This window comes from Trichoplusia ni, chromosome 7 (genome assembly GCF_003590095.1).
Source record: "Trichoplusia ni isolate ovarian cell line Hi5 chromosome 7, tn1, whole genome shotgun sequence".
NCBI classification, from domain to species: domain Eukaryota; kingdom Metazoa; phylum Arthropoda; class Insecta; order Lepidoptera; family Noctuidae; genus Trichoplusia; species Trichoplusia ni.
Window position 1 is genome coordinate 1,251,159 of NC_039484.1, and position 72,089 is coordinate 1,323,247.

Here is a 72,089-nt window from a genome sequence, read left to right on the forward strand (position 1 = left end):
TCCTTACAATAGTAGAGTCATTTTTTGACAAATCGATCCTTAAACTTCTCATACTAAAATTCAAATTTGTCTGAGTTTTTCTCAATTTTGTCAGCAATTATTTTGTCAACAAAATATTCATGAATCTTATGTAAAATTTACCTACTTTTATATTGAAGCTGCATTTATTTTGACCTGTCGGCCAATTCATACAATATTATATTTATTTATTTTTAAAGGTTAAACATACCTATCTACGACTTAACTACGAGTAAAATATTGTCCAACTTCTTGTAACATAGGTCCATCATAAACAGCTGTGTGTTATTAATGATGAAGATGTGGTGTGTACCTATACCGGAAAATATTACCAAGTAGTGTGAATTACCTACTTACTCAATGCTTGTCAATTGGTCAATATTAAGCAGCCTTGTGATAGATAAATACTGTTTACATCTTACTTCTAATTACAATTTTGAAATCTACGAATCGCAAATGATTAACCGTCATGATCGATGCTCTTTTGTGCAAATTCTAATACATATTTAGGCCAATTAATGGGCTAATAGGCAATGTACTAAAATAGTCAATTTAAAACAAAAATAAACTCGTTCTAAATGAATTTTTGTATAAATTCGTCGCTAACTTATTTGTTCGCTATATGCAAATAAATCGAAAGCGCTACCGACCACAACCTACAGCACGTTCGTAACAATGAGGTGCAACGTTTGAAAATATATTGGTTTTTTTTTAAGGTTAACAAATATATTTTAGTATTTTACATTTTGTTACTATGGAAAATAATATGTCAAGTTAGGTTGGATTCTTTGTTGCGCTTTTTTTTGTTTTATCTACATAAGGCATTAAACAAACGCCTTTTTACAGAGTTTTTTAAGATATCCATCTAAGTAAAAAGCTTCTTTCGTTACTCAGTTTGTGATTACACCTGCTGCGAACCTGTTAAGTTGACAATAAGAAGCTATTGGTGTTAGCAGATAAGATTTGTAACTACTGATTGTACTCATACAACTTTAATGAAGTTTGCGGACCCTTGACCTACGGGTGTGATGAAATGCTTGGATACATCTTTCGCCACCATTTTAGATTTAGTTATCGATAAATACATTTGCAGTTTTGTTTGAAGTTACGAAGTCATTTTATTATTTTAGAAAAAATATTTTATAACAGGTTCGGTCGTTAGAGTCAATATAACCTACAATTCATTTTTCTATCGCTTACATACTCAAAGTTTAGTCTTTTCATTAAATATAGTATCAGCTAAATATACTGATGTTATTGTTGGTTAAAGTTGATATTGTTGATAAAGAGAAGTAGGTCAAATCGCTTTTTGTTTGTTTTTCAAAACGAATGCAACCAACTTATAAAATAACTTAAACTGTAAATGCAGTTGCACTGTGAAAGTGTCGCACAAAAAGTTGTCAAAGAACTTTGAGGCTGCCGGCGCCGGCGCCAGCGCAGCGCTGCGTCCGAGCGGGCCAGTGAAAGCGCGCACACGAGTTGGTCGTGTGGGCACTACCGCGGCGCTCTACCGTAGTGAACACTTTCGGTCAAGCGGAGTCTCTTGCGCATCTTGTGGGAATGTTTCCGAGGTATAAAAGAACGTAACACCGTGTCTCGCTGAACCATTGCTTTGCATGTACCCGCTAGCTCCAGATACCCACTAGATCACTCAGGTAGTGCCCGTGAATGTGATAACAATAGTGTTGTGATGTGTAGTGTTGTGATCTGATCATTCTGTTTTCTTTTGACAGAAAGTGCGGAGGCAGTGACGTCATCATGCGGTTGTTTGCGCTGGTAAATGTTGTTTTATGTTATGTAATGTAATGAGAGTATTCCGCAATTGAAGTAAAGTTCAAGTTTGTTTCTCAATTGTGCTAGTATTGATTAGTGTTTCGATTAGTATGGATACAAAGTTTATAAAGTTTCTTAATCAAAATTGGCAAATTCTAAATAGTACCATGATTCAGTTGTTCGAAACTACCCTACGTTTTGATTTGATATGAAGGCTAGGCAACTTGAAAATTAGAGAACCAAACTAAAGGTGTATTAAAGCTATTGCTGATAATTTTTATTTAGACATCATATGAGAGCTTTTTATGATAGTTCATTAGTTTTGATTAAGACTTTAGAGCTTTATTGTAATAAACCATAACACGTTACTCTTAGCATGAAATAAATGAATGTGTCAGTGACCTCCATAAGTTCATGATAAGTTTTCTGCCCCGTGGTTGTTTGTAAATAAAGCAAATATGATAATATTTTACTGTGGTTATCTGCCTCCACTGTCTTATCTTGGAAAATGGGTTTCTAAGCCGACTGATGTCAAAGTTTGAAATAAAAACAATCAGATGATAATACACAACCATTTAAGATCGTCTTTAATATTCTTTGGTTTGAGCAGTAAGCAGGTTGCATTGTTTAAAGTACTGTCTGGTGAAAAATAGACTCTTCTCTAAATTGCTATCCATCCATGATAAGAATAAGGTTTTTAATACAATTAGGTGAAATAACGTATAACATTACAAATGTTTACTTGAGGATGTGTATATTATAGTTGTAAATCATTCTGACAGGTGATCGATTTCAAATCACCGACCTGTTTTTTTTGTTCCGTATTCTAAGTGTAAAAGAAACCTATTATTGAGGCTTTTTCTATCTCTATCCATCTTTTGTTCACTAGACTGTATCTTATAAACCGTGATAACTACAGCTTAAATTTCAACAGATAGTCTTTTGCGGTTATAGCTAAAATGAATCGGCCCAGTCAAAAATTTCATTTCTATCCAATTTTTTTGGTTTTTCTTAACCTATTTGACAGAACCCTCAATTTTGTGAGTTCAACTCGCATTTGATCCGTTTTTTGTAAATTGTGTTATTCCCATATCTAAAACCATGTTAGACATGTTTGGGCAAGGTTGCTAATAACGATAACTTTCTAGTGCTTGAGATAAGTATGCAAATAAACACGGTTGTCTCTCCATTATCATACAATTTTGGATGTTTGATATTATTTACGTAATGTGACTTAATATGCTATTTAAATATACTTTCATAGAATGTGACTTTCTTTAATATGTGACAGCATAATTTTGGAATACATAATTCAGTTAAGATGAGGTTAAATATGGCTTTTGACGTAATTATATGACGCTTAACACAAAGCGGGAGAAGTCTTTTAATGATTCACCTTCCGGAAAAGGCGGTTTCTTTCCAAAATACATCTGGTCCTTTCACGGGCCAGCAGGTGATGACCGGTCCGATCTGGACCAGGCCCGTTTCGGACGGTGCGGTCGTGTTTCACGCGCGCCTTAAAGAGAAGTCAGCTCTGTAGAGCTAATTAGGGCTGATGCCTGCCGGGGCAGGGGGATTGTTTGAAAGGTGTACCGCAGCCCCGGTACACGAAGGAGAAAAGAAGGAACATGGGTGGGTTTTAGTCAGTAGATGTCTGACACACCGGAACTCAAAGTGGAAGGAGTCGTTTGATGATTTTCCACCCGAAAACATGGGGGTACCGGTAGATACTCTACGGGTGTACATAGCCGCCATAATATATGAGATACGTTTTGTTGCAGATGCTTCGTTTTTTCATATAATGTAATACTCATGCGTGTTTATCGGGATCGTTCAACTAGTTTCCGACCTAAAAAGAGTACTTAATCATTTCGCTGAAGTTTGACTTGAACTTTGCCTATAGATTTAATAGAAGAAAGCTGTCTGGTTTCAAAGCGTTCAAGTATTTTAAAATGTCAATTTCTACAGCATACGATAATGTATAAACACACAAATAAAACTCTTGACTACCACACATACACGCACACTTAACGACTTTAAACTAGTCTGTAGAATATGTCTGCTGAACACTTAAAGTTCTATAACGTCTAGCGTCATAAAAACTCTAAAATAGACATGCAATTTCCGTATCACCGCATTTCATCTCCGAGAAGAAATTTCATTTCTGATGCCGGCTTTCTATAAGGTTATGTTCCCCTCATGGCTATAATTAATATATAATATACTAGCTGTTGCTCGCGGCCTCGCCTCTTGAATTTCGGTTATAGCTGCAAAAGCCTATACATATGACAATCCGAGGTGACTCCATTTCAAAAGATCCACCCTTTTGGGCGTGAGGAGGTAACAAACATACACACACACGCATTAACAAACACACTCACATACTTTCGCACTCATAACATTAGTGTGACATTTATTCTGATACATGACCTAATAGAAGAAAGAAGGTGGGAGCCCACCTTAAAATGGAAGAAGGTGGTCTTTTGTCTATAATTATTTCGGTCTTACTAAAAAAGAGTAATTTTTTTAAGAGGCCTACAGCGGTACAAAATCTTTAGTAATAAATTTAAAAATAGTTCATTTCAATAGTTACTTTAAAAGGCTTGATTGGTCCACTTAAAACAACCGAAGGTCTTTTTTGCTTCTTCGCTAAAGCGTTCATTGGTAAAATGTGTAGCAATATACAGAAAAAATGTTGTGGCTAAAAATAATTGACTTTTGTAGCCTTGAAAATAACTATTAAATACTGCTAAATAGAATTTTAAGAATATTAACAATCGTCACTTCACACTTGCGATGAATGTCAACGTCTGTTTAAAAGCAACATTGCTAATCATTTATAAATAAACGGTGTGCTCAAGAAAGTATAACTCATATGATTCCGAGAGGCAGATTTTCAAACTATTTCTTTGCTAACACTAAAACACAATAAATACTTAAATGATATATAAGTTAAAAGATGCGTTCATTTATATATTTCTTAAACGACGTCCGCGCTTATAGTTCATACCTTGTGTCACGGCAATTTCACAGACACAGGCACAACCAGACTTAGGGCAAGCATTCTTGGAATACACAAACGTTTGTCCTACGCGGAGATCGAATACGCGCCACGTTGCCTATAGTGGGTTTTGTGTCGTGACTTGTACGACTATCCGTGCAGGCAAATACATTTCATATGATCGCTATAAATATATTAACAAGATAGCAGGTTTTACATCAAATTAACTCCTATTCATTTCAAACGGTTTCGCATAGAAATGGAGAAAATCATTTATGTATGTGACTTTGCTCTGGACGAGAACTGTATTCCTAAACTACTCAGAAATGTATAGAAATACACTTTAGATGTAATAGGGGCAAATCTATGACCGTGCAGTGGCAGTATTCTAAATAACCAGGCTATTAGGACGCCGGTAGCAACAACCTAGCTTTCTTCAGCAGTAACTTAGAATATAGGTGCACATGTAGTTTTCAAATCCGTTTCTTTCGGCTTTTTCGTAATTATCATCATCAGCGTATAATAGCACACTGGTGGACATACACCTTTTGTTTATGCCAATCTCCGCCATCATTGTTCATCATCAAGAAAATCTAAATACCAAACAAATGTTTAATAATAACCTCTCTGTCTTTTGAAAATTCTGGCCGCGTGCACAAGCACACCAGACAAGATTGTGATCACCTTCATATAATTGAATTGTTTTTATCATACTTAAAAAGCGCGAAAGTTGGATATATGGAAGTATGCATGTTTGTTTCTCTTTCACGCAAAAACCACTAAACGGATTTAGACAAAACTCATTTATTTTAATCAAATTGATCAATACCTCCTATACAGGGTGTTTACTTTAAAGTGTATTTTTTTATTAAAAATGGGTAAAACAGAAATATTAAGTTTTTTTTTAAATCTTTTATACTTATACACTTTAAAATTAAGAAAGTGGTGAAACAAGAAGAAAGAAAAAAAAAATATTTAAGAATATCCAGTGGGCCAGGGCCAAATAAATTAGGGCTGAGTAAGTAGCAGATGACCCCACCTATCCACCATTTTCGTATGTTCAACGTTCTGCCAAACACTCTGTATATAAAAACAAACCAGGCTATATCTGTAGATGGAAAGGGGTACCTTTGTCTCACTGTTCCTTTAATAAGGTTTAAGGTTATAAACTATATACAATAAACATTCCACTCCTAAACAATCAGTTATTCATTGAAGCCCTATTCTTCACAAATATGTCACCAACGACATTCTTCTGTAGTGTATAATTAAATGTTGTTTTAATTTATGTCAATTGCTTAACAGTCATTGCATAATAATGTTGATAGCGAAGGTAAACTATTATTTGCTATTAAATGTATAATTACATGTATAAATATGCTGAATGTGTAAAAGGTTGACGATTCAAATTAAGGTTAATTGTTAAAAGCTGTATCTCCTTTTAAAGCCTCTATGCACATCGTATTTTTTTGGTAGGATAAGAATCAAGACAGTTCAAAATAAAATAAAACATAGCATTAAGCATTGTAAGTTAAAGCTGGCTCAAGGAACTAAATAACACGTCAAAACTTAAATAGAACGTCGACGAATAGGACTTTGTTTAATTGGAATACTGGTCTGTCTTGTTCGTATTAATTTGACTCGCTCAATACAACTTATAGTTTTATTGAGAACTCTTTTGTTTCACAAACAAAAGCTAAACTAGTAAGGTATTTTTTCAAGCTATATACAATACGTGTATTAGAGATTATTTCATATCAGCGTAAGTTTCTAACACAGCATACAATTAATATGTACCGTAACATAGGTTTAAATCTCATATACATACTACACTTGTTACGCAAGGAAACGTATAATAACTGCTTCTTCCCACGGCGATAAAGTTCTATTTGCTAACACAGGATAAGATAATAAATAAATGTTCATCGTAAACAGTTAAATGTTTTGATTAAGTAACAAAAGCTATATGTATAAACTTTCTCGTTTTGAATGTTGGATAGAGACGTTATATATTTATGTTAGAGGTTCTCGCGGTAATCTTAGGATGTAAATACAATGCTAGATGCGTTGCTATGCGAAGATAAGGTTGGTTTTATAGAAAAGAGTACGTATCCAATAAATTACTTGTCTTTAAGAAAATGTTAAAGATAAAAATCTGCAGTTTTTTTTGGTATAAATAACGCTACAATCGACATTGACCAGCAAATTCTATATATTAGAGCGATTCAACTAGCCTTAGCTTGCTAGCTCGCTAACTAGCTTAACTACTGGCAAAGTTTTGTAGACCAGGGGATGTACCACTAACTTTTTCAAGAAATTTTCTTAAAGTTGCCACAGCATTGGAGCGCAATAACACGGCGTAGCGCGACATCTTTCTTTGACACCCGCAATAAAACGTGTAATCTATAAGAGGCAGATAATAAAAGACTGGAAGCTGACCCCAACATAGTTCGGAAAAGGCTAGGATGATGATGACGTGACAGAAGGTCTGTCACCCTGTAGGGTATCATTACTGCTGTGTATATAATAGTTGAAAACGAGCTGTAACATACAGACATACTGATACATTGCTGCTATCAATTAAGTAATCGTTCACCATCTATGCCTTAGAAAATATTTTTTCTAATCTCATAACGCATAACGTTGATTCCATAATACGCCGAAACATAACATGCGAAAGACGTAATGCTTTCCGCTTTTTGCGGAATTAGTAGAATCAGTAAAATATGCAAATATGCACATATATGCGCATTTGTGCCGTATTCAGTCGGCTTATTTGTCGGTTGTGTAATTTATAGATGATCTGTCGACAAACTTGTGTTATATAAGGTTAGAAGTATAACTTATACATATGCAATCATGCTATTTATTTATCTTTGAGTTTCATAATTTTTGTTTGTACGAGTCATTATGCATATATTACTGTCATATCGTGTCACCATGTTTGAATACTTTTTAAATCTTAAATATTGTTAAACCACATTTAACTCAGACACTATAGCCAATATTTACTAAATGATAACCATTGATAACACTAAAAAGATTCCTTTAAATAATTGACGTAAGATCGAAACTAGAATAAATACATGTAGTTGTTCTAAATAAAGGGTGGTCTTTTATCCGATAACTGTACGGTACAATAAAGTGCAGACGGCGTGCGATGCGAGCATATGCGTCGCATAGTAATATACCGGTCACTCGCACGCGCATGCAAACATGATACAATCTTGAATTATACTAACGGTTTGGACTGCAGATTTAAACGACTAAAAACTTAGTGAATTTATTTTCACCTTATTTAAGAATTGTTTATTTCAGTTTAAAATACAGGCTGGCCCAAAAATAGGCATAACTTAAAGAAGTACTTGACCAAGATGATTTTATGTTTATGATTTAATCAAAACTGACTTATCCCCATAAAAATATTAAAAAAAACATAACAACATAGTATTGTTTTGACTTAAATATATTTTTAAATATATTTCTTCTTTATTCTTATGACAAAAAAGAGTTGCGTTCACTTTTGACAGTGCGTGTAATTAAGATTTGTAGATCGTAAGCATAATTTATAAGAAGCAACTAAAAAATTTAGCTTTACATCCAACATTATTAACTACTGTTTAGGCACAAGACTTGGAGCTTCTTAAGTAAAACTCTGAATATCTTCGTATTTTGTATAATTAGGAAACTTTAACAAATTACAAGCAGCAGAGCTGTCTTAGTTGGAATCGTATATTTTTTTAGAAGAAAAAATCTACCCACACAGATAGAAACATTTATCAAAAGTAAAAAAGTAAGAGAATCAACATGTTTATAGTCGCTTTGCTAATAAAAAGTTTTAGGCGTAAACATATCCTCCCCCGTTGAAGGTCTAGGCTTCAACCTTGAAATTAGAAGATAGACAATCCGAAGTAGGCAGAGGACACAGTCGAATGAGAGAGCGTCGCAACTGGCCCCTTGAAGTGCGGACGTCTGCCACACGAGGAATGCCGTCTGGTCCAGGGAACAGTTGTACCACACGCCCGAGACGCCAGCTTAGAGGTGGCACGTTTTCTTCATGCAGAAGAACAAGATCCCCAATGTTTAGCCTTGTGGTGTTGGACTTCCATTTAGTGCGTAGTTGAAGTTCGGATATATATTCTCGCCTCCATCGGTTCCAGAAATCCCGTCTTATTTGCTCAAGGCGGGCGTAACGTTGTAGGTGGGTAGCCTTGCAGTCGTCGAGTGCTGGAGTTGGCAGAGCATTGAGTGGTCTGCCAATCAAGAAATGCCCTGGGGATAAGGAAAGGAAATCGTCAGGGGATGACGACATTGGGCACAAGGGACGGCTATTTAACACTGCCTCTACTTGTGCGAACAAAGTACAAAGTTCCTCGAATGTGAGATGAGTATTTCCCATTACTCTTTTAATATGGTATTTAGCAGCCTTGACACCAGCCTCCCAGATTCCACCAAAATGAGGACTGTAAGCTGGTATAAACGAAAACTTTATCCCTTCCCCAGTCGCGAACTCAGAGAGAGATTGAGAGTTGTTTTTTAGGAAATGACTAATTTCTTTCGCAGCGGCAACGAAATTTCGTCCATTGTCGGAACAAATCTCCGCTGGTAGACCGCGACGTGCAACAAAGCGACGGAGTGTCATTATAAAAGATTCTTTGGTCAAGTCACTGACTGGTTCTAAGTGAACGCATTTAAACCGCAAACAAATAAACAAACACAAATAACATTTTGATAATTTAGCACCACGTCCTTTTCTATTTAGGATGAAAAATGGACCGGCATAATCAACACCAACTGATTTAAATGGATAGTCAATTGAAATTCGATGAGCAGGTAAATTACCCATTTTAGGATTTAAGGTTTGACCCCGAACACGCACACAGGTAAAGCATTGATTGACAACGCGCCTAGCAAGTTTCCTGCCATTAATAGGCCAAACAGAATCTCTAACAGTTGCTAGCAGTAGCTGTGGACCAGCATGCAAATGTTTAAGATGTTCGCGTATAAAATAAAGTTTTGTCACATAGTGAGAAGAATCTAACAGTACTGGATGTTTTTTATTGAACGAATAATTAGAATTATCTAATCTCCCACCAACCCTAATCAATTGAGCAGTGGAGTCAAAAAATGGAGATAAACTTAATAATTTAGATTTTGAGGACAATATTTTATTGGCAAGCAATATTTTATATTCAGAAGAAAAAGATTGTTTTTGCACGACTCGACAAATAAAGTTAAAGGCATTATTTAATTCATTTGCTGTTAAAAATCCAGATAATTTATTGTGCTTATTTGATTGTTTGGAATTATGTAAAAATCTTAAAACATATGCAAATACTCGCTGTAACTTAGTAAAATTTGAAAAATCTTTAAAATCGAAAGAAGACTCAGGTAAATTAATATTATGAGCTTTAATTTCAAGTAAATCACTAGATTTGTTTGGGTTTAATATAGGCCATTGCGACTCATCACTATACAAATAAGATGGACCTTGCCACCACATGGTATTATCGTGGAGCTGGCAAGCATTTACACCACGTGAAATTAAATCCGCAGGATTTGCGTCAGTAGGAACATAACGCCATGACTTTCGATCAGTAAGATCTAGAATTTCAGAAGTTCTATTTGCAACAAAAGTTTTTAGTTTGCTTGGATCGTTGTTGATCCAGCAAAGAACGACATTAGAATCGCACCAATGTGTAATTTTTGAAGGAGTTAGTCTTAAGCTATCGGTAACGGATTTACATAAGTTTGCTGCCAATAACGCTGCACACAGCTCGAGGCGAGGTATTGTGGTTGGTTTCACTGGAGCCACCTTAGATTTTGAGCATAGAAGCCTTACTGTTACCTCGTCATTTTCATTCAGCGATCTCATGTAGATACCAGCCCCGTACGCGACTTGTGAAGCATCACAGAATGAGTGAAGCTCAATGAATTTTGGTGAATCACAGATAACCTTACGTGAAATATGAAGTTCTGCCAGCAAAGGTAAGTTTTTAGAAATTTCATACCAATTTTCCTTTAAATCATCAGGCACAGGCTGATCCCAGTCAATGTCCTTGCGCCACAACCTTTGTATGAGTATTTTTGCTTGAATTATGCACGGACTTATCAAGCCAAGTGGATCAAAAATTTTAAAAGATTGTGAAGTTATGAATCTCTTAGTAATTAAATCATTTGAATTTATAGAATTTATTTTTACAGGTATATGGAATGTGTCATTTTCAGGATCCCAGCCGAGGCCGAGAGTACTGGAAGACTCACTTAAGGTGAGTTTATCTTTTGTATTAATTTCGACGATATTATGAAATAATTCAGGTAAGTTAGTTTTGAATTTTCGCAATGGGAAACAAGCTGAATTTAGAGTAGTAGTTAAGGCCTTTTGAATATATTTTAGTTGACTTTCGCTATCTGAGCCGGTGATCACGTCATCGACTAGAAAGTCATTTTGAATTATTGTTTTTATTAATTCATCATCGCACTCTTCTCCCACCTGCCAAAGACATTTTGTGCTAAGGTAACTGGCACTTGCAGTACCGTAAGTAACAGTACCTAGTCTCAGAGTTTGGATAGGATGAGACTCGTCTTCTCTCCATAATATTAATTGAAGGTTACAATCCTCCTGGGCCACAGCAATTTGTCTGTACATTTTGGCTATGTCCCCAGTAAGAATGTACTTGTATTGACGCGCTCTAACCAAAATGGAAAAAAGAGAATTTTGTAAATTAGGTCCTATCATGAGAATATCATTCAGAGAGTATCCAGAGGCAGTGGGAGCGGAGCCGTCGAAGACCACTCTGATTTTAGTGGACTCACTGTCTTCCTTGAAGACAGCATGGTGACCTAGAAAATATGAAGGATTTGGAATTGAAATAGGTGATTCTGAAAGATGACCTAATTCTGAATATTCACGAATGAATTCTACGTATTGTGACTTTAATGTAGGATTTTTCCTAAATCTTTTTTCAAGATTAAGAAGACGTTTTTTTGCCTGATTGTATGAGTCACCGAGACAGTTTGGGGATTCCTTTAGTGGTAACCTGACGCAAAACCTGCCATTGCTCAAACGGAATGTGTTTTTTAGAAAATGGTTTTCACAAGCAATTTCATTGGGGCTGAGAATTCTTCTTTGGGGAAGACTCTCGATTTCCCAGAATCTAGTGAGCATATCGTGTAGCTCGTTGTTTGAAATAGTTGCATGATTGCATTGAGTATTATGTATGAATTTTTCAGAATTAATTGGACCAGCTACAATCCAGCCCAATTTTGAATTTTGTAATTTTGGATTGTTGGGACCTAGAGAGCGCTGCTCGCCAACTAAGATATCCCAGAACACATCTGCTCCGATGAGCATATCAACGGGAGCAGGTTCATTGAACTTAGGATCGGCTAATACGATACCTTTTGGAATTTTCAGGTCATGAATATCAACTGGGACCTTTGGAATGTCACCGGTGAGTTGATGAAGAATGTAGCAAGACAAATTCATTTGGTAAGTACCTTGGATTGATTTAAGGTAAGTATTACAACTTTCTATTATTTTATCACACTTATTATTACCTATTCCAATAACATTTAATGGATTTATTGTATTACATTTTAAGCCCAATTTTTGTTGCAGAGCTTTGGTGATGAAAGAAGATTGGCTGCCGCTATCCAGCAAAGCCCGGACCTTTTCTGATTTGTTATTTATTGAATTATAAACTTCTACTATTGCAGTAGATAAGAGTACATGATGATTCTTTTGTCGTGAGAACGCTGCGACAGTCTCAATGTTACTATCATCGGTGGTGCCCCTTGTACAGTGAGCAGACACACTAGGATCATGGAGAAGAGAATTATGCCTTTGGTTACATTGCCTACACGACCCCATGGAGCACTCAGAAGCAGGATGACCTTGTCGCAAACAGTTCTTGCACAATTTATATTTAGACACACATGCAATTCTTTCTGCAATAGATTTAGATTGAAAATCTGGACAATTGTAAATTCTGTGATTTCCATTGCATACGACACAAAGATAAACTTTAGAAGTATTGTTACTTGCTTGTGAAGTACTTGGAGAGGCAAATGAATTAGTATTTTGAAAACGATTTGATTTATTAATAAATTTATTGTTGGAAGTAGATGGATTTGATGATTGTGTTTGTTTAGTGCTATTATTATAATTATTTAATGATTTGTTACGGATAAGAGATTCAAGGACATTAGCTCGGTCAATAAGAAATTTTTTGAATTGGTCTAAGTTTGGTATTTTACCTAAAGTATTGCGGAATTCTTGCCACTTTTGCGTGGTACGATTATCCAATTTAGCTGATAACAGGAAAATGACCATATAATCACAGGCAGGATTGTCTGTGCTTAGGCCTAAACTATTTAAAGCTCTTAGATTTTTAGTGATATTATCTACTAAGTAACGCAGTGACTTGTCTGACTCACGCGTCAGCTGATGCACATTAAATAAGGAATCTAGATGATAATCGATAAGAATTCTTTCATTATCATATCGCTCGCAAACCAGATTCCAAGCCTCTTTATAATTAGCCGAAGAAATCTCAAGGTTACATATAATACGAGCAGCATCACCCTCTAGGTATGACACTAGGTAATGAAACTTGTGTATGTCTTGAATGCGATCATTTTTGTGAACCAGACTGACGTATGTGTCTCTAAACTCCAACCAACGGAAATAAGAACCGTCAAATTTCGAAATTTGAATTTTTGGTAAACGGAAACTAATGTTTTGATGATCAGAGTCCGCGTGGATCATGATAGATTGACGACGCTTACTATCATCATCTATTGTGTATTTTTGTAGCTCAGTCTTAGCTATAGCAATGTATTGAACAAAATCATGCTCGATGCGTTCCCTCTCATCAAGTTCTGAGTCAATACTTGAAGAATTAATAACCTCAATCTCGCTCTGTATATTGTCAAACCTTGCCGATAATCCTTGAAATTTATTTAATTTTAAATCTAATTCCGCAAGTTCTATTGTGGATATCTCTTTCAAACTACAAACTTTGTCCAAGTAATTTTTGAATTTGGTGATTTGTCCTTTGATAGAACTGCGTTTTGCAAGCAATTCTCTTAAGGATGACTTTGAAGCAGGCTTATCACTGCCTTCGCTTGCCATTTTGAACAATAAATCTGTGTATATAACTTTAAAATATGGAACACTGCAATCTTATGAAATGTTTCGGTATCGACAAAGTTCAACTAGTTAAGAAAAGGAATAAAGCTTATGTATTCTCACGTTCCTCCTCTCGGCGAAAACCACTGGGAAGCCGGTCTCGGCTGGAAACACTTCTCCCAACACACGAACTGGCAGTGATGGACTTTGGACCCCACTTGTTCTCACAGAGTGATTTCTGAAACTTTCGGCAAATCGATCTAAATATGACGGAAAAACCAATTAAATTATTGTCCACTGTTGGCTGTTAACCTATGAATACGTAGATTAGCATATAAATGCTCGAAACTTTGGGAAATAACGAAAATAAAATATATTTTTGTTGTGCACGGTATACGGTAGCACGTTTACCGAAGTTTACTTTTGCACCAAAACTTGTATAAACTAAAGAAAATAGCACAAATAGAGGTTATTCACTGGAATATAGGTAATTAAGAATGGATTTATGGGTATGGAATTTGGAAATTGTGGAATTTGGATGAAATAACGGAACAAAGGATGGCACTTAACTTGACGCTGAAGTTGAAGAATATCGGCTTTCCGGCACGATCTTTGGCTGATTCGTTGACCAGGAAGGCAAGGATAGCCTCCAACACCAAAATCTTCGATTTCTGTTGAATTTTGTATCACCGAGTATGACGACACCCGTGATGATATTTCCAACTCTGCAGATTCTTGAAATCGTCCTGTCACGGTCGCCAAAATCTTGTTTAGGCACAAGACTTGGAGCTTCTTAAGTAAAACTCTGAATATCTTCGTATTTTGTATAATTAGGAAACTTTAACAAATTACAAGCAGCAGAGCTGTCTTAGTTGGAATCGTATATTTTTTTAGAAGAAAAAATCTACCCACACAGATAGAAACATTTATCAAAAGTAAAAAAGTAAGAGAATCAACATGTTTATAGTCGCTTTGCTAATAAAAAGTTTTAGGCGTAAACAACTACTTCACCAATAAATTAATGTTTGTTAGTTTAATTATCTGCGTCGAGTTAAGTAAAAAAGATTAAAACGAAATAACAATAAATTGGAAGATTTTTTTTTAACTAGAATTAATATAATGGAAATTGTACAGGAAAAGATGTTACGAACTTAATTTTCAGCTAGAATTCAAGATTAACAAGAAAGAGAAAGATAGAGCTTCAGAAAAACTTTCTGTCTTTTACTAAACAAAGCAAAAGGGTCACGTCACGAGTTCAGAACACACTTAAATTACAGCTATCTTAAGTTGGCAGGAGTCAGTCGTAACTAGGAAACGTATTGTTACCCAACGCCGGAATCCTGAGCCAAACTTTCTCCGCCATTCGTACCAATCTTCTTCATACTTTCATCTCGCATCGAATGTATTGGCATTGCTTTAGCACTCGGGAATACCGGTAATTACATGTCGATTTACTCATTTAGTTGTGACCATCAGCAAATGATTAGCAATTTAATGTTTTTAGCGTCAGTGATTGCTTCTAAGTGATTATACTTAGAAGCAATAAGCTTGATGAAGTTTTCTGAGCTTTTGTTCCTGGTCTATAAAATATATTTCTAGTCTATTAAATTGCAATTTTCAATAAGACTCTTAAAAGCAAAATCATTTCAGTATTGTATAATCATTTTTACTGCAGTCAACTCAATAATTTAACAGCAGTCATAAAGGAAATGTTTTATATTGCATAATTTCTTAGTTACAACTTCCACATAATGTGTTGTACAGGTCGCTAATTAATTAGCGAGGTAACCATCGAGAGCTCGGGGTCGTGGAAAGTTGCAAGCGCGACAGGTCGCACCGCGAGAAAACCAATGTTACGCAATTGGCAGATTATAAGGAACGATATTCATACTTGCAGATGCTCAACAAGCTTAACGATTGCTAGTGCTTTAAATAAGCACTGACTTTTGTATAATCTCAACTTGAAATGTGCATTCACCTGAATGTCCATTCACAGACTTACAACTTTCGATTACATTTAAATTGAATGGTTATATATTTTTAACACTAATACGAAAGCGTGTTTTTTCCAAATACAGAATTATTAAATAAACTTTCCATTTTGTGGTCAGAGGTGAAATTCGATTAATATAATTCAAGACTTATTTACACATTAATTTAAATGCGGACACATATTATGATGAGTTGATCTGGCGTCATCGTATCGTAACAGTTGTAAAATTTCACAAGATCGACTCTATGTTGGAATACTAAGAAACGAAGATAATGTTATGTTACCTAATTGCACAGCTCGCTTAGAGAGTGAAGTGTGCGCGATGAGACAGGCACGCAAGCAGTTAATGGGATGTCGTACAGACGGACACTGCTCACACACTTGCTATATTGTGAATCACTTTATTGTTTTATGGCACTTACACGCTGCCTTTATTACAAAGCAGACAATACAATACAAATGTATTGTCTGCAATGATATATGTTTACGTTTGGATTACAGTAATAAAGATGAAATTAATTACTGGAATGATAAAGTTATAGTAAAATCTTTTTTTATATTACATCTTTTTATTCATGAAATGTTCATCTCAATTTCAGATGCTGTTTTGTACGGCGCTGGTCACGATATCGGCTGAACCAGACCCGAAGAAATATAAAGCAGAAATTAAAGACAAAGATAAACAATTGAACACAACTTTGACTTCAGATGAAAAGAAATTCTTAAGAGAGGTAGAAGATAAATTCGGTATTAAGAGTGATTCTCCAAAGGAAGAAAAGAAGAAAGAAAAAGAGGAGAAGCCAAAAGTACCAACAGGACGTACTCCTTTCCCAGCAGTTATTGCTATCGAGATTGTCAATGACACAGACACGAAAGGGGGAAAGGGAAAACGAACGATTGACGCCAACCTCGGCTACGGGTACCAAACCAACAATGGATACACGTACTCATATTTCGGAAAGGCCTCTCAAGAAAAAGGCAAATTCATGGTGTATCCTTACTCGCAGGAAGACATTCCCCCCGCGAACACTCACTCTTTCGAACACTACGACCATTCTGGAAAACCTCTTAAGACAAGCGTCGAAATCCAACCATCACAAGCTTTTGAGCTAGTGCCTGTAAAGGAAGAGAAGACTCCTTACCACTATAATAAACCAGCGATTGAGTTTAAGACACCCTCGCATAATTCTTACTCGTCAGCTGGTCAAAACAGCAATTCATATTCTCCACACCCGTCTACTTTGTACACGACATACAATGGTGAACAATTCTCAGGTCTAAGCGGACAGTTTCCTACAGTGATGCCTGATTATTTGGTGGATCCTTCACAGTTAATTAAAAACCCTGAATATCAGAACGTTGGACTGACTCAAGATCATTTGCGTACTCACGGTTCTCATTTAGAGCAGAAGGTCGTGCCAGTTTTGGTATTGAGAATACCAAGTTCGTCCCTCACCAATCCAACAGCTGAGTTATATGCCAATTTACCCAATAACTATCCCCTGTCAAACTCCTTGAACAACTTAAACTTACAAGAATTAGTTAATCAGTATTTCAAGAAAATGGGATACAGTTTTGCACCTCAGGTAATGACGTACCACGGGTTAGGACACCAAGCAGAGAGTCACGGTCATGGTCACGGTAACAGCCACGGTCAGAGAACTCCGTACGAACCTCAGCACTACGCGCATCCTTACGTACAACCATCATACACTCAATCTCATCACTCTGGAGTGCAGTACTCCGCTGTTCAACCTGTAATGGCTAAATACCCGTCAAGCTATGTTCGCCAACACTACAGGACAATGCCTAAAGGCTATTCTCTGTACAAACAACCGGCTTTGCCGCAGAAATATGAGTACCGATACCAATATACAAACCCACACTCAGCCATATCGTCACAGAAATTTTATATGCCATCAACTCATTATCAGCAACAAACTGAACATTTGCCATCTCTAGAAGTTCAAGACATCCAACAATCATCCCTTGAACATGGAGCGGGAAGCCACGATGATAATACACAGGTTCAATACGTAGAACAGTCACACGTTAGCGTTGGTTACGAAACTGCAGTTTCTCCTGCCGCCGAATATGGGGCTCCCCAGCAACAGTCAATTGTTGAGTATGAAACAAATTCAGTTGCTCCCGAATACGGAACACCAAAACCTCAAAGTATAGAATCGGTACAAGCTGAATACCAAACTGCGGGTACCCCTGCACCTGAGTACGGACCAGCCCAAGAAACTGCTGCATCTCCCGGTCCTCAGGAGTACTACAGTCAGAGCCATGAGCAACAAGACACCCAGTCAGGTTATCCTTCTCAATCCGCTCAGCCATATGAGTCACAGGCGGATGTAAGTGGTCAACAAAACTACGTATACCAACAGCAAGAGCAGTACTCTAATGGTCACCAGGACTCTAACGGCCACCAGGATTCGAACGGTCATCAAGACTTCGTTATCTCAGAGAACTACCCGAGCAAGGACCACACGATAGCAACAGTCTTGCCAACGCATTACAAGACAGGCAAGCAGCAAAACTCAGGAGCGATTCAGAGTGTCAGCTACGTGACTCCGACGCCATACTCTTCGAAATATCAGATGCCATACAAAGTCATGGTACCTCAGACCTATCTCCACCACGCGACAACCGAGAGGGTGGCTTACGTAAACTCACATCCTATGCCTGCGTCTTACAGCCAGCACCAAGACTTCAATCCCGAAGCTGAATACACCGTAGGATTACATTACGTGCCACCAGTAGGAAAACAAAAGCCTCCACCATACCCTAGAAACTACCACTCACACCCCAAACGCATGGCGAAACCGGAAAACAGAGAATCTAGTTCATCATCTTTCTCCAAGAACAAAAATGACAGAAACGAAAAGAAGAGATTATCATAATTACCTAAATTATAATTACTCGTACTACATATCTAATGTGATTTATTAATAAGGTAATGTAAATATAGATAGATGCCTACAAAAGTACAATAAAATCTATATCACTGAGGGCAATGATGAATTGTAAAGTGATCCAGTTGGTTGGGATTTTATAACCGTTGAAAGTATGTAATGTGAAAATATTACTCAAAAAGCTCTTCAAGTAAAACTCAACCCTGAAATTTTAAAAACAACAGTTTAAGTTAAGACTTCGTTATCCACTTTGTGTGTGAATGTACTATTGTAAAACAATGTATAATGTTTTATATAATCGAATTATTTATTACAAAAATGTTGTTTGTGTATTCTTCCTAATTTGATGTGCAATAATTTGGGATAGGTATGTTTTAGTGTAATAAATTAAATGTTTATTATTTTTTTTAGTTGTTCGTATTTTTTACACTCCTTTACGGCTTAGTTCTACAACAGCATAGTATGTTCTTTTGTAAAATAGTTTGTGAATATCAGAGAGAATATAAGATTATGGAAAATACTGGAGATCTGGAAAGACCTAAAAACTCTACGAATAACATCGTAGAGTGGGAAAGGGCTGAAGAAGACGACTCTCCTTTAAATCTAGCTCTAAAATAAAGAGCACTTTAGTAGCTGTAATTAAAAACGTAAAGTCAAACCTTGTATGTAGAGCTTAACCTTAAATCTCAATTATACTACCAGTAAACCCATGTTTAGATATGATTTATACTCACGTGAAATGTACGTCATGCCATAAAGTCCAAAAGGGCAAACACAGACATCTTTCACAACATTACGTTAACAAATTAGTTTAAAAATAAATAATATTAATAGTTTAAAAAAAACAATACGTTATTAAGACTCAACATGCGAGGAGTATTTATAACTATTCATAAATTATATTATTATTTACTATTACCTACATTTCCAATCCCATAATTGCATATTCAGTTTTATTAAAAACTGTAATTAAAAATCACGTAACTAAAGTACCAATGTTTAATGAGTGAAAAGAAAAGGTATTTACAAAATGATACTATTAAGATGATTAATTTCATATTTCACGACCTATTACTTGTCCGTGCGTGAATGTTAAATGATCTCGCCGATGCACCAAGTCATGATACAAGTATAATAATTAAATATCGCATAATAACTTCGAGATGCGATGCCGTTTTCTTTATCACGAATAGAATAGATTTTACGACCTAAAATACTTAGCATATTTGCATGAATTTCTTTTGGGAGAATAGCACATAAACAGCCTCATTGTTGTCATAAATTAAAAAGAAAAATCCTTAAATAAGAGAATTACATTAATTTTAGCGGACCTGACAGACCTTAGCCTTTGTTGCATGTTATTTTTGTGGATATATTCGAGGAGCTGTAAAAGCATACAAATAAAATCATGCAAATCGGTTGAGCAGTTCAGGAGCTCAGTGATATTCACACGTACAGTAGAATGATAAATAAACAGCGATCTGGCTGAGTGTTGCTGTTTCAATCTCTACAAGAAATAATTGGTAAAGAAATTACCAGGCTTTTCACGATTCCTTTTAAAAGTCAAGATACAATCGGCTACAGGTGATCGTCTGAAAATTAGTTGGTTATTTTTTATCGTATTTATTTCCATATTTATATTTATGAATTCTCCCATGTCAGTCACCAGTAACACTACTCGTAGCAACAAAAACGAGATCTCCACAATCCACACTTTTCCACGTAAAATAGGATATTAACCATCTACCGGATACTTTCTTGTTCTTTTAAATGGAAGTCTATAATTGGATAAAGAAGCTTAACCAGGAAAACCTACTAATTACTGGCAAGCAGGTTGCTACAAAAAGTTGTTACTTGAATAACTAGATATTCTTATCTCAGGGGTTGGGTGACTGGGTGCGCATTTCACTCTCGTTTCCCGACTGACTTCCGCGTTTTCCGGTCTCAAGTACCCGCTATGAGGAATCAGGAAGAGGCTGGCTGGCTTGAACGGTAAACTATCATTAGAATGAGTGTACACCGTCGTAAAAGTGAACGGACGGAACCTCAGAGCCGAACCTTTTATTAGCTGTACTTTATATAGCATTTATACAGCTGATAAGTGCCGATTTGTTAAGTATTAATTGTCAGGTATAGCTAGGAAACTAACAGTCATTACAATTGTCTCAGAATGTTTAATATCCTGTGGTATAATACAAGGAAATTATCGCATTTTGATCGGATCAACTTCTCGTGTTCGCTCTAATGGCGAATTAAAGTGTGACCATAATCACATGCTCCAATCATCCAAGCTAATATCAACCATAAATTGTATTGAAATAAGACATACTTTTGCATTGATCGAGATTTTACCCTGTAACAGCATTCTGCATCTCTTTTAAATTAAGCAACAATGTTATATATCACACATTTGATACGTTAAACTAAACGATTATTCATGTCAATTCTCGGAGCAAGATCATCACGAAAGACAATATATTAGCACATTTACTGTCTATCTAATCTGTACAGAGTGATTCATCATAGAAGATTCTTTACGTAATTGACGCAAAATGATCCTCCAAATACAATGGAATGAGAGCAATCAATTTATTATAACATAATTACTGCTGTTACATTGTTATTTGGCTTTTAATTCGTTTTCGATTGTTATTTGTTTTTTTTCTTGGTGAAATATCTTTTGATATGAGGCATTGGTTACACTGTCGCATGCGATCGTTGAATGAACTTGGATTTCATCAAGAATGGAATTTGTTTCTTACGTTCATTTTGAAACGTAAGCTAATATTTCAAGACTAATTACTTTAAAATATTGTTGTGAAGTTCACTCACTAATCCTTAAAACGAGAGGTTCTGATTTTTACTTTTTTAAGTGTCAATATTTAGTTTGAAATTGATAAATTAAATAACCATTTTATTGTTTTATGAAACATACAAATGCACAATAAAACTCTCTTAAAATGTCGATAAATTTTTTTTTTATCTAAGTAAGCTCGTACACCATCAAAAGTTCATCTCACTAGCTGTAAAACTCACGTTTCATAAGCTGTGCAATGTCTATTTCTGTAGGCGCTCACCGTTCGTGAAACAAGTCTTATATGCATTCACGGAAACACACTGGAATGTCCAGCCTTCAATTATATCCCGTACCATGATATAGCGTGTCTTACTCTATACTCGCTAATTGGACCTCTAGGTGATTTATGGATGTGGTCTGTGAAGCAAATAATATGCTAGTTAAAAGCTTTTGTGGCCAGCAAGCAAGCTTTTGCATAATAAAGGCATCGGTTTTGAATATTTTGTTTTCGTAGGCGTTATGTTAGATGAGTTGGTGTCCACTTGTAGTGGAGAGTAGGCAAATCTGATTATTTTTCACCTGTTACGAAATAAAGAAATGCTTTACTTAGGCTGTAATATTTTTTTAATGTCACAATCAATGAACCACAACAACAACAAATAACAATATGAGTCCCGGTCACTGCTGGATTGGCGCAACTTTTGGAGAGACATAAATGGATTGTCTGATTTTGATGCCATTTATATTTCATAGATATTCTTTTTAGCATTGTCGTAAGCTGTATTGAAATTTTCAGTAATATGCAAATAAAAAAGTTTTGATTCAATTATGGACTAAAGCGAGATAAATAAAATACTTGATATTCAATTAACATAAATGGTACCTGTCAGAATAATTGTATCGAAAGAAAGTGTAAATAATATCTAAAGGAAATGAAAACTTAGGCTTAGTCGTTAAAACTGATTGAAGCTTAGGGTCTGGACTTAAGGGCCTGTAAAGTTCACACCAGCAATCTATCATTATCTTACGAACTGTTATTTATTCTGCCAGAGGCGTACCACCACTACTCAAACTAGGCGCGGGAAAGAGATGCCGCTCTACATTCTGTAGCGCTGTCTCGCTTCCACAAAACAACAATCTTATTTAATGAAGTGTTAAATAAAGCACTTGCTGCTTGATTTCTTGTCACGTCGTTAACGAAATTGAAAATTGTCGAGCAATGTAAACAAGTTATCCTGAAAATGATAGGTAAGTTTCTGTGTAGGTATTCAAGTTGGGATGATAAAGGTTTTACAGCTAAAGTTACTTGGTTCAGAGAAAATTTGGATATAAACATTTGTGCCGTTACTCACATACAAAAGTGCACGTTTTACTGGAAATTTTTTAATACTTACTAAAACTTTAACAATACAAAAAAAAATTGTACACAACGTGTCGTGTATATCCGATCGAACTTGGTTAATTAAAAATATATTAGCAATAACTTTTCACTATCAACGCACAAAAATGTATTAGCCAAAAACGTAACAATACGGGAAATGCCGAACATAATCCTAATTTATTTCTCAAGTGTGGCACGATGAGTATTGTATCAACAAATCGAACTAATAAACAATAGTTTCCCTTTCTAGATTTGAAGATACCTTTGTTAACTTATACCTGACAAGTTATGGGCGTCGATAGGGAACTTGGCGGGTCCCTTTAGACCGCACGACTTGGGCAGTGATAGCCGTTTTGTGAAGTTATGCGATTGTTTGGGAGATCACGACTTTACAACAATTGTTGATTTGAGATCTACGATACTGGGGAGGTCGGTTTCGTTCAGGATCTTGTTAACTAAGATTCATGTACTTTTAAAGTACACAAATCAAGTAAGTGGCACTATAATGGACTCTTACTAAATAATTATTATGCACTATAAGGGAATGTTACAGTATAAATTATAAATTTAAATCTGATTGTACGCATTCAGTATTCAGTTCACATTGTTTTATATTTCTTTTACCGTATTATTATTAAAAAGTACAAATTTTCACGAAGTATCGGACCATATAAAGCATATTGCATAACGTAATATAAGTAAATGTTAAAGGTACTCTTTAATATGATTTAGCTAGCTCTAGGCGTTTAAATGTTAACGCTCTGAGAAGATACACAGTGGCACTCAAACTTTTATATACTTCTTAAATAAAATTGTCAGAGTATAAAAAAAATTGTTTATTAATCTAAAATATGCATTCTCATACCTATATGATCCCTTTTCTCTCACATCGATGCTCTCAAGCATTCGGTTTGCGTAGCTATCATCGAGTTTTTAAACTTTCAGTTTACTTACGCCGCTGTACAAATGGAAGAGAAAAGTGTTCGTTGCTATAATTTTGATGTTAATATTGCATACTCATTGTTTATGTATATAACTTAAGAGGACTAATTGGTTACTATAAAGTTTAGTAAATGCAATTGTTTAATTAATCATTCCATTCTCTAACCGTCAATCTTGCTTGTCCGCATTACTGAATATTTTGTGAATAGTACTATCGATCGGTTTCTTTCATTAATTATATGTAAGTATTATTTAATGGGAGACAGTTTTAAGTTAATGTAAACATTATGTTACTCAATTGTTTCAGTAACATTTAAACATGCTGTGTTTGTCATGCCTAGTAAGAATAGATTTTGCACCGTTTGATCAGGATAAGTTAGTTAACAGTTGTAACCTGTCTTGATTTTTCGGCTAAGCCACAAAAATAGTTGATAAAATATGACAAAAAAACCTTATAATTGTACCCGTACAGCAAGACGCCCTCTACGAAGGATAGTGCATCTCTCCTTTTCACAACTAAGAGGGCCTTTCTTTAAGACCTCTATATACAAATATCCCACATAAATAAACAACTGACACCTAAATCCGTACCTCTCTAACGAGTAAATAAGATAAACATTACCATACAATAACAACATAGATCATGCACTTTGAGCACCATCGGCAGTATCCCTGTGTGCGTGCACCTTACGCCGGCGCATGCGCCCACTGCACCGATGCAACGCACACATGCACAGCTCCACGGTCCGCTACCCCCGTATATAAACCTAGTTCTATCTAGCCTTGAACTTCACTTCAGCACGGCCGCAACCGAAACACGCCGTATTCAACCCCAGTTACAACTAGAACCAACCCTTGTTCGTAAACGTGATTGGACTACGGTGTCAGTGAACAAACTATGTGTTGATTTGAACTGTGTTGATTGGTGTCTACTGATACACGTGAAAATGATGACCTTATTGCAAACCGTAAGTATCGAAGATGCTGTCTATAATCATCGTTAAATGATTAGTTAAAATGCTGAATGACTGATATCACTGCTACGAGCAAATGATGTTTTCAGCTACCAAATTCATTCACCTACCTAAGTATTTTCAGAAATTATAATTTTCATAATGATGCAGATGTAATAATTATTATAGTTTTCGTAAAGCTGATTCATAATTAATTATTTAATAACGTTTAATTCACGTGTATTCATCGGGACCGCCTGACTAGTTTTGTCCCAACCGAAGTCATTAATTATTAGTTGACGAATATCCTACACTACATAAATAACTTAGCATAATATCAAAACTGACATCGATCAATTTTAATTAAAAAGTTACACACATAATTATGATAAACTGAGATTAAGTTATAATTTATTTAGTACTGCAGTCAATAAATCAAGCTATCCACAAGACATCCGTAACGACAAAATATTAATGTATAACATACTAAAATACGTTTATTATAATATATAATTTAATTAAAAAGTTTAATAAATGATTTAAAGAAAACAGAAAAATAAAATCCGTCTTCCATTAATTTACAGTCAAATATATTAATATAAAATGAACAATTTCTTTAGTAAGTCTATGCTCTAAACAAATTATCCTTTAAAAGAATCCCAAACATTTAGAATATAACGTATAAATAAGTTATTCAAAATTTTCAGAATGTTAAAACATTAAATTTATCTAAACAGCATAAAATTTGCTGAAAAGCATTACAATAAAACATTCAAGAATAATCCCATATTGTTTGTTAGTAAATAAACGACCATTCAAGCGATGAAAGTATGAAACTAAGATAAAGAAATTATAGTGACAGCTAAAGTCATTTATAACACACTGTTAAGGCCGCCATCTTGGTTTGCAGACTCTTAGCTTTTCTATAATCACTCTATTAGAAATTAAATTTACATACAATGGTAGCATTTTGATTAGGAATTTGTTCTGTGACATTAGTTTTTAATTGTTAAGCGTGAAGAAAAACTAATTTTACAAGGGTTTCGGTAATGAATCTTTACGCATTAAAATTGGATTAAAATCAATTATTTTTTTGTGTATGAATTCTGTGTCACTGTAAAAAAAATCTCAATTAATGACATGGTTTGAATTACCTATGTTTTCATTAGATGAGACCAAAGGTGCAATCTTTCAGATTAAATAAAAAAAAACGAAATCAATAAAATTATGAAAGCTAAACCTTGATCGTTTTAAAGGTACCTAATTCGTTATGCAATAATTTCGCAATGAAAGAAAAGATTACGAATGAAAGTTTATTGTTTATAATTTTTCGAAAACGAACAATAAAAAGTATTAATAATAAAATATCTAATGAGATAACTTGACGTTTGAATACTGTTTTACTGTGACAAAGTTGTTTATAATACACCCACGAGTTCCACTATTTAATCTCCATATTATGTAAGAACTTTAGGAAAATAACTTTTGAGACGAAATCAAGACGAATAGGCCATGACACATCAACTTTACATTTCAATTGAAATAGGACTTTAAATTCATAGCAGTAAGGTTTGATATTGCGATTTGTGTATGCTATTTTATATTTAGTAAGGTTAACGTAACGCTTTACTTCATAACTCATTGATTTCTAATGTTCGGAGGAAATTAATCTTGAATTCTGACACAATACTCGCTGGTTTTGGAAAACAGACGACATTATGTCTATGTTTACTAGTCACTCTTATTTGGTAAGTTTCCATTAATGTTTAGGATGGTATCCATATAAGAATAAAGTTATTTAGAACATTGTTACGGGAAATTATTTATTTCAAAGAATTTTAGTATAAATGCGAGGAATCTGTATAAGGCAACTTGTATTCCTATGCTTAACCCAGAGAGCCTTCTTTGTATTCTAAAATTAAAACCTTAAATAAGGACTTTTAATCGTTTAGTAATCGCTGGGGAAAACCCCCCATAAATGGCTCTAGACTGTTCTGCCTTGATCTGATTTGCACTACTGATTGCTTTAAGATGTCATTTAAAAGGATTTAACTTGTTTATCCTTAATAAAATTTATTCATTCATGGATCAACTACATAAAACAATCGTAGAATATCACAGTCTTATAAATAGAAAACTGATTATACCAAAAACACTTCTATTCATTACTATTTAGAGATATTAAAATTCGTATCTCTGCCACTTTCGCAACGGTTTGAACAAATTAAAAAAAACCAAAACACATACGCACAACTTGAGTAAAACAATGTAATCAATTATAAGATTAACGCATTCAGTCAATGTTCTCATAAAGCAAGAATTACGGGGGCGACGGCCGTATTATCATAGAATTATAGTCTGTCTACTACAAAGTGAGTATTATACCCCGATGACAGATTACATTGGTCACCGAGCCTTCGTTACGGCTACTTCACATGTTCCTATCATCACAACACAAATGATTGATGAATGATGTAAGTGAAACTCAGGATCAATGGACAATGAATATTTAGACGCGAATGTGATACGATTTGAAAGATTAATTGTGTGATTAGACTGTTAACTGGCAATCTAGAATGCTGTTTAAATATCCTACAGAAGTTAAATAAATTTATTTTCTGTTAATTATTGAATTGTATTAATATAGAGAACAGTGATAAAAAACTCTTTGCTGCTTATTAAATTGATTATTAATTAATGTTAAATTTTGTGTTTTGTAATGAAAAACCTTAAATAGTATAAAGGGTTTGATTGTGAAATGTCACGATTAAGAAAAAAACATTAATATTTATAACCAAAAAGGTTTGATGCAAGAATTAATATTAATAGAAATTAAACGTTACGTTATAGGTTTTAAGTACTTTTTAGAATATTAATTTGGAAACTTATGAGCTCATTAAAAATAAATTGAGAAACCCATACTAATGTTATAGAATATGTCAATTATGTTATGTTCTTGTCGATTTTTCTCCATCGGAATGACATTTTGAAACCGAACGCTAAAATCATTGGTTCTGTTATCTAAAAAAGCACCTGTTTTAGGAATACCAAAACTAAAAATATTTGATTTGACTGAGAATTATGTGAAAGTATGTAGGTACCTGTGTCGGAAACTTCGTTTAGAAATAATTTGAACTTTAGGAAAGGACATACGCAACGAAGAACTCATATCATATCCATTAATACGCTTATAAGTACAAAAAAAATAATAAATAAATAATGTACACAAATCTAAATTAATATTTTATCCACCTATAAAAGAAGAACCATACAGGCTTTTGTTCAAGCAAAGCCATTTATAAGCACATAACAATTACAGTCAACGCCACAATTTCGGACATCTTCGCGAAACGTAACTGCAGGCAGACACTACGTTTAACTATTATAATTTATATTCATAAACAAATAATACAAACAAAACGTCAAATAGAACAATACAACTCGTATTACATTGATTCGCCTCCGGTTGTAATTATTAAAGCGAGTTTCCATCTGTTCTACGTTTTAAACAATAAATTCTAACTTGGCATCGACTTTCTACGATATTAACAGAGTTATGTAAGCTTCGGTCCCTTTTTAAAGATGTCGTCCCTCGAGTCATAAACTTTAGAAAATGTTACGAATGTTATATGTGTTACCGTTATATAACAAAAGGGGCTATTTGTCCCTTAACCGTGTTAAGTATGCTAATGTAGGGGAAATTACGTTTTTCGTTCATTAGTTTGGTTTATCATTTTGGTGAAGAAACTATGCTTTGTTTTTTACCGTTTGGATGTTATGTCGCTAATTTAGATTATTGGTTAGTTAAGCTTAAAGTGGTATATTTTGTTGACTCTATTAAGACACAGCAAAATATACGTCAAAAAAACAAAATGCAGTTTGATTTTTTGACGTTCAATTTTAAACATTCAGTTTCCAAGTTTTGGACTTAGAATTAATAAACAAAAAAAATGACGATCTAGTCTTGATGTCATCGCAAATAGCAGGCACGAAATAAAATACAATCTAAACTGCGGATGCCAAGTATTTGAAAAACTAATACTTAAGTTTAACATTTTAATGGTTGTAACTATAAAATCACAGCGATCATAAAGGCTAAGTAATATGAGCAATAAATGACGTCTCTCAGTACAGTGTAGGAGATAAATGATGCGATATAATCGTAATACGCCTATTAAAGACGAGTTACACCCAGCGGGATCTTCTTTACGCATATTATTTATTGCTGCTATTGAATCTATCAATTAATCAACGTTATGATGCGTTTATAATTTTCATTGATTTAAGACTCTTTAGACTTGAGTAGAAGTATTTATTGAGGAATCGTTCATATCTCCACGGCAATTTCGAGGCAGCAAAATATAGTTCAGCTATGAATGCTTAAATTTATAAATATTACTTTATTTTACGACCGCATTGTGTCATTACGGCGTAAAGTCTTCCAAACCTTTTATGTGTATTTATCTATAATACGAATAACTTCAATTAATTATGAAGCATCCCATTCAAAAATCCATAAATTGAAAGAAGAAAATACATAAAGGTTTTCATTTGTCTGTATATTATATTGTAAATAAACAAGTGCCATCTACTAAATGTTTCTATAATTTAATCGTAGTGAAAGTAAGCACATGTACATTAGGTCTTACATTATTCAGGTGTGTAACCTAGCTAACCTCTCTCGATATGGTGCGTAGCAGTACGACAGGCCGTAGCACGGCGTAGCTGTCAACACGTATTTATGACCATATAACCACATATATTGTAAACACGTAGGTATGTAGCAAGTGACTCGCGAAGAAACTTTAAGCATTGCCTTAGAAGTCGTGTTATTTATTTTGTATAATGGACAGTTTAATCTGTTTTGCCACTCCAATAAATTATTTTATTTACATTCGTTACTAAAACATTTACAATCTACATATTAACACTTAAAATAAATACTAAAAAAATGATTAAAATATTGCTTAAAAAAACTTGTTGGCATCGCTGCCGGCTGGGATTGTGCCCAAAAGTATTTCATATACACAAAGCTAGGTACAATCTACTAAGTTTCCCTTATTACAAAAGTAAAACAAATAGCTCTAGTAGAATTTTTGATATTGATACTGTATATGAAATGATAATTGTAGAACGAAAAGCACTTCACAAGCAAACATCTAAAGAGCAACACAAAACAAATAAAACCTGACATTTCCAATCTAATTGGATTGGTAATGTCAGCTTTTATTTCTCGACAATCAAAAACAATGACTACAGCAAAGCCGTGACAAAATATCAGAGATCGCAACTCGCTTTCATTGCACTTATTGGCAATCAATTTCCCTGTCGTTCCCACACTACGTCAAAGACCTTAGAGCCTGTACGAACAGGTAGTTAGTGCTAAAACGACATGGTATGTTCAGAAGCGCACTTTCCCCGGCCGTGGCCACACCGGGTGAAACCGTGACCGGTAAGGCCAGAGAAACGTGAACATCCCAGTCCCGCCTTGTCTTCGCGACCTTTGACGGTACTTTATCTGCTAAAGCCCTTACTTATAGTGTTCGAGAACCAAGTTTCTCTAAAGGATTATCTTAACGAGCGGTGTTGACACGTAATTTAATAAGATTAAAAAACACTTCAAAGTTAATGGGGATAATATTAACTACTTAATTATTTTTTATGATTCAAGGAAGCTGTTTGTTGCCCTTTATCACTGCAGAAATCTTCGCTGTAGATATAAATTAAATGGAAAACATATTATTTATACTTTTTATTTTACTAATTTACCTATTCAATCTTCCAACGTGTAGAGGGCCTGTTAAGACGAGTAGGTAATAAAACGAAACTGCAACAAATAAACAAACAAATTAATTCAAGTTGAGTGCACACGATAATGCTATGGCAGATCACGATTGAGGGGCAATTGGCATCACTTATTCCTGACCCCGAGTTCAAGATATATCCCTACCTATCAATTTCATCAGGTTTAACATATGAAATTACGAGGCATTTAAACGTTTAAACCCGTTTAATTGACCGTGGACATGAGATCTAAGACGATCTGACTTGACACTCTCACACTAATTATAATAATTCATAATATGTATGATTCGTTTAGTATGCGACTTTTTTATACAGCGTGGTGTAAATTTTATAAGATTAAATTGAACAGTTTACATTACAAGTTGTTTGTTTGTTGTAGAATTAAAGTAAAATGGAAATCATCTTATAATATTTCTCGTCACATCACGTTGCCATTTGTATTTTTTTTCATGTCGGATAGACGAAATATCTGATTCTTATAAAATCTCTACATTCTTCAGCAGCGCTTATAAGATGTTGTGGCGTTGCGATAGTAAAATTAAAAAGTAAGCCCAGTTACTGCTAAACATTAATTATTATTATTATGTTTAATTTTGTTCGGTAAAATACCATACACAGAGTATGTCCTTTCAATTAATATGGTAAATTTTTCACCATCCTGTATATACGAAGATTTATGGCTCATATTAGATAACCTGTTGCACTCGGAAGCTTAGATGCTGTTACGTAACGAAGTATCCTGCTTCCGCAAGTCGTTGACTGCAGTTGGCTGTCTTGCTGTTTTCTATCTATTAGTTACATATTTTCTCGAATAAATTTTAATTGCGGAAAAAAGCTTTAAATTATTGTTTATTATTATTTTATAATTTGAATTTATTGCTATTTTTTTTTAAATAGACAAATATGTTTTAAGTACATTGACACATTTTTATTTTATATTCATTTATTTATGGAATAGAACAAAATAGAAAGCAACAGCAATTTCAGTCTCTCTACCTATTAATTTGTTTATTTGATATTAAAAAAAAATGAAATCGGCTGCAAGAATTTCAAACTACCTATAGAACATCAAACCCACTTGAACCACACCTTCCATGAGTTTATCTGCTAAAAGATTCTATTACCTTTCCGATGTTCCGATAGGCGTAGGTCGTTAAGTTATGCCTTCGCCCTTTCACCCCAACCAGTATTATCCTGTCTCGCATGCATAATGGTCACGAATTGAAAGCTTCCTAACAACTTTCTATTGTGTGAATCCGTTCACGATTCCTTTAATCGTAAATCAACATTCTAGCAATCCGGAGTTCGAGGTTTTTTGAGTATATTTGTATAGAAATTGTGTGTTATGTGACGAATGAATATAAAGTGTTAATTTACACAAATTTTTAGGTCTTTGAATTTCGCTTTTTGATTTGGTGGATAAGTTGCGTATTCATTTATCAAAAGTATAGATTGATATTTTTGCCGAAAAAAATCTTGGTGATTTTTTAATTGGAATTTTTTTTGTTTTTCGTTGCGTTGCGTTCAAGTGTTAATAAAAGAACATTGTTAATAGCAATATTCACCTACGTAACATAGTCGTAAAATTTAGATAAACTATTCACCATTATAACTTCATATCAGTACAACTTCTTCTGAGGGGCTTTTCCATTAAATGTCGGGGCCAGCTTTCGGTTTCATCAGATACAGCTAATGTTTTAGATATGCTGTGAATGTGTGGTTGCGATGCGATCTGACTTCCACATAATATTTACTAGTAGTTTAAACACCATTCGTGTAAATGTTCTCTCTGCTGTTCCCTTACTCTCATAGCCCGATAGGATGGCAATGCTACACGACCGCAGAGAGATCAGGTGCAGGACAAACATTTTCTGTAAATATTATTTCTAAACCGAAACAACATTACAAACGTGCCTTGCTTCCAAACTGTACTCCCTTGTCGGGGCAGGTGTGGTCTTACTCTAGGTAGCACAGCTTCGTTATGAATTAATTATGTAGTTTTCAGTTTAACCGTTTTTATTATTGAATACTTACATATCTAATTATAAAAACTTTGGTTGACGCGGCGTAATGCGTGCGCGCATGGGCGACGACCGCGCGGTATGCGAAGTGACAGTGAGATCAACTCCTCAGCCGTGAATCGCTTTCCTACTATATTAGATCCTAATTATATTAACACGTCTACATATTATCGTATTTCTTTGGAAATAATAAGCATGCAATGTTACGTGATATTGATCTCGTTAATGCAAATATTCGCTGAAATTTGTGAAAATGCTATCTCATTTTCACGAACACAAAATTTTATGTACAGCCCAAACCAACACTGAACTTAATTTTATAAAATCTGATAAGATGAAGCTGCAACTTTTATTAGACAATGAACACAATATTTAAAATTAGATAGTTTTCAAGCATAATGTTGCAAACAATGTATACAATAAAAAATTTAATTGAACATAATGAAAGTAAACCATTGCAGTTCAAGTGCCTTATTTCACTATAATAGTTTGATTATAATAGTAAAAAAACTCCACAATTTATTCAGCTACGAAGCAAAACACCTCTGTTAAAATATTCCGCAATTTACTCACTTTAAGACACCTCCATACACAAACAAACAATAAATAAATCAACTAACAAACCGTTAATTACGATATCCTATAATTCCTAGACAAACAAGACGCTGTCACATCTTCACGACAGATACATACGCATTCGAAAGTGAACCCAGCCAGCATGGCATGTTTAACACGATAGAGGAATGTTGCTGCATTAACAATTAAGTTTTTAACCCGAGCCATGGATTTCATTATCATACTGGATTGTGGCTTACAGTGAAGAGTTTGCAAAAACAAGTGATTATCTCTTATATCGGGGCTCCAATCCTGCTATTTACAATGACCGATGAATGAATAGAAATTGGATACTTATGACCTATTCCCCTAAACACTTTGTCGATTGGAAATTCAGGACGGAGCAGAACACTCGTCGATGTTAATGTTAATGCATTTACAATTATTGTAATTAGCGTAACCCATATTTTTAATAATTGATTTAGAGCTGTAAAATTACTCGTCATTATTTTTCTTTTTTGTGGTTTCAATATTCTACATCAGTATTTTTCTATAAACCCATGATATAATAATCAAAGTTTAATTGACACAGACTGCTTCCCACATAATTATCATTTGAGAGAGAATTGCTAACTGACACCCTATGTTGTGTTAGATTGCTAAGTTTTATTTGTTGTGGGATATTACTTCTATGCCACATTGAATCTTTACGCAATAAGGTTTTCATTATTATTGAATTTGTGAAAGAATAAGTTATCAGTTATCATCGAAGGCCATTACCAAATCTGGTATGTTTAATGATCACCACGTAATGAGAGGTAGAAAACTATTTTCATAATCCACCTTTTAAAGGAAAAATCAGAATACTGGTTATGAAAGTACAGTAATACGATTCTCAAATTAAAATCGGTTATAAATAAAGTGGGTGTCTCCAGAAATACCGTAGGCGGAGGACCTGATAAGTAGTTGAAAGGGAAAATGTTTTAGACGAGGGTAAAAATAGTAACCTGATGGACGGGTTACCGGTAGATATTGAGAGTGGATAGGTCAGACCACAAGTCAACGCGTTACTAGTCCTTTATCGAAAGTTACTGCCTTTCTAAAAATGTTGAACTATTAGTAGAAGGTTGATAGTTTTCTAAATCCACAGGTAACTCATCAACATGTTAATTTCTAAACAGGTCGCATACTTCGAAACTTGTTGTATTATTTACTTTATCCCTGACTTTTAGGTTTGTTTTGCTCTCGGTAATAAATTGATTAAGAACTCATAGGTGGAACGTAACATCTGAACTTGGACTATAGTTTATTTCAAATTAACGGCATTGGTCAAACATACATTAAAATAATCCGAAACTAGTAAATTATATTTAGTTGTTTGTATTTTATGTACTTATTTAACATTTATTTTTTCATTGCAGATACGGCTACTAGTCATAATACAAGTGATACAAACCACCCGCTGTCAAGATGGATTCGGCGAGCAGGACCTCCTCCGCTTCCAACAAATGGCCTCCAACGACGGCCAACTCGGCTCCCTCACCGGCTTCAACAGCCTTCTACAGAGAGACCCAAACACGCAGACTATGAGCTCAACAAACCTGCAATTCAATTTGAATGATGACACAAACAAGAACAACAATTACGGTCGATCATTTTACTCGAGGAGCAAAAAGGTTTACAGAATAAAGAACCCGTTCCAGCAACAAGTTGAGGAAACTGAAAAGCAACCAGAGAACACTGAATCGCAAGACAGCGGCGCCGGGGCTAGTAACCAGTATGCATCCGTGCAATACTCCCTGCCCCCAGAGGATTTTCTCCAGAAAATGAGAGCAGAGAATCAATATTATCAGCAGACCCAGATGTCTACCCCATCTCCGAATATGGGGTATACAGCAACGCCTCAGCCACAGTACCAGTACTCGACCGTGTCTCAATCTAATTATGATAATAATAACCAACAAAACAATCAGATACCTTTAGAGCCTAAAGCATCCCACGGACAAACTTACCTGTCTACTCCAAGTCCGTACCAGTTTAGTACTCCAAACAATTATTTAGATTCGGTACAAAGCACCGCATCGCCGATTCCTTCATTTTTGTCAACACCGCTGAACAATGGTCAATATACTGGGACACCGTCTAGTTCATACGTTTCCAGCGCTTCTCCAATGTACTTGTCCAGTTCTTCGAGTTTACAGTCATATGTTTCGTCTCCTCTATCGGTTATACAAACCGGTTCACCTGACTACAGCAGAGTGACAACAACAATCGGGAACAATGCTGTCAGCTACGATAACAATGACCCAAACAAAAAAATGCAGATAGATCATTATGATTACGCTGGTAACGGAGTTAGGTACCCAACAAATATTCAACAACAATATCAAAATGAGTACCAATCTACAACAACTACAACATCTTCACCTTATCTGGATCAGTTGCGCGAGTCCTGGCAAAACGCCATGAACTCCAATCTAAATGCAGCAGCCAAATCCATGCAGGACACCACATTCAATCAATATTATCCCTATCAAAACCAACAAGATAACAGATTTGAATCAAATTCTGACAATCCTAATAGTGAAACACATCGTATAGGGAGCATGGCAGCAGCCAATAACCTGTTTGTTAATTACGCACAACCTGATAACCAAATGTTAAATAATTTAAAGGTACGGACGAGGGATCTTGATCATGAAACTACTCAAGAGCATTATTCTAACGGGGACTTTGGATGGAAACTGACTGGCAAAAAGCCTTTAATTGAATATAACTCTTATCCTCCAAGATACTCTCCATTAAACACCCAATCGGAAGGCCATGCAGTAAGCCAAATGAATTTCCATATGGATACAAGTAAACCCTATAACTACGATCAAGTTTCTAAGTCAGGTACTGAGGCACTAGATGATCAAGAATTCGCCAAAGCTGCTGCCAAAGCCCACGAGAGATTGAAACAGCAGCAGCAGCAACAACAGCAACATCAACAGCAACAGCAACAACAACACCAACAACAGCAGCAACAACAACAATTCTACGCAAATAGTAACTATGGATTAAATAACGTCGGAAATTCTGATATAAACAATGGAGGTAATGGATACTACGGGAACAATGATAAACAGAAAAACAAATATGCAGACAATCCCTATTTGTATAACACACAGAATGATCTTATTACAGCATCCCCATACTTCCTATCAACTCCACGAGAAAATGTAGATAACAAACCAAAACAACCTTTTGATCACGACAAAGCATTAAAGAATATAGTTCCCATAGATATGTCAAATGTAGTGGGCTCAGAATCGCCCTTGAAAAATGGAGCGAATTTGGATAATAATGGCCGGTATACTTCAAATAATTATGGTAAAGACCAATTAGATCAAAATGTAAGACAATATTTACGCCCCGTTACCGATTCATTTTATAAAGATAAAAATGCCATCTATGGATTCAACATAAAAACAAAGTCAGATGATTACCTATCCTTAGATAACCTAAAGCAATTGGAGTCAAACATTTATGGTAAACAACAGCAAACACAAGACTCAAATTACAATCAGGGCAGTTATCCTGGATCCCAACAAGGTCTCAGTTATTTATCTCAGCAGTCAAACAACTACCAAGATAATTCTCAGTCCCAAAGTGTTCAACAGCAAGGATTTATTCGTAATCAAAATCAATTATCATCCGACATTGCAAATATCTTGAAATTTAATGACATACCATACAAATTAACGCAAAATTTAGCTAATGATGGACAAAAATTGCATAACTTCAACTATGATCAAATAGGTATTCCTACACCTCTTCCTTTGAAAATCAATCAAAATGTCGGTAGCCACCAACTCGACGTCACATCTAACTTGTTAAGTAAACTATTGTTAAATAAGCAGCCCCCTATGAACATCAATAGACCAGAAATTGATAGTCAAACTGGCAACTTGCTGTCAACAATCAATGGTTTTAAAGTCGCAAATCCCTTCAATGTGGATCTTAAACTAGTAGCAGAAATGTTGAAAGGAAAACCGACTGTCGATGATTCCCACATGCTGGCATTAAGAGACCCGTACAACCCATCTGCTCATAAATTTGACCTCTCACAATTACAGTTTCTACTAAAAAACGAAAACTCTGGTAACATCGCACCTATAAATGAAGGACTCAGTGCACTCGGTGGCAGCTCATACTTAGATCTTTATAACAACGGCAGATTTCCTTATCAAGGTGTAAAATACTCACGAAGTCAAGAGGAGGAAGAAAGCTTACCTATCGCTGATGCATCAAGTACCCACCCAATAGGAGCAGTTATAGAACAGGATGACTCAACTGGCGAAAGGGACGTCAGCGCGACTGCAGACCTCACAGGACAAGGTGACGATGTATCTTCAAACTTTGAAGAAACTAGACCGAAAAACCATTTTTTGTCAGCTTCTAGAACGATTAACGACAGACATCGGCACCCAAATCTGTTGTCATCTGGTCGTCACTCATATCAAAGGAAGTATCCTAAAGCAGATGTTGAAGAGCCTTACCCTCTTTTGAAACCTCCTCCACCTGGCAGAGGTAGTCATAATATGAAGATGGAAAAACATGGCCGCAGGCGGCGAGTAAACAAACCGAAACTCCTTCGCATCATTAAGACTGAGCCGTTATTTGAGGCCGGTGCAGAGCCCGAAAGTTTAGAAACCTCCGTACCTATACTGTTAAGACCACCGCCACCAGTTGCCGAATCAAAGTCAGACAAGGATGTTGAAGAGGCCACTACGTAGGATATAGTATTGTTAACTTAGATGTATTCTCGAACTGACGTACAATGTTCTGTATTGTATTTATAATAATTATAAGTTGTTATATTTATCTGCCAATTTTATTATAGGTTTTACTCTTTTAACTGTTTTAAATTACCTTTTCGTTTATATGGGAAAGTCGATGTAATATTAAATCTGGCATTTATTTTGTGTGTTGAAGAATTTATTAATTTTAAGTCTTATTTAAGTTTTGTACATACACATATGTACTCGTATGTCATCTAGTGTCTCTAAATGTAAACAAATGTATTGTAAATATTGTTGGTAAAATTCATTTGGTTCTAATTTTATTATTGTGATAAGATAAATTTATACCTGTTGATGTTGTTGTTAAATTTTGTAAGAATTCTCGTTATTAAACAAAAAATAAAATTGTGAAACAAAATTCGTCTTATTTCTACAAAACATCAGTGTAACTGCGAATAAAAAGTCTTTCAAGAAAAAATTACACAAATTACTTATAGCTTTCAAAGCAAAAAGCCCTCTTGAATTTCATGCATTTTAATTACGGTACGGTATATCAATCAAATTATAATTATCTGAAAAAAGTGCTTAATATATCGCAACATAAATCTGTCTCTGTATAATTTTCTGCTGATTTCTCTCAAGCAATGTTAATGATAGACATATTATGAAGACTCTTAACATAAATTACGTAATTAGCTACTATAATGAGATGAGAATCAAGAATTAAACCGATCAACTTTACACGATCGCTAGACGTAATATTTGGCTCAGCATAGGCGACAATTTATTCAGCTTTTGCTAACAGTTTTTACGCAATAACAATCATTCACAAAGAGTCTTAATAAAGACATTATCTGGAGTATTAAACAAGATGGGTAAAGATAAATTGATCGGCTATTTTTCATTGCAATTAATTTCTCTGTAACCATCTTAAAATAGTCTGGGTTTTACCATTGAATCTGATTGACGTAATATGGTTTTTAGGTGATATTTTATGAGCATTGATCACTATCTTTATGAAGTGAAGCGTCAAATTAATTTCTGGCAGGCACTTTTTAAATGCAATCTTTGGATTTGTACCTGAACAAATTATTAAATAATACCACAGCGACCTTATATATTATGAGATAATGCATGGACTTGTGGTATTCAGCCATCTGAAATGTTCGCATATTATTTATTTGTATAATTACCAATATTTCAGTGACCACGCATGCATTACTGTTATGCGTTAAATGTAATGAAATATTAACAATCTCGCGTGTGATTCGCTTTCTGATCACGGCGGCTGTCCCATGCCAGCTACCAGCGCTTCTCTCGTTCGCGATCAATTCAGTTATGAAACGCATCGGTCATTATAGTTTGCTAATCGGTTTATACATCTGTTCGTTTAGTTTGCATGTGGCATGATATTGCTACCACTTGTTCTGTATTTGATTTTATTACACAAAAAGTGTTAGGTAGAATTAAGAGAAAATTATCTGTTTAATTATAGTACGGTCTCAGCCTGTGGTTAGACTAACTGCATGGATCAGTCCGAAACAGTTAATTATCTTTTTATTTCTTTTTAGTTTATAGCTTCAAAGAGAGGAGATTTTATTGTAACTAACGCTGACATAAGGCATTAAATCACTTTTATTGATCTATGACACTTTTATTTTCACTTGATTTTTTTAGGACACATTAGCATTTTGCAATGTCATGCAATCTATATGAATATCGATTTACTACACACATACCTCCCTAAAGACTGTTTCAATGTTTGAATATATTTTATTTTTAATTTAGTATGAATAGCTCAATACTAAATAAAACACTAGGTACAAAGGAACTTAGAAAAATACAATTTTATCTGTCAAAATATGGCATAATGTCACCTTCAATTGTCATCCAAACAGCTTTCTACATGTCGCAACATTTTAATATTAACCTGTGTGACCTTTGTGACGGAAAATATAACTTTTATCTCGCTGGTCAACATTATCTTAGCCAAACTGGTTTTGTATAGGAAATGATAAATCTGGATCTCAAATGACATCTGTTGTGTGGTTTATGGTATTTTATGTAACAGTTACATTTAAAAACGCTACACAAATACTACCGAACAGGAAAAGTCTTTTTAGGCAAAAACGTTTAAGCCTTGATTGTCAATGTTTACACAATAACATTTCTTAGATCTGAGTTTGTGTCGTAGTAGAACTATGGATTTTCAACTCATATTTAATAGCTGTTGCTCGCCAAAAATGATCCCATGGGAATATAAATTTGCATAAAAACGATCCTAGACTAGATACTAGTTATAGCTATCTGCATAACAAGTTTCGACTAAATCCGTTCAGTAGTTTTTGCTTGAAAGAGGAAGAAACATAGATACATATCTACCTACTTTCGCTTTTATAATATTTGTAGGTTTTTAAGAAGCTAAGTAGGCCGGTGTCAAGGGATGTTAAAACCGGCCACCAAAAGACAATTAATTGCGTACTGATCAAAGATGCATTTGCATGTGATATGTGCATTACATCAAATCCCAGATGGCAGCCGTAGTTTCAAACATAAATGAGCTTTGTTCTTTTTTAGCCTTTTTGTATAGACCACTCAGTGTCAGAGTCTGACAAGCACTTGCCATTTTTTATTACATCGACATTGAGATCCCTGCTAAAAAGAGGTCTATGACCAAGAAAAGTTTGGGAGCCCCTGGTTTGGAGCGTTTAAATCTCTTCTGATTCAAAAATATTTTTTTCTTGCCGTTGAATATAAGACCGTAAAACCACGTAGGGCTCCACAATACCGATGACATAGTTTCCACGCATAGTTACACGGATGCAAATCGTTACGAATGTAACTAAACGAGTGAATGAATCATTGACACTACTTTGTGCGTAAAAGAAAACAACATGAAAATAAATGTAACACCTGCTATACAAACATTTGTAACTATAATGTATTATGTACGTGTATGTTTATATCCGATGAGATTTGTTCGAATGTTTTTTATTTTGTGTGTCATCTATTTTGGCTTTATCTGTTTTTATTTATTAAGTAAGTTAAATCAATAATAATAAACAGTTATGAGCTTAAGTCGAGTACTTTTTTTTTATTAATATGTATTTAATCAAATAAACTTAAAGTGACATCGTCAAACGTCAAGTTTTCTTGCGGACATACCTAGTTTCGTGTGAAATCAAATTAAATGTTAATATAATATTTCGTTACAGACCTAACCAATGTCATTCGTTAGAAATCGCTATAAACCTCATATCAGTTTAACATAGGCCGACTACGTCAGTTAAGTATGCATTGAGTAACCAACGATCATAATTAAATCAATAACATAAGCTGAATATTTCCGTTAGAAAAGGAAAGACGATCACAAACCTGTTTGTTTACTCTCGTTCTCAACGCGGTTTGACCCACACGCGACATCGATATAAATATGATGGTAGTATACGACATCAACACAAACAAGCCCCGCTTGTTACAGTAGACACAACTTCAACCGAGTGGCCAGCGGTTAGCTACTCACTATGGCTACTTTTGTAAGTATTTTAGCCCAAAAAAAAAAACAAAAACTATTTGGGATCAAGGATAACAACATACTAAATCATTTCTATCTTTACAGATGAAAGTGACATGCTTAGCCATCCTATTGAGCAGCACTCATGCCGGCTACCTCCATGGTAATAACCATGGCGCCCCAGCACCCACTTACGGTCCGCCAAGTGGATCTCACTCTCATTCATCAAGTTTCTCACCGAGCAGCTTCCCTGCTGGATCCTTACCGTCAGCTACCTTCTCTGGATCAGGAATAAGCAGCAGCTTCTCTTCAGGACATAATCAAGGAGGTGCCATCCTTGATACGTCTTTAGCATCACATGGACATGGACACGGACACGGAGGCGGACATAGCATCTCTGGTCCCATCAGTGGGGGAATCAGCGGATCATCTTCACTCGGTGGAGGAGATCTAGGAGGCTCTAGTTTCGGTGGATCTGGACTCGGAAATGCTGGACTTAGCTCAAACCTTGGTAGCTCTGGATTTGGAGGCTCTGGATTTGGCGGCTCTGGATTTGGCGGTTCTGGAATTGGCGGCTCTGGATTTGGTGGTTCTGGAATTGGCGGCTCTGGATTTGGTGGTTCCGGACTAGGTGATTCTGGACTCGGAGGTTCTGGACTTGGAGGATCAGGACTTGGAGGCGCTGGATTCAACGGCCCTGCACTTGGTGGTAATGGGATCAGTGGGTCGAACCTTGGTGGTCCTAGCTTAGCTGCCGGAGGCGATGGACTTCCCGCAGGCCCTAAAGCCCCTGTGATCACAGAAATTCACGGTCTAGCTAACAACAACGGTGCACCCACACAATACCGCATCCAAGAACAACGTTACCAAGTTCTGAAGGAAGTTACTCACAGAGTGCCCCAGCCTGTACCATACCCCGTTAAGCAAACTGTTCAAATCCCCGTACCCCAGCCTTACCCCGTACAAGTACCAGTCGTCAAAAACGTTCCAGTACCTGTTGTACAGATCCAGAAAGTCCAGGTTGATAAGCCAGTCCCATACCCTGTAGAGAAAATCGTGAAAGTTCCCGTTGAGAAAATCGTCAAAGTACATGTCGACCGCCCAGTTCCAGTTGAAAAAATCGTGAAGGTACCCGTTGTGAAATTGATCAAAGTACCTGTTCCAGTTGTGAAGAAATACGCCGTTCCAGTTTTCAAGACGGTCCACCACAAGGCGCACGAGAGCCATGGTCACGGTTCCAGCTACGGACATGGTCCCAGCTATGGACATGGCTCAAGCTACGGTCACTACGACCACGGACACGTTGACCTCGGTTCCAGCCATGGGCACTACGACCACGGACACACTGAGCACGTTGAACACATTGAATTAGACTCCAGCCATGGACACTACGATCACGGACACGTTGACCTCGGCTCCAGCCACGGGCCCATCATCAGTTCCGGCGGCCATGGTCACAGCCAGGGTTGGTCAAGCAGCTGGTAAGCCCGGGACCAAAGAAGTACATGTACATATTACCATAATCGTCACATACCTAGTCCGGTCTTTTGTAAATAAACTCGCTTCATAGCTCATCGTGAGGCTGCAATCTAGGGTGATAACTAAGTCATTAATTTAGGTGAATACATAACATGTATTCTAATAATGTTACGTTTGCTGTAAATAGTAATGTAATGCTACTTACTTTAATAAAAAAAATATCCAAAGTCAACTACTTTTTTCATTATGATTATTTATTGAAATCCTGTTAAAAGAACAATGTCCTTTCTAAAGTTCAATACATAATGTGTTACATTATGTTTACCATCTTCCTTGAACTGTTCACTTGAAATATTTACCAGATTTTAATACATATACCTAAGACTTACTTCGAATACTTCGGCATCCTAAAAGATATTAGAAGTACAATTAGCAATATTAAAAAAAATATGAACAGCTGAACAAAAGGCAAAAAGAATAAAAATCCTCTTTGTAACACAGATAGATATAACACACATGGATAATGAAATCTTTGTTTTCGCTTCGATAATTGCGGCTCCTAAATAAAATTGCAATGAAGTAGAGTATACATTAGTGTTCCACGTAAGTACATAAAGATATCTCTCTAACTAATATAATATAAGGATATCGGTTGAAGACAAACATGTACATTAGTTTGCAATTACAAAAACAAAATTATCACGAAGTTTGCAGACAATGAACATGCTGAAAACTGGAGTAAACATAAAATAAATATTTACAATTAAATGATAAATGATTTCCTTTTTATATACCACTATAGAAGACTTCCATCGATATAAAAACTTAAGGACAGAAGACACTATAGGCAATAGAAAACTATTTATAGTCAAATTAATCTAATCTAATATTTGATAAATTAAAAATTCTCGCATTTCAGTTTATCGATGAGACTGTTGGAAATTATTTAACTTATATATTCATAGCAAAAGATTTCTTGATAATGCTTAAGATGCTTAACTTTCAATAGTAAAACTAATTCAGAAAAAGCAAGTTTTCAAATACCACAACATGGACTGAAATGATTTATTGTTTTATTTAGTGTCATCGACTTTTCTTTTTATAAATAAAAAGTGGTCTTAACTGAAATACCGGAGTCATGGGTTCGATTCCCAATTATGATTCCCAACCTTTTTTATAAACTCAGTATTACACCAATAACATCTGTGTTATTTGCCCAAATAGGTTATTTTTTATTAGCAATTGAACGTAAGTATACCAACGTATTTCGAAAAAAGATGTATTTCGAAATTTTAAGACTTCATTTTGTTCCTGGAAAAAAGTACACACTACTAAAACAATAGGCCACCATACGTACCGCAAAGCGGTGTGAATAGAGTTTTAAGGGGTGAATAGAAAATAGTGTTCATTTTGGGGGTCCCATGCGATTGCTTTTATAAAAAATGTTTAAACACAATTATTTTCTGAAATTTTTTGAGAATTTATATAATTTTTATATTTAAAAAAAAAGGCCAAATCTTAATAAAAACTCTGTTTCTCTCCACCCCAAAAATATATATTCAGCCTATTTTGCCGTATGCCTAAAAAAACTACGATATTATTAATCGCAATAGATCATATAGTACCTAAAACTTAAAATATTGTAATGAGGCTTTGAATATATAATGAAGATGATCACTCAAGATCAATATGAAATCAAGTCCCAAATCTCGCATTAAGATTATGTGGGCCGACTTTTCACTTCTTGTAGGTGTGACCTGCGGAATGACAATTTGTCACTTGTTTACGTAACAATGTGAATCATTTGGACGACTTCAAACAAACAGGTATAAGGTGGCATTTTTTCTTTTCCTGCCAGATTGCCAATCAAGGTGGGACTCATAATGTGTTTAATAATTTCGCCGGATTAAATGCCGTGTAATGAGGTCGCCGGCGAGATTCCAAAAGGTTTAGTCAGCGTCGTTACGGAAGATAACTTTCAGTTTCTTTAAAAAGTTCCAAAAAGGTTTTATTTTTAGGTCTTTGATAAATTAAGTCCTTTTGAGTATTAAGCTATCACCGTGTACATGTAATACGTGTAATGGTCATTCGAAGCAGAAATCATCATGAAGTACAACTTAAAACGCCTTTAGAGTTAGACACAATATTTGAAGCAGAAATCGTCATGTTCATCAGATTAGATCATTTAGCTAAGAGGATTTTAACATTTCAATAGAGATAAGGCTCATGCATATGTGCATACATCGTGTTCATTAAAGGTAGACACAACATCTCATAAATTTCGAACTTTTCTTATTACCAAACATCTAATGTGGGCCAATGGCTTTTATCACTATTATGTAAAAGGTGACAAAGCGGAAACAGGTGATTTAAGATAGATCTTTAATAGACTAATCAACATAATCAATTCACACGAACAGGTAAATAATATATGAATTGAATGCTCTAATTAGAATCCATTTTAATTAAGTAAAAAATGCGAACTTATTAGACAAATGTTTCTTAGTCAATGCGATCACAAATGGACCCAGATATAATTTTTTCAATATTATACAACATAATAACCAAAACCAAACTGATAACCAAAATAATATGAAATAAATAATAAATAATAAGTACAACATGCATCTAATTCAATGGACTTAAAGTTATAGAAGATACAAATCAATCAAAGATTTAGAAAGTCTTGGAAACCAATTTATTCAGAGAACTCCAAGAAATCGCGGAAGGACAGAAATTTGAAACAGAACATGGGAATCGTAAATAGTAAGGATTTCATATCTAGGAGAAAAGTGGATGAAGCAACAAGCGATTCCAGGAGGAGCAATGATGGGCATGTGTTTCAGGCTAACTTATTGCCTATGCATATCAGATTTATCAGAAAATTACATATTAAAACAGTTGCTGGAATTTAGACCTGCAACTATGTGCATAATAATTCAATCTTTGAAACCCTAGTTCACATAAATACTTAGACCTTTGTTTAGTCCTAGCTACCGCATTAGGTTAAGTAACCTGTAATGGTAGATTAGTGTGATAATTAAATAAATAAATAAATAAATAAATAATTCTGGGAAGCGCGCATGTAAAGTCATGTTGGTCAACTATTCACATATGTTGGGCAATATAAGGAAGTTTTACGGCATTTTAGAACTTGGGCTGACAATGACATAGAAAACTTCATAAATCAGCCGTGCAAGGGCAGAAATGAAACGAAGATTAATTTTAAAATTATTGTGAAATAGAAACATATGCAACACGTGTTTATCATTTTTATAAACGTTAGGTTTGTCAACGTTTAAATTATGAATACCTGTTGATAATAATAATATATGTAGGTCAGTTATTGGTTGCTTATTTGTTAATTATCGAAGTGAAGTATATTATACATTGTTTTTTAATTTACTATATGAAGTAATTGCTGTTTTATGGATACGATCAACTTACAACTTACAACCCGCCTTAACTCCAGCACTAGATGACACGGGAATATGGCAAATAAATAATCGCTAAAGCACTTTACCGGTACTGTTAATATGCAAACCTTTTCCCTTGCCACCTTTATCAACATTTTATTTTCAGCAGGGCGATGACCTCTTTCGTCTTTCTATCCTCCGTCAAAAGACACAAACTCATCCAGCGCCAGAACAACAGTAATAGTATATTTCCATAATAGCTATATCAAAAAGCTGTTTTGACATTTGGACGCTATCGTCTATAGAGAGCATCAAACGTCATTGTCTTACGTAATAAAACTGGACCCACATCATAATAGTACAGGTTTCCGTCTCGTCCGTATCTTTTAGGACCATAACCTACATATTTATGATACTTACCAAACAGGTTTTAGTAAGTAATATTAGCTTTCTAGAACAAAAATGGTTCCACTGTTTCTGAGAATATTATTTCATAGGAAACTTTTTTTTAAATGAAAACATTTTCTCCAATTCATCCATTAACTGACAGGATACTTTTTATAATTATTTCTTAGCGCATTTAGTTGTTATTATTTATTTAAAGCAAAATACACTTCTTTCATATCAGGCAAATAATTTTTTTGAAACGATCGGTCATAACCGATCAAATACTATTTCGATATGTAACAATGAGGAGTACAAAATAAATACTAAGAGTAAATAATAAACATAAATTTAAAAGAAAGTAAAAAACGTAAAATAAATATTTAGTATTATACATTTGCTTCAAAGGTATTTTAAAACCACATACAAACAACACATACTTTGTGGGAAGTAAACATACCGAAAACATTTATTGCGACAAATATTGAAAAGTGTCATAACGAATACCCTTGAATAAAATTTTACATACGGCAATAAAATCAAAGATGTTTTTAGACCTTTGACTTAATTTCCCTTGCATAACCATATCATAGAAAACGTCAAGTTAATGAGATTAGTACAAAAATTAACATAATTTGGTTTTAGCATCGATGACGGTGACGTAGAGATTCCGATGTTGGTTCAAACTTGACTCTAATGTATTCAAAGGCGTTGTTGGAAAGAGCGACTTGTATAAATATGTGGAGCCGTCCGATGTCACAGCAGAAACAACCGACACTCGGAAGGGACAACAACTACCACTTTTTTTTGGCTGGCTTCAAAGCGATTAGCTAAAAGCCATGGCGTTTGTTGTAAGTTCATGATACAAAATACAGATAACATAATATAATATTTAGTCTACTTAATACTAAGCTCAACGAAACTTGTTACAGGCAAAAATTCTGTTCATCTCAGCACTAGTGTACAGTACTAATGGCGGATACCTGACTGGCCATCACCAAAGCCCGGACTCATTCCTGTCATCGGCATTGAACTCTCCGTCAGCTTCGTTTGCATCGCCATCAACGTCTTACGGACCACCGTCTCATGGAAGTTCTTCTTCATCATCGATAAACCATGACCACGGTGCAATACTTGCTGGTGCATCTCTTCCTGGAGCTGGTTCTCTTGCTCACGGTCATGGACACTACGACGGCGGGCACGGTTACGGCCTAGCTGCTTCCAGCGGACCTGGCCCCATCTCCTCTGGATCTCTGTCATCGGACCTCTCAGCTCCTGCTCCCGCTGGCAATGGATACTCCGAAGGTGGCCTTCTCCTCGATTCTACTCTCCCAGCTAACGGTGGCAACGTTCTTGGCCAAACAGCAACCATTGGAGCTCCTCGTGTCATTGGCACCACTGTTACAGTTGGCCGCCCTGATGCATCTGCTACCAGGTACGAGCTGCAATCTGTTGTGCAGAATGTTATTCGTCGCATCCCCATCGAGGTGACCAGGCACATCCAGGTCGCTGTACCGCAACCCGTACCTGTGCCGGTCCGTGAGGAAGTCAGAGTACCAGTGCCACAGCCCTACCCCGTGCAAGTCGAAGTCGTGAAGAAGGTCCCATACCCCGTATACAAGACTGAGCACGTCCATGTCGAGAGGCCCGTCCCTGTTGAGGTTGTGAAAGAGGTTCCATTCGAAGTCATCAAGGAAGTTCAGGTCCCTGTCGACAGACCATACGAAGTCATCAAGAAGGTCCATGTTCCAGTTGAGAAGCACGTCGAGGTTCCCGTTGCCGTTTGGAAGCCATACCCACTCCACATCATCAAGCACGTCACCCACTACAAAAAGAAGAGCTGCTGTTGGTAGACTCGGTGCCGAACGCTTTAACCAGCTGGTGCCGTACCAGCAACAGTCGTGATCATACCAAATAGTCAATAGAATTGTAAATACTTTGATAGTCATTAGTTTGTACATGTAAATAGATGGAACATAAAACGTATCGTTTTAAACAAAAGTCTTGTTTTTGTTATTATTGCCCTCTTTCAGAATCATTATGCATTTGTAATTCAATGAACCAGCGAGGTCTAGTACTTTGCTTTAACGAAACTGTAACAATCTATTTCCGAATGCTAGTTGTCAAAACATTCATTTTATTGATTTGGACTGAGGAAAACTTGATTGCCTGAAGTCATGTAAACAAATAATACGGCGATAATACAATGTTGTGGTTACAACACAATAGTGTCCAGACGTTTGTCACTCGGGGCCTGAAACCGGTTTCCGTCAGCTGTTTTATGTCAAATCACAGACGTCACACTGATTTAATTTAGAAGAAAGTTTTAGGAAGTTATTCTAAGGCTAATGTAAATATTACAGAATGTTTTTGGCCTTAGCTATGTTGGTATATATTTTTAACTTGGAAATCTCCATGGATTGTCCGCGACCTGGGACAGACTTCTGACTTACCGACAACTAGAATACATCTCGTATACTACTGCGAAACGTAATCTTAACCTTATAAAACGTTACAATTTAGGCTCGTCGCACGCGGGCCACCGGCCACAACTACAAACGCCGCCTCAGGCATATTTAATTTACTGTAGTTTATAGGGACTCGCCGCATAAGTTTGAAGCTAGTGGTCGCCACACATTACAAGACACTGCTCGCTCTTCTATATAAACTGCGTTAAAGTACAGGAAATATGCCAGTAGCGGCGTTTTGTGGTTGTGGCCGGTGGCCCGTGTGCGGGAGCCCTAAAACTTCCTGCAATAAAAACATTTGATTCCTGAATAAACTTTACATAACAGTAAAAATCATCGTCATTATCCTAGCCTTTTCCCAAGTATATTGGGTTTGTCTTCCAGTCTTACTGCATGCAGCTAAATACCAGTTGTTTGAGAAGGAGTGACGGCCTATCTGACCTCCACAACCCTGGACAAGTGTAGCTTAACCTGTGATGGATTGACTTGTGCGGTTGTAGTTTTTATATGGAACAATTTTTTTTATACCACAATGTTTTATTTTGGAAACACGAACTGTTCTTATACAAATTATGTATATGACATAATTATCACCAGTCAGAGTGAAATTAAATTAGTCATATGTTGTTAGACGACCTCCGTGGTCGAGTGGCGTACGCACCGGTTTCAAGGTGTCGCTAGCTCTGAGGTCCCGGGTTCGATCCCCGGTCGGGTCAATGTAAAAATTCACATTTCTACATTGCCTCGGGTCTGGGTGTTTGTGGTACCTTCGTTGTATCTGAATTCCATAACACAAGTGCTTGAGCAACTTACTTTGGGTTCAGAACAATGTATGTGATGTTGTCCGCATTTATTTATTTATATGTACAACCAACCAATTCTTATGCTAATCTATTAAATTACGTAATCGAATATACAAAATAGATAAAACAATTTGTTAAGTAGGTTCGGATGATAAAAACAATTAAAATGTAGATTATGTGAGGATTCACACACATCACACATAGATTCACACATCCAAGTGAAAATACTTATTTGGTGATTAGGTTAAACTATGTTATTAAGTATTCAGAAGTCTGATTGCACTTGAATATAGTTGTATAATTCGATTCGCCTCCACTTCGCTAGACTCGGGATTAGGAACACAGAAACGGGAATGCGTGTAGATAGCATTTTGTCGTAATTTTAGTATCAATTTCATCAATATAAACCGACTCATATGATGGACCGATGATTTAAAAAAGTCGGCTTGGACTGAATGCTTAAGGCGGACGACCAGGTGTTATGGCCTTACTTGTGTTCCAAAGCTAACATGGTTAAATAACAGCTTATTGTCTCCCGAAATATTGATCCCGAAAACAACGTGCATACTTCGAACAAGGATATTATGTTATGAATCTCACAAGTACTGTTCTCTCGCGGTGGAAGAAACTCAGGCTTGAAATAGAGTTTTTTTTGCACATGGAAGATAACCTCGACGAATATACCAGCTAGATTGTTTTAACCAGTAAATAAAAAATGTGGACAATGTGTTGATTAAATTCAAGACGAAGATTATCAATTATCTTTGTTAAATACTCAATCGAACGTATACCTACCTACTATGCGTATAGTAAGTACCTTCATGAAGCATGTTGCTTTCAAGTGAAACGCAACCATTCATTTAAGACTAGGCGCTCCATCACAAAGAAATAAACTCATGCATAGTTTATTAGGTCTCATTTTATCATAGTGATAATTTAAAGTTAAAATTTGAAATTGAAGAATGTTTTCCTTTACCTAGTTTTGATTTCCTATTTTGCGACACATTTTGACATACAAAACGCTACTTAAAAATTATGTTTTTTTTTCTTTTTTTTCCTTTACTTACCTTAACTACCTTTACCTTAACTATTTAACACGTTTACCTTAACTATTTAACACGTTTAACTTTAAAAATTAATGTTAGTGCTGTAAGTTCAATGTTTTTAACTTATCTGATGTTTACTGGAAACCTAATTCAATGGCAACACAAAAATAAACTGACTTTCTGACTCTTTGTATTAAATACTACTTCTTTCATAGAAGCCACAATTAACAGCTATTCATTCAAATTAATAATTCTAATATATTTCTGTTCTTCTGTCTTTCCGTAATTTTTTGCCACCAAACCGCTAATTTGATTTTTATGAAACTTGGTACGGAGCCAGCTTAGGTCTCGAGAGAGACACGCTAGAGTCTACTCTACATCCAAAGAAAAATGATGTTAATCAACTCATACATAGAAAATTATACATACGACATACATTCAAGCAAAACTGCCCAAAAAGTCTAGGAAATATGTATTCGTGAAACAGAAACATGCTAAAGAGTTACGAACATTTATTGTATAAACATGTTTCTGAATTCAAATGGCCTGTGTTAATGTCTTTTGAATAAAACCATCAGCTGTTTTAAAAGTCTATCAATTAGTGTAAGTTACATAGACATGGGCGGACGTAACTCGTGGGGTTGTGGCAAAGTTTATATATAAGAGAAGGAATATAAATGATAATGGTCCATTAGGTTCGGCAAGCTGCAGTTGGTTGCACCCAGAAAGACAGTTTAGTATTAAAAATTTAGTAGTTTGACACTAGCTTTGTACTGTGATAGATAGCGAAGTGTGTTTTTTTTCATTAAAAATAATTAGGATTACAATGTAGTTGTAACCTGGTTTGCAATAAGGGTAATAACTATATCTATTTGTTTTCCCATTTTTTTTTATTTGCTGATAATTTGGAAATAATTGTATGCTTATGAAGCAGTTTTTCTCTCTTGTGATCGCTGAATCACAAACTGTGCATCAATTTAGAGAAATGGAACGGTGAACTCTAAACCGGTTTCTCATACAATTTAAAGGTCAAACGAGACCAAAAGTTTCTTTAATTCTATGCAGGCACAAATTTGAACTTACCGATCATTGTGGAGTCTTTACATATTATTGTGATAATATTAGATTCATAACATAAATTTGTTTTTTTTTCTTTGATAATTATTAGAATGAGGTACCATGCACCAAATTTACCAATATAGAATTAGGCCAACAATCCAATTTAGAAATTTTTTATTCAACTTTTTTCTGATACTGTATTTAAACAAGCTTGAATAGCCATTGGCTTATTGGGTTAACAAATCTGCATAATTATATAACGGAAGTAGGAAACGTAATATCTTTTTAAAAACCAAACTTTCACTGAAATATTAATAAGATTACGACTGAGATGAATATTTGATGTAAACCGAATTACTATCGCAATCGATACGGATGTCTTCAACGAACCACACGTAGTTATTATTTAGAATATTAAAAGGTCAAGCGTAACTTATATAAATTATTGTTCGTTTTATCTTCAGAGCAATCGACAAACCGCACCATCATAAGACGCTCACCATAGATGCAGCAATGGGGACACAAGTAAGTGTTAAAATCAATAAACATTTTAAACGAGATGTCAATATTTGTTCGTCGCTAATCTTTTGTTTTTTTTTCCAGCTGTGGTGTTTTATAGCATCAATTTTCTTGGTACTGGTAGAGACTGAGCCACGTGAAGTTGTTACTGAATCATTCTATGAGAGACAGTTTTCATCTCCAGCGCCCTTACCACTACCATCTACCCCACCTGATTCGACTGGATTGAAAGAAGTTGTATTATTCCTGACTCCAGAACAAGTGCAGACACTACAAGCGGCTGGAGCCCTAGTGAGGCCATTCCCTGAGCTACTTACTGGATACCCTAAGATACAAGACCAGTCTCCGCGAAATATTAATTTGAATTTGAAAATTCAAAATGTATCCGTGGTGCCTACAGATGCTCCGACACCGAAAAAGTCTAACCCCGGGCTAGACAGCTACTACATGCTCTTCAACATACAAGAGATTAATGATGACCTTGCTCTACTCCCACAGACAGTGGAAGTAAAACCAAAAGTACAAACAACCACACCGCGTTATAAATATACGAAAACAAGAAACAGAAATAAGGACAAAGAATACTATGCTACTTCGAGTGGGAAAAAATCTAACCGAACTAAAACTGTTATCCAGAATTCTAACTCGGAATACGTTCGATTCCTTCCAAATTACGAGAAAAATAATGATTTGAAAATGTTGCCCTATAATGCGTTACCTATAATTCCATACCACGGTGACTCCAACCCAACAAAGGCATTTATTCAATCAAATAGCAGAGGTCGAACAAATGGACGTAACTCAGCGCAATCGATTTCAACTGAAAGGAGTTCAACATTAAAGCCATCGATAATTTCAACCCAAACTGCAAAAAATGAAGTTACGAAATCGATACCTCTTGTAAAAGCTACTGCTCCTCCTTTACTACTACGCACGCCAGTGGCACCTCAGCGATCGTCAAGCTCAAGACCCAATGAATTTAGAGAAACCCTTACTTCCTTAGACAAATTGCCGCCTTCAAAGAAGCAACAGATCAAAATTGAAACATCACTCCAAGCTCCTGTTCCCGTACCCAAAATAAGGCCAAGTGAAGACCAACTCTCACGTCTATTGGCACCTCTTTATCAACATCAAGTTATCACAGAAGCCATATCTGAACAAAATGAAAAATCATTTATCGAAGAGGGAATAGTTCAAGTAAAACTACCAACATCTTCCCAATACCAAATTAGTACTGAAGCAACATCTCAACAGAAAGAAAAAATATTAAGTGATGAGGGGAAAGTTGAAACCAAACCACCATCACCACCGCGTTATCAATACCAAGTTAGACCTGACGCTACATCAAAACAAGACGAAAAATCATTTAGACAAGAAGTAAAAGCTAAAATAAAACCACCACCTTGGTATCAAGTTAGTACCGAAACTATATTTCAACAGAAAGAAAAATTGTTGAGTGAAGAGGTGACAGCTACAATAAAACCACAACAAATAACAGACACACCCCAAACCCAACTAGATGATGTTAAACCTACAACTGAAGGTGTAAAACTTACTACCTATTTGGGGAAAACAAACGCATTATTAGAAGTTGAAGATGTTACTTTACCGGCAGTGGATTTCATAAAAATTCCAAAGTCCGAAGCTTCAAGAAACCCAAAAAATCAAGATATTAGTTACGCTGTTAGAGAGGAAATTCCAAATCCTGCATTTTCAATACCTTCATCAGTCTTAGTGCGTTCAGAACCATTCGACCTACCCTCACTGTATCCAGTGACTTTGGATATAACGAGAGCTGTTGAACCACAAGTGAGTCGTCCTCTATCATTAGACATTACTCGGGCAATACCAATTCCTGTATCAAAGCCGTTTAGAGTGGAAATGAAGGATGCTCTGCCAATACCCGTAGAACAACGAGTCCCGCCTGTAATAGGAAATGTCTTTCTTAAAGAACAAACACCAATTTTGATGACACAGGCAATTCCTGTGGCTCTTAGGCAAAATGTTCCAGAAACGATTCCTATACAGGTGCTAGATAAACAAATTATAATTCGTCCCATTTGGGACCATTGAGATAAATGTTATAGTATCGTATTATATACGCAAGTGCAATATTTATACCAATTGTTAAGTTTAAATAATTTAAGATGTTATTTTAATTATTAATTGTTTTGTACTGTATTTTTTTTACAAAATAAACTTTTGTGTGATCTCTAGAAACATGTCATGATTGTTTCATTTCTTATTATTTTCTTGTTTTTGTCTAAAAACATGTAAGTTTGCGTCGAATTTAAAATTATGTTATTGTTCATCCTATATGAAGCAGTTATTATAACTTTTGCCAAAGGTTTTACTGTTTTCAAAAGTTTTCTCCTGATGCAAAAGACTTGTCAACAAGTTGCAAGTTCTGTATAAACGCCTGTGTAAGAATAATTCAATGTTCTTTGTTCTTGCACAGAACTCAATATTAGTAGGCGCTGTGAACGATTTAGAGTACCTAACACTGGAACAATGTTACTAAGGCAATGCTGTCTGTCCGTCAGTAGATCCATCTCATACCAGGCTGTATCACATGAACCATCACAGACAGTATTTTTTTACAGATGTTGTATTCTTGTTGCCATTGTAATACGAAATTCTAAAAAAAAATATTATGTAAATCGTTTTTCTTTGTTATGGTTGTACAAGTTGTGAAGTGTCGCAAGTGAGACTCACATTTGTCGATTTTTTATTTGTTTATGTCTTAATACAATAAATTTAAGTAAAAATTTACTTAGCGATGAATATTATGTACCGCCGAATAAATTAACTCAAATTAATGAAATAATTCTGTAAACCGTTTTTATTTTCATTGGTCGCGAATTCCTTCCGCAATTGAATAGCGTCACTCGTACATTGGACATATTTTCTAATATCATTGTGTAGAAAGTGGTGCCACCTACAGCTTGAATACGAAATCATGAACATCGACCAGGAAATTGAGATGTCGTATTTTAAAATCACGAGATTTGTATTCGCTTCCATTGCGCAAATCGGTCGAGTTGTAACATCGGGCCGCATAAGTATTTTATCGTCCGACTTATAACTTTTGATTTATTCATCTGATGTTGCTTAGTAAAATGAGGAAGTTGTTCTTGTTTGTTGGTTATGATTGTATCCCAGCTTGTCCTAGCTTTAAATGTTAAACCTGAGGGCAAAGGTCTCAGTTTCTTCAGCAGAGTAATCAGTAGCAACGATCAAGATGCTCTTGTGTTTCTTGTACCTATGGGATGAACCGCTACTTGTATTATCTCAATGTCTTTTTGCAATTATTCGTAAGTAAGTAAGAAAATCGTAATGGTTATTAGTTGATATACATAAAACATAAAATACTTAGGTGTTGGTTGAACTACCTAAGCTTCAGCTACCTAGCTCAAAGAAACAATATTGCACAAAGTCACAGTGACTTAAGCTTTAGCATAACAAACGATACATTATTTAAAAACAACGCATAATAAACAGGAAGTTATAAAAATACAGTGGAGAGTTCTATACATGGTAAATGAGTGTAAACCAGGTCAGGGGGCCTACCACCAAGTCTTGTGTAGTGAGAGAGCGAGATGGCGCTCTTCGACATCGTGCCGTGAATTGATCTGTCTCGCTTTCTCCACAGCAGTAGTTTTACTTTGAGAGGAGGTAGTAGACGTCCTTACGGTTGTAAGATGCGTGCTCTACATTATGTTGTTACATCATCATACTTATTTTATTGACACTCGGAGCTAGAGCAAATTTATTCGGTGATTGTGAACGAGGAAAATAGAAGATAATGTATGATGGTTGGTAACAATTTCATTATTCGATTTGAGGGCTCTACATTTTATCAGTTTCCTGATTGTGACCTAAGGTATTACCACTTTATTTCAGACTTCACTGTTATGATTTACTGAGATAATTAAATGAAACTTAATAAAGTAAACACCTACTGAAATCCAACCGAAAGTACATTTAAATATATTCTAAGCGAGGACTAATCTCCAATCGATACGGAAGCAGCAAATCGATAACTAAGTCATGAAAACGTGACGCGATTTACAGAATAGCTCTCAAAACTTGATACTAGATATTCACACGCGCATTACGTAAGGAGTCTGTGCAGATAACTAACAGTTATCGTTTAGTATTATTTCCTTACACACAGCCAATATCGTGACTCACAAGTAACGACGGGACGGCAATTTAAATGAAATAAGAACTCACTACCGTCAGCGCCTTTCACAATTTCTTTGCTTACTTAGTTATTAGAACTATATGTTTTGATTGCTACACTGTGATTAGATTCTGTATTACCTCTGAGGTGTTCGCGATGTTGTCATAAGATTATATAAAGCAATCCACCATTGAATGTTGTTAAAGTAATCGTAACGAGCCGACAAAGGTTTATAATGTTACTTTAATAACCTACTAATTATTAAATTGTTGAGCAAAAAATAAACCTACTTGTAACGATTGCTGTAACTATGTTAAATCATTATTATATGATCACACGAATTACGCTGCTTAACACCAAACATAACGAATCATCAACAATTACATGATGCGTCAATGTAATGAGCAATTAGAGGAGCGGCGCTTCAATGCGCATGCGCTATCTATTGCTCACTGAAGTTACATTTGTGATTTTCAAAATCTAAAAGACCAATACTTATGTAAAAACAAACATTTTATTAATATCACAATTTCTCTGGGACTCAATCAACGCCTAAGTCACAATAATTATTAATATGAGAATCAAGCGAGAGAACAATTACAAAGAAAACAATCACACGAACAAGCAGTCGATCAATTCTGAATCGCACCACGCGGTAACTTTCTAACATCTAACGGAACTGGTTCTAACATTTATAATTTAATTGCCGCGTAATGCCAAGAATCTATAACAATATAATTCAAGACCTTACTTATAAATTTCCTAAATACAATTTTAGAATTATCCTAAATCAGGTACATTTTGAATCTACAAGAGACATTTCAACTGCATAACGTAAGCTGAATACATATAAGTTTCAAGCTCAGATCTAACCTTAGTGATCTAATATCAACAGGCAAGAAATAGACCTAAAGTTACTTTAGACGGTGGAGCGAGCTCCACGCTGTATGCCCGTGGTAATCTCTATACTAAATGCAGTTAATAGCTCTCGTATTTGTAACCTTCGCCGGAATCTCCGGCGAGAGCATGTCCAGCCTCCGCGTAGTAGTGGCCCTCAGCTTGGGGTTGGCTCAGCTCAGAGTAAGCCTTCAGACCCTCACCACCGCTGTAGCCCTCAAATCCACCGTGACCACTTTCTAAAGAAGCATGGCCGCCTTCAAAACCACCATGGCCGCCTTCGAAACCGCCGTGGCTACCTTCGAAACCTCCGTGGCCGCCTTCAAAGCCACCAGAGAGGTGCTCGTAGCCTCCTTGCTCGAAACTGCCGTGCTCGAGAGCAGCGGCGTGGTGGTCAGTGTTGTGCCTGTCGTCTTCAAGAACAAGTCCATGTCCATGGTTGTGCTGAGTTTCAGGGTGGATAAGCTTCAAGTTGGACTCAGACTTGCCCTTCTCCAACGGGTGCTTGAGCAAATGGCTGTGCTCCTTCTTCACGTACACGGGGACGGGGTGGAAGTGCTCAAATTTGATCGACTGGTGTGACTTAGCATGTTCATGCTCGACTTGATGATGATGCCCAGATTCTCCAATGAGGGCATGGTGGTCGTATTTGGCCTCGAGTTGCGGGGCCTCGTCGTGGATGATGCCAGGGTAGGCAGCCACCACGGCCAAAAATCCCAGGAAATACTGTAGAAAAAGAAGCGACTATTATAAAAACCGAGTTTCAACATAAGAGTTGCGTAAACAAGATGAATTTGAGAATTAGAGCTCGTTAATTATGCAAGATCATGTAATGAAGTATGGACCCGGCTGTTACACTGTGGCAACAGCGGATGTCGGCCTGCCAATTATTTACCGAAGAATCGACGATAAAGCCTCGAGCTTACTATCTCTAAACCAGTTTAGCCGGGGGCACTAACTCAAGGAACACCGCGAATCTACTTTATGTAACAACAAAGACTTCCTATGAAACTAGGAATGTATTGCAGGAAGAATTGCTCTTATAGATGCTTCACTGATTTTGTTCATTAATCGGTGCATTCAATCAATGAATAAAAAGTTCCTTGTTTATTTTTATACTAATTTGGTGTAATAAACGGATAAAAATTTTCAGCACAATCCAATTAGCACGATCACGAATCTAGTCTAGACCAAGATAGGGAGCACGGAATAGATGATTAAATTTTAAGCACTAGGTATCACAAATACACAGTTACGCACATGGTAGTACATTTCGGCGATGGATTACTGGTGAACACCTTACTCCACGAGAGGGTGGTGGGTAATGCTAGCACTTGAAATTTGCATCGCTTTTATACTCGTTTTCACTTAGCGGCCGGTGTGTGCGAGTGTTCTGCAGTTACGTGTACACAGCGGCGCATTGTCAGTTTATCGGCGTCTCAATTAGAACAATAGATAGAAATTTGTTGGGAGATTAATGGAAAAAGTCGTCGATCGCGACAACATTAGCATTTACCATAATTATCGCGTAACATCTTCTGCACTCGTAATTGTTTTGTAATCGAAAAAGCGAAGTTTTGTTTTCGTTTACATAGTTTATGTAAGTCTTGTTCTTCTTATATCGATGAATTAGCAAAACTAATTTATGGTTACACGTTGTCATAGTTAACACCTCAATCAATGAATAAGGAACTAAAATCTCTTAAGTATCTCCTGACTATTCATGCCACCTATATTTTCTGTTAATCTTACTATCATATTATAAAGTTAACTAAGAGAGACAACGGGGCTTCCAAACTCGAAGACAAAAGCAATTTCTGCTTAAAATCTTTAAGAATGAGATGCCTCATATTAATCTTACCATAATATTACCAAACTTGCTCGTATTATCTGGCTATGTTACACGATTCTTTTTAAATAACTGTTGAAAGCATTCAATAAAATACATTATGCTTGTAAAATTGCCACGAGAAATCCAATTATATCTATTAAAGATATCTATTTTATGATTCATTGAAACAACTTATTTTCTATTTTACCTGATAGAATATTTCTCTCTTGCGTTTCTCCCATCACATGGCGTATTGCAAATCTTATCTCTAACGTTAGGCGACTGTTAAGTACATTAGTAAAACATTACTTCTAAGAAATTAATCTCAATTTTATTCTTATTATTTGGTGCTGCTTGTGTATTTTGTTCATAATAATTTAGTTGAAGGTATAGAAAAAGCATAGAAGGATTTCGGCGGTCTTGAGGGTTACATTCCTACAAATAGACTGCAGGAAAACAAAATTGTATTCAAGATAGTCACAGGAGAATTTCTTTTAGGATCTTATTCTATATAGTTCTCTAATTTTTGTGTCACCTTACACGTATCCTTTGATATTACATAGATATTATTGAAAGTAATTTAATAAATATTTACATCATCAATTAACTTATTCGCAATCATTAATAATACGTAATATTTTAGGATCACATGTGTTTTAGTAGATCTAGCTTCCGATTTATTCATAATTTCGTAAAATTAGTAATTTAAATTTTATTTCCAACTAAGCCACATTAGTTTAATTTGAATCTTATTTCTTGAATTGATTTTTGGCCTTCGCTTTGTAAGCGAAACATAAACAGCAATCAAATAATCTTCTGTACAATGTTAACATCGTCTTTGGTATAAAAATGCTCTGAAACATTCAGAAATTCAGAGCAAGGACAATGAATTCAACTCAAATTTTATCATTGTTTTCGTAATCTTTTTAAAAGCAAAGAAATAATATCATTAAAGCCGATTTCGTAATGTAATTAAATAAAGATTGCAGATGAACTGAATATTAAATGTAATGACAAAGTAATTTTAATTGGAACCCGCACAATGTCATGTTTTGCCAAAAATATAAATATACATTTTATGAGACAGAAAAGTCTTATCAGTTGCCATAACCACGAATAGAGAACATCAAATATACGAGAAGTGACATACTTTGAAGGATTCGATCAGCGTTAGCGCTTATAGAAACGAATTTGATACTTGTATCTCTTACTTCATAGATAATCTGGTAATAATTTTTTTCACTGATAACCTATGACAAAACACTATACCGACATGTCAACTGTTCTTTTCCCGTAGGACAAGCATTTGTGTGATCTACAAACGCTTCATCTGAGTCTTGGTGTCTTAGTGCATGTGCCTTGAATTTTTGCGAAACCCACTGCATAAACTTAAAAAGTGTAAAAGATATTTAGCATAAATAAAAATATACATATACTCTACCTACCCTATTTAGCGGTTAGGTCTAACGGCCTAACCGGTGGAGAAACGTATTTACTGTTATGAATTATTCTGGTTTAGCAAATCGAAATCGAATAGAATGTGGACATCGATGTAAATGTTCATACTTAATTACTTGTACGCCAATACCTATGATTATCAAGAAAGTTGTTATAGATATTACGTACACTTGACTGCTGAAAGGTTTCGTTGCTACTGCTACGGTATTAAACTAGTATTATGTCATATATTTCATGCAAATAAACAATTCTTTCTTAATCTTTCGTACTATAGAATTGTTTATGATCTCTTAAGACTAGGAAATCTGTCTGAAACGTCTTTTATTTATGAACTAGCTGTTGCCCGCAACTTCGTCCCCGTGGGTAGAAGATAAAAGTTATGATTTATACCCGCCCTGTTTTTTTTCACATTTTCCATTGTATCTTCGCTCTTATTAGTCGCAGCGTGATGGTTTATAGCATAAACCCTTCCTCGATTAATTCAACACAAAATCACAGAATTTTTCAATTTGGACCAGTGTTCCTGAGATTAGCTTGTTCAAAAAAAACAAACTCTTCAGCTTTATATATTAGTATAGATATAGATAAGTGATAGTTTTTTCTATTTTGCTGTACAACCAATGAATATTGTTCGTGTGTTGAAACAAAAACCTCTGAGAATTTTCAAATTACCTTCTTAAAACAGTACCAACAAGTAAAACAAATTACAAGTTGTGTCATTCATTAAAACGGTTTAACTTTTCAGTTGAATCCGTAATGCGGACTTGTTTAAAATGCAAGTAACAATTAGTTGATTGCTGTACGTAATAGTTTGATCAGAGCCGGCTTTAATCGTCTCGGGGTTTCGACACCCGCTGCGTAGTCTCTCTGATACAGATTTTGTTTCAAAACACTTATGGCTTGTGTAATGTTACGCATTGAAAACAATGCATCTTTTGTTTTTTTTTGGAAACCATGTTGATTCGTTTAAAATTGGAATTGGATTCGCGAATTATGTCTATAATTTTAATGTACTGTTTTGTGAGTCTTTTGTTTTACATCTAGTGGATTTTGTTTCTAAGAAATATTTTTTGCAACTTAAACTGGCAAACTGGATACGGAACACTACGGCCCAAATCTCAATTCGATGACATTAGTCTAAAAGCTGCGTTTTAAAATAGGTATGGACCGGCCATATTTGTATCATGCCCTGTAACTCCTATGCCTAATATGTACCTAATAGATTCCATCCAACATAACAGCGACCAGGACGACGATGCATACCATAAAAAATGGACGGGACAAAGAATGATCCGATCGAAAAAAAAAATCCATAATGGCTAAGAAAATACTAAATCTGATATCTAGATTTATTCACTCTCTATTACCTCTCGTCTACTATCACCCAGTTGGCCCAAATGTGTCAACCAGCTTAATTTCCTTAGGACATGCAATAATAACGACTTACAACTTGTTAAGAACATAAGACTTTAGCTAACATTTAGCTGTCGCGCAGAATTACTCTAATCCTCATTATGTCACACAGGAAACATTTACTGATATCGATTTTGAATAAATTAAACAAGTTGTTCGAAAATAATTTTGTTACGTTGCAAAAAATATATACCTACTAATGATCGAATAATTAAAGAAAATAGAACACACTTAGTTTTTAACCTGGTTATCTACACGCGGAATGCACCCCTGGACCATAGAGTCGCTGGGCTGGCAGCCGCGAAAGCAGGCAAAACGCTGTATTGACCATTTGTAGTACTCCGGTAAAGGTTATCTAAATTCGAATCAGTTATGAAAAGGTTTTTATACAATTGAAATTTGGTTGCTTTTGGATAATTTTGGTATAACGATGTTAATTCGCATTCATGTAAATGTCACCAACGTATAAACTGAACCGTGCCCATGGCAACTGTGCTTGCTCACGAATGTAAGGACGCAGTGAAGGGGCACTCTCCAAATGCTTGACAATACCTATCAGAACTGTATCGAGACGTACAGTCAGCAAAAGTGGTGTTAAGAATAAATCTCTCGACTTGTAATTGTTAGTAGCATAATGGAAAGCTGAAACATTACTTTATGTACCCTACCTTTTAAAGTACTTGAGTAAAGTGATGTACTATTTGGAACTCTGCTCTTTTATTCATGTTTCGTTTGTGGGAAGATTCTAAGGACCTTGTCAAAGTAATATTATTTTAGCTTGCTATATTTTCTTTAAGCATCCACTATGTCATAATGACTGCTTGGATTCATATTTAAAATTCAATCTTTCATCAATTATTTTGTTGACTGTACTTGACTACTAAGAGTAAGTTCAACAATAATGTAACATACTTTCAATTCAATTTTATTGTTTCGTAATTTACAATACAGTTTTAGATTAATGCATTTATATTTTTAAATTACTTAGAGCAGTAATTGGGTCCTAACTGGTGACTGCTTCCGTAACATGTTCTGAAATTAAGCAGAACGCGTGCACGACTCTACTTCGACTTTCTTTTTTATTCATAAATTCGAGATTTCGTTTATGGGGTTATAAAGATTTTATGTACATACATAGAGACTTCTTTTTCTATTAGTGTCGTTACTGGCTGGTTGTCTTTTATTACTTTTTTTTTTAACGCCAAGTTGTCCAAATAATATAAAAGTAAAGAGGTTAAGGAGTAAACAATTTGAAGGAGCATAGAGTAATAAGTTCCTAATTCAATGTTTAATGAACCCGTAGTACATTAGTGCATTTGTTCTAATTGTTAACTCTACACGTTTACGTGTTAGTAGACAGTTGATTCAATACAAGCTAAATAAAATAAAACAACAAATATACTTATCGTTAATCATGACTACAATACATTCATTTATATTTTAACTTAATTCATTTTTAAGACAATTAATTAATTTTGTTTTGCTTTATTAACTTCTGTAGTAATTATTTAATACTCGTTCAACATGAAGCTCTAGAATATAATGGATTGCAACTGAGATGACTAATGGTTGATGATCTTGATTACAGTACTGCAACATTGCCTTGAAGGCTCTTGCTTCATACCTACATATTGTTGTAGATATTGAAACTTCTTACTTTAACTCAATAATCTAATTAGCTTTTAATACACTTATTCAGCTTAATTAGCTTTTAATTATGGAGAGGCCTATGTCCAACAGTGGACTGCTATAGGCTGAGATGATGATGATGATGATACTTATTTTGCACTGCGTCTTAATGGAATTCAAATAATGTTTGTGATTTGTTTTACCTATTTAAACTTGAAGAAAATAATGTTATTAGCTTATGGATATTGAATTCTTTCTCTTTTAACCGACCTCAAAAAAGGAGAATCTCTGATTTTAATAAGACTTCTTGAATATGAATTCTACAGAGAGCCGCGCGTTGATGTCTTTTGTTTTACAAATTGAAGTGACGTATTAATAAACTTAACTCAATTTCCTTTATCATGGTTTTATCTTAGCATGTTGATTTATGTTCATATGTTCATAAGTAGTTGCATAGATTCAGTACTAAGAAATGTGCTATAAACGCACGTAATACGTCTAGTTACCGAAACGTTTTAATACTTAATCCTAATTGAAATGCAACATAAAATTCTTAAGATAGATGTGCTCTGATAAACAAACGATGCATTTTGTTTATTCGTTTTCAAGACTACGTTTTAATAATATGTAGTAATTTGTAGAATTTTATTGAGCATTGTAGAGCAATTTTTTACAACGTTTGACATATTTTAGATTAAATTATTTATTTTAGGTAGTTGGTAGTAGTAGGTAGTAGGTAGTTGTTCCTAGGCCTCACGGATCCAGTGAGGCCTAGGAACAATTCTTAAAGCAAAGAGTCTTCCAGTCGTTAAACGACACTACACGGCAAGCAATGCGTCTTTAATCTCATATGCTTAAGAAGCAATGATGGATGATGAGACATGATTACTTTTTATTCACTGGGTCACCTTGTGTCATTCATTAAGTTTTCATAAACGGGGATATGTAGAATTAATTTCTAATACAATTTCCAAAGTCATTGGCAATTTCAGTTTTTGGTTTTCAAACAAAATCACAAAAATAAGAAGCCTTTAAACATTAATACTATTGGCCTATAAACACCCAAAGGAATATTAACATACAGCTCTACTTTTCCATATTATTATAATGTTTTGTCTACCGCGTTACTGTCGTAATGACATAACATAAGCATACATATTTATAAAACCATTTTATATTATAATTAGTTTCACTGAATTAACCGTCAGGAAGTGTATATGTAAGTCAGTTTGCGGTTTTAATTATAAACTATTATGTGATATATTTAATTTTAATGTCAGTTACTTCATAACATACATATTGTTGAACGTATTGATGCAATTTTCTTTTTAGACGTTTGCAGTAGATACATTTTTGCGTCGGATTTTGTTTGCGTAACCACTATTAGGGGAGGTTTTGGAAGTATATCGTCTGAGGAACTATAGGTCCACAATTCGACACACATATGTTAATGTTGATCTGTAGGTGGGGAAAATTAAATGAGGAACCTCATATTCAAACTACAAGATACTGTTTTGAACTCTACCTAAGTAATTAATTAATTATTTTTTATTACACATGAAGCTATAATTCCAGACAACTTCATATGTTTTTAATGTTAATTTGGTTTCAGTTCAATGACCTGTGCGATGATTTATTTGGTATTGTTATCGAATACTACCGCTTTATTGACTTTAACAGTGTTTCATATGTCGGAAGTAAGTTACTAATTCATTTACCAATTGCTTCATCAAATAACGACCGATATGCGACTTGAATTCAATATTTTTAATCTGGTGACTTTTTTTATTTTTTATTGTGTGTGATAAAGCAGTTAATACAGTATTTCATTTCTTTTTAAGCGTTGAAGTATCATTCCCTTCAATGAAATTATATAGAGGGCAAAAGGTACGCATGGTGTAATTAAATAAAACAGCCTAAAATTGTATGTAATCAGCTTCTCGAATTACTCTTTTACATAACGTCTCATTGTTAGACATTGCAGAAATTTGTTTGTTTCTTCAAACAAATCTAACTCATGAAAAATAAATTATTCGTAGGCAAGGTATACATGCTCAAAATCCTTTATTTCCATTTTTCTAAACCTAAATCGTTGGTTCTGCAGAAATGAAATTAATAGTCTAAGAGCCCGTGAACCCCAGACCTTCGTTATTTTATAAAAGCTGAAAGATTGTCAGCGCATACTCCCAACCCAGGTAAGAACGATGGACCATTATGAAGTTTGGGTTATAGTGGCTTAGGCAGGTAAACGGTACTAAAGGTGTGTAAAATACCGATCTAAATTCGTCAAATAATAAAGTGCGATTTTTTGATATTATCTTCAGAATATTATTAAAAATCACGTTATTCATTGGGTGAATTTCCCGGACCCAAAAATTGCGTGGCATCGATGAAATCGGTACTAAAAAGCATTGTTATAATGTTCTAACATTTTTTTTTAGGTAGATGACATAAAAATCTATCTGTAGCACTAAATATTTTATTAATATAATTAATAGGTTTTCCAAAAAAAAAAGTTAAACCACATAATCTTTCATCGCCGTGTTTGTCCACGACTCACCTTGATGTATTAAAGTCATCATTGATCAAAAATGTATCGTTATTTATATTAAAACTCAGTTTTATGTGGTTCGTGAATAGTTAGAGTATTGACTCGGAATACATTTATTCAAATATTTACACAATACAACGTATGGTTAATAAAAAACCATTGGTCCCAGAACTACCTTTCATCGCCATGTCCTAAACATATTTGAGAATATTGCATATTCTAACGTTTTGCGTCGCTCCCGTTTTGCGTTAAACGTTGCATATAAGTAACGTCGAAAGGCTAGACAAGGAACGACGTGTGTACGTGCCTGCGTTTTCGAGCTATAATTAAAAGTATTCAATTTTTTTGGTACTGGTCATTTTTTCTTTCATCGCCGTGGATAGGTCTAACTTCTATTTCAATAAGTTTTTAATATCGATTGAGCATTCAATACAATGCCATTTATATTTAGCTTATTTGTAAAGTGTTCATTACTGTGAATTATTACCAGTTTTTTAGTAAATTGAATTATACCCCTTGATTTTCATCGCCGTGCTCTCATTTCCGTGGTTTCCGTGGACAAAATTTGCTATGGCAATGAAAAAAAATACACGGGAATGAAAAAAATATCATCGCCGTGCCTTGTAAAACAGTTTCCTTTCATTGCCGTGGCCACGTGTTTCATTTCCGTGACTTATGTTTGTTTCGCCACTAGACAGGAATGTATCTATTTATAGTTATATTATAAAAATAATATCATGTGTGACTGGATTTTTGTTTCAATGATTAACTTTATCATTTAAATATTCTTGTACACTATAATAACATTTCATTGCCATGGACGCCTGTTTCATTGCCGTGCATGCATGTTTCATCGCCGTGGCACGGAATTTTCAATCTTGTATATCTCGTTAGTTTTTTAAGCTATCTGCTAGATATTAAGCAAAACTGCATATCTGATCGAAAACTTGAGAAAACACTATTTTTTATTGTTCTAAAGTTGAAGAATAAAAAATCCACGGAAATGAAGATTTTTTTGGACCTGTCGAAATTCACCCCATTGCCAGACACTTAACATCGTGGCAACCCCTTGCCAGACACCCTTAATGTTCATGAAATTATAGTTTAACTTACGTTATAGTATAAAAGCTGATTTTTATATATAATACTTGGGTAATAAGTAGATGATGTTTCCTCATTAGCCAGACATTTTTTATAGTTCCAACCCCTTGCCAGACAAGCATGTAGGGTAGCTGTAGGAGCGAGCGCGAGGCAGTATGTATATAAGTGGGTGCGAGTGAGATGCGTTTGTATTGTTTAGTATTTAATACATGCTTACATCAACTAAAACAATAATATGTGCTATCTTCAATTATTATTAATTAAATATTCGTTATAAATGATAAGAATAACATTAATTATATCATTACTTACGTTAAAGTGTAATAGCTGATTTTTATATATAATATTTGGGTAATAATTAGATGATATTTCCTTATTAGCCAGACATTTTTTATAGTTCTAACCCCTTGCCAGACAAACATTGTATGTCTTAAGAAGAGATTTGTGATTAGAATGACTCATGCAAATAAACTTTTTGGCGCAGATTTATTTAACTAATAATCTATGTAAATTTTAAAAACATCTTAAGGAAAGACATTCGATGCTACAATTACCTTAAATTGTTAAAAAATTTAATTTATTTTATCAAAAACAGGTTTAAAAAAAAAGCCAAAAAATAAAATATTTTTCAAAAATTTAATTAAAAATAGGTTAATGATGCTACAAGTATTAACGTTGATGTATTAACGTCTTTAAATGTTTCTTTTTCTTGCTCTCTTTCAACAATCTTTTGAGAATTTTTTGGTTCTGAGGTAAAATATTTTTTCATTAGCCCTGTGAATGATTTGTAACATTCCCTGTGATAGCCACCCTCTGTGTATTCACGTGGAAAAATGATGTCATTGTACTTAAGGTTATGTTTTTTTCGCAATTTTAAAATTAATTCACATTTTTTCAATGTCTCGTCAGAAAATAATGTTATTTTGAGACTACTTTTGTTGCAAATAACACAAATTAATGTATCACCCATGACTTATTTTTAATACAAAATCACTTTTATTTAAAAAGTCACATAAACAAATTGTAAACTTATAATCTACGTATCATACTATAAAATATTATTTATCACTACTTTTTTTTGCAAATAACACAAATTAATGTATCACCTATGATTTGTTTTTATAATACAAAATCACTTTAATTTAAAAAGTCACATAAACAAATTGTAAACATATAATCTACGTATCATGCTATATTATATTATTTTAGCTGATGTAAACATGTACTGAGTACTAAACAATACATGCGCAGTAGAAATAACAACTGCGCAGTGAGGGATCGCGGTAGACTTAACTCGCCATCTCACTCGCACTCACTCATATACATACTGCCTCGCGCTCGCTCCTACAGCTACCCTACATGCTTGTCTGGCAAGGGGTTGGAACTATAAAAAATGTCTGGCTAATGAGGAAACATCATCTACTTATTACCCAAGTATTATATATAAAAATCAGCTTTTATACTATAACGTAAGTTAAACTATAATTTCATGAACATTAAGGGTGTCTGGCAAGGGGTTGCCACGATGTTAAGTGTCTGGCAATGAATAACGTGATTTTTAATAATATTCTGAAGATAATATAAAAAAATCGCACTTTATTATTTGACGAATTTAGATCGGTATTTTACACACCTTTAGTACCGTTTACCTGCCTAAGCCACTATAACCCAAACTTCATAATGGTCCATCGTTCTTACCTGGGTTGGGAGTATGCGCTGACAAACTTTCAGCTTTTATAAAATAACGAAGGTCTGGGGTTCACGGGCTCTTGCTCTATAAATCATACAACTGATTTCAAATGAAAACTACTGAGATTAAATTGATGAAACAAAAAAAAAAACAAAATATGAATGAGGCAAAAAACTAAAAACAGACGCATTGAGAAACTCTTCCTTTTATGGGTCAGTTGAAAATTCGCAATAAATTTAACCTGACATGGACTCAACAACTTCAGGAACAACAAATCACATAAATCAATACACACATAATCTATAATAACACCTCAGTTACGTTATAGAACAAAAATCTCGTCGCAGGCAGTGATTGAGCAACCCAATTCACATTGTACGTAACACAGGTTGTAAGCTATAATCTAAGACTGTTACTGTAATGCGTTAGCAACCACTAATTGATAAGTGAATGGTTTGTACTTGTATTGATCGTTTGTAGGTTTGGCTGGGCTGATTGCTAAGAAATAGTGTATTTTTGTTTATTAAAATAATGGCAGCCCGCCACACATACCCGCCATTGCCACTACTGTAAGCCAGGATCTGCAATGACACCAACGAATACCACCGAACATTTAAGCATTGTGTGTTCCAGGAGACGATTTTGGAACCTGCAAAGAAATTAATCTAAAATAGTTAAAGGAGGTCCCAGAAAGTATATGTATATCGAGCTTGTTGTTCCACCATTGCAAGAGGGAGACTAAAATAAATCGCTAGTATAAAATATTGCTGTGGGGAGTTTCACAAACATTCTAGTTACATGCGCAAACACAGACTCAGAACAACAATTTGAGGATCAGACAAAATGCTTGTCTTAATCGGGGATCGAAGCTTAAACAAGTCGTTATTAAGGGGTTTGGCGTAGTGAAGTATAAATACCACTCGGCAATCCGAGCAGTTAAAGATGTTATCTTACATACCAACAATAGAATTTATGAAGAATGACCATTATTTTATCACAATCACAATAATGACGTTAAAAATCTATTTAGTGTATTGTAATAAGAATGTGAAAGTAATGAAAGCGCTAAGTAACAATTATTACTGTTTTACTTAATTATAACTTTTCTTTGTCAGTGTTTATTGCCCCTCTGAGGTCAATAAACACGCGTCTTTATATCAATTTTCTTGCTCTGTCTTTACAACTATTCACGTATCTACATTCCTTACATACCTTGTGCTACTAATATGCTCATGATATATGTCAAAGGATTCCATTGTGATTTTATAGTCTTCACTTCAATCCTTAGCCTAAAATTACCCACTGCTGGATATGGGCCACCCTACTGAGATCCAGAAGCTGCTTAATATCCCTTTTTTATTGAACTTCGTTTGAGAAGTTCAATATAAACTGCATTGACTTCTTTTGAGGTCACAACCTTAACTCCAGCGCATTGCCACCACAATTCTAAGAACAGACACAAAAAAACACATTCTCGTCTAGAAACACAGTCTAGCGACAATAGACAATTGAATATCTATCTGTTTAAGTAAAACCTATGTAAAGGCGTTATGTAAAAGTGTATAGTTTCGAATGTCCTATAAAAAGTCCACTTTCATCGTATCATCCGTATCCGACTCATGTTTCTTGCGTTACGTTTTATTATGTAGCGCCCGAGAATAAGTAATGTATGCAAATAGAGCGATCGCATAGACCAGGTATTAGGAAAAAACGATGAGTTCATGAGTTATACGTGATGGTAACTGGTGTGGAGGCGAGACGGAAGATTGCGATAATGTTTCGACTATAAGATAAAAGGAGACGGTAAAAAACAACGCAGAGCAAAAAAGATGTAACAAAGAAGATAAATAGGCAAAATGGTCGAGAAAAGTATAAAATTCTAAAATAACGAACAATCACAATCTATCGTTCTTATTTAATAACATTAAGGTCGTATAACAAACAAGGGGCTCTCTCTTTGGGGAAGAGTTTTCTTCTGAAGTTTTAAAAAATATCTTTCTGCAACTCTGTTTTTTACTTAATCGGATATTAGATACGTACGAGTACTTCAGAAGCACAGCTCGTAATGGTTTGGTAGAATAACAAATTACGAATTGTCACCACTGGAATATTGCGTTAATTATACCTACTTTCCTCCGCTGTCTGACCTCAGCGAAGGAAAGTAGGGTTCCTTTAAAACAGGCCCTAAAGCATAAGAACTATTAAGAACGTAACACCTTACTTTGCATGCCCATTGTTCAGCATAACCGATGCATGAATTAAAGTTTGTAGTGTAAGTAAACCATGGCGTGAAGGCCTACAGTGCGTGGAGATATTTCCTCTTTCGACAGTGACCGGTGAATCCAGATGTCATCAAAGGAAATGACAACATTAGCGACATCCTTATTAACACTTTATTGCACTAATGAACTGTTTTGATCACTTAGCGCCTTTGTTTTTGAAGTGAAAAGTTTGCGGCGTTGTATGAACTGTTAAACTCGCGTCAGGACACGTGACTGATCCCTGATCGAAAATTCGTAAGACGAAAACTATACTGCATAGATAGCGAAATAAATAAGTATTGTATTCTAC

At 35.1% G+C, this 72,089-nt stretch overlaps 6 protein-coding genes across 7 annotated transcripts; 5 read left to right on the plus strand and 1 right to left on the minus strand.

The window, feature by feature from the left end:
* The first annotated feature begins 1,407 nt into the window (after nt 1–1,407).
* Nucleotides 1,408–18,842, plus strand: LOC113495932. 2 transcript variants are annotated; one of them, XM_026874934.1, is made up of 3 exons: nt 1,408–1,673; nt 1,752–1,794; nt 16,518–18,842. In XM_026874934.1, exons 2-3 carry the CDS (start codon nt 1,777–1,779, stop codon nt 18,822–18,824), a joined length of 2,325 nt encoding a protein of 774 aa, XP_026730735.1. In that variant the 5' UTR covers nt 1,408–1,673; nt 1,752–1,776; the 3' UTR covers nt 18,825–18,842. The 2 variants fall into 2 exon arrangements, with proteins under 2 accessions (XP_026730735.1, XP_026730734.1); XM_026874933.1 differs by having other exon boundaries at nt 1,408–1,794.
* A 5,642-nt stretch (nt 18,843–24,484) lies between these two features.
* Nucleotides 24,485–38,373, plus strand: LOC113496138 (probable cyclin-dependent serine/threonine-protein kinase DDB_G0292550). Its single transcript, XM_026875263.1, has 2 exons — nt 24,485–24,924; nt 34,712–38,373. Exons 1-2 carry the CDS (start codon nt 24,673–24,675, stop codon nt 38,066–38,068), a joined length of 3,609 nt encoding a protein of 1,202 aa, XP_026731064.1. The 5' UTR covers nt 24,485–24,672; the 3' UTR covers nt 38,069–38,373.
* Nucleotides 38,374–41,553: 3,180 nt separating this feature from the next.
* LOC113495954 (colicin-E7-like) lies at nt 41,554–43,299 on the plus strand. Its single transcript, XM_026874959.1, has 2 exons — nt 41,554–41,610; nt 41,694–43,299. Exons 1-2 carry the CDS (start codon nt 41,599–41,601, stop codon nt 43,071–43,073), a joined length of 1,392 nt encoding a protein of 463 aa, XP_026730760.1. The 5' UTR covers nt 41,554–41,598; the 3' UTR covers nt 43,074–43,299.
* Nucleotides 43,300–47,511: 4,212 nt separating this feature from the next.
* On the plus strand, nt 47,512–48,868 carry LOC113496146 (zinc finger protein 512B-like). The gene is made up of 2 exons (XM_026875271.1): nt 47,512–47,718; nt 47,800–48,868. Exons 1-2 carry the CDS (start codon nt 47,707–47,709, stop codon nt 48,718–48,720), a joined length of 933 nt encoding a protein of 310 aa, XP_026731072.1. The 5' UTR covers nt 47,512–47,706; the 3' UTR covers nt 48,721–48,868.
* Nucleotides 48,869–51,751: 2,883 nt separating this feature from the next.
* LOC113496145 lies at nt 51,752–54,986 on the plus strand. Its single transcript, XM_026875270.1, has 2 exons — nt 51,752–52,039; nt 52,708–54,986. The coding sequence occupies exon 2, from the start codon at nt 52,757–52,759 to the stop codon at nt 54,833–54,835; it is 2,079 nt and encodes a 692-aa protein (XP_026731071.1). The 5' UTR covers nt 51,752–52,039; nt 52,708–52,756; the 3' UTR covers nt 54,836–54,986.
* A 2,456-nt stretch (nt 54,987–57,442) lies between these two features.
* LOC113495980 (glycine-rich cell wall structural protein-like) lies at nt 57,443–59,537 on the minus strand. The gene is made up of 2 exons (XM_026875009.1): nt 59,106–59,537; nt 57,443–58,571 (listed from the first exon to the last, which is right to left on the minus strand). Exons 1-2 carry the CDS (start codon nt 59,115–59,117, stop codon nt 57,927–57,929), a joined length of 657 nt encoding a protein of 218 aa, XP_026730810.1. The 5' UTR covers nt 59,118–59,537; the 3' UTR covers nt 57,443–57,926.
* Nucleotides 59,538–72,089: the final 12,552 nt, after the last annotated feature.

Coding starts and splice junctions, on each gene's coding strand:
- LOC113496138 (XM_026875263.1), top strand. CDS start 24,673: ATGCAACGCACACATGCACAGCTCCACGGTCCGCTACCCCCGTATATA. Junction 24,925..34,711: donor TGATGACCTTATTGCAAACC/GTAAGTATCGAA, acceptor TTTTCATTGCAG/ATACGGCTACTAGTCATAAT.
- LOC113496145 (XM_026875270.1), top strand. CDS start 52,757: ATGGGGACACAAGTAAGTGTTAAAATCAATAAACATTTTAAACGAGAT.